This window comes from Lampris incognitus, chromosome 8 (genome assembly GCF_029633865.1).
Source record: "Lampris incognitus isolate fLamInc1 chromosome 8, fLamInc1.hap2, whole genome shotgun sequence".
NCBI lineage: Eukaryota > Metazoa > Chordata > Actinopteri > Lampriformes > Lampridae > Lampris > Lampris incognitus.
Window position 1 is genome coordinate 50,972,605 of NC_079218.1, and position 72,089 is coordinate 51,044,693.

General features: G+C 48.1%; 1 protein-coding gene across 1 annotated transcript; it reads left to right on the forward strand.

Annotated features, from left to right (window-relative positions):
• The first annotated feature begins 7,171 nt into the window (after window positions 1-7,171).
• On the forward strand, window positions 7,172-40,797 carry LOC130116938 (carotenoid-cleaving dioxygenase, mitochondrial-like). The gene is made up of 13 exons (XM_056285044.1): window positions 7,172-7,345; window positions 21,911-22,109; window positions 22,242-22,457; window positions 22,769-22,778; window positions 23,009-23,122; window positions 23,245-23,347; window positions 25,165-25,293; window positions 25,451-25,611; window positions 26,058-26,225; window positions 27,202-27,339; window positions 34,643-34,825; window positions 34,991-35,101; window positions 40,644-40,797. Exons 1-13 carry the CDS (start codon window positions 7,318-7,320, stop codon window positions 40,758-40,760), a joined length of 1,677 nt encoding a protein of 558 aa, XP_056141019.1. The 5' UTR covers window positions 7,172-7,317; the 3' UTR covers window positions 40,761-40,797.
• The last annotated feature ends 31,292 nt before the right edge of the window (window positions 40,798-72,089 follow it).

The following is a 72,089-nucleotide window of genomic DNA, read 5'->3' on the forward strand; positions in this document are numbered from 1 at the left end:
GCCTAGCGGTTAGCTGGTTGCCACGGGAGATTGTGCTGTATCGGTGTTGTTTTGTGTGGAGAGTAAACGGAATTGACTCGACTCGATCTCTCCGCCTCCTCATTCCTGCACCCCCACAATATATTAATGTAACGATCGCGGATGAATACGCTCGGTAGCCCTTGGTTAAGAGGTCGACCCCTTTAGTCGACTGGTTAACGTAGTCGCCCGCGGTGTGGGAGAAACGAGTTCGCGTCCCGGCTGTGGCGGTTCCCGGGCTGCCCCCCCCAAATTCGCTACATCGGTGTCAGAAGTGGGATGGTGAGACCGTGAGGTCATCGGAAGCGCGTGCGCCCAGAGGCGTGAGGGAGCTGAAACGCGGGGACGCGCCTCCCAAAAGAGGGTGGTAGTGTAACGTGCAGGGATAAGTGGACACCTTGGCTCACGGGTCGGACCCTTTAGTCGACTGGTTAACGTTGTCGCCCGCAGTGCGGGAGATAGGGGTTCGCGTCCCGGCTGTGGCGGTCCCCGGGCTGCCCCCATGAATTCACTGCATTATGTTGTTCTAACTTATTTATTCCACAGCATCTTTTTAAACATGAACTTATATATTTTAAGTTAAAATATGTTTAAAAAGATAAAGAAGTTAAAAAGAGACTATTGTCAAGGGTTAAATTGAAGGTAGTCTATTTTTAACTTCTTTAAAGCAATTACGTATTTCAATATGATTATTTATAACCATGCATCATCTTTGTTAACTGGCTTACAAACATAAAGGTACTAGAACCGCCTCCGGTTCTCACAGTGAACAATTATCAACATGTGTTGCTAAGTTTCAGTTTTAAGTCTTCAGCAGATCATCAGTTTACACACACACACACTATTTATTATTATTATTATTATTATTACTGCTTTTTTCTGTTTTGTTGTTATTTAATAACTATTGTTGCTGCAGCTCTGAGGAGCCGAAACTCAAGAGTTTTACTTGTATAATGAGACATCACAAATAAAGACACTTGAATGTTGACGTTTAGCCCAGTCAGGAACCTGCGTTACCAACAACCTTTAGCCACATAGCCAAAATAAATGTCAGGAAAATGGAATACGAGGGGTGCAACAGCATGACTCTGAAAGAAAGGAAATTATGTTTTCTGAAAAATAAAATCATTTTTAAATTCTTGTCTGCTACTTCTGCGGTGAGACCCTACAGATTTCTGGGTTCCACAATCCCCCAGGACCTAAGGTGGGCATCCAACAGAGACACAATCAGCAAGAAGGCCCACCAGCACAGGAAGTTCAACCTGCCTCAGGAACTGCTGGTTCAGGTCTACACTGCAGTAATCCAGTCTGTCCTCTGCACGTCCATCACTGTCAGGTTTGGTTCGGCCACCAAACAGGACCGGGACAGACTACAACGGACAGTTAGGTCTGCAGAGAAAATCACTGGTGCCAACCTGCCCTCCATTCAGGACTGACACACCTCCAGACTCAGGAAACAGGCAGACTCATCACACCCTGGTCACAACCTGTTCCATCTCCTCCCCTCTGGTAGGCGCTACAGAGCACTCTATCCCCAAACAACCAGATATAAAAGCAGTTTCTTTACGCGGGCTGTCATTCAACTGAACGTTTAGCACTGTCACACAGTGTCAGAAACAACCCCCATGCAACATACCTACAACACTGAGCATCCACTGTACCTACAAATACTGAATTATATTCATTAGTAAGTCATCTCTCTATCTATATAGTATATATAATTATATATCATGTAGTTTAAACACAGTTTTAACATATCATCACTGTCTAAAATAAATGGACGCAGGCTTTATATAGTGCATATTGTACACATGTAGTATATTCTGCCATGTCCACCCACCTCATGTGTATGAAGTTAACCTGTTAATGTATCTATTCCAGCATCCCTGCACTCTGCACCATCGCACTACTGTCTTCCTGCTGGCACGTCGTTGTTTTATAATATACTTTGTATGTGCACCTATTATATCTGTACATGAGAGTTAAATGTTGATAAAAATTGATAAATTTATGAGCCTGCTGTTAGGAGACTGATTTGACAACCCAGTTGCACCCGCAATTCTTCACCGTGATGTCGTTGAGGCCTCGCTATCAACGCAGGGATGCTCCACCGAGAAGAATCCAGCACCAGCACACGATGAGGATATAGACTAATGATGCCGGTGGCCAAGGATTAAAGCATATATTTGTTCGTAGCCTTCATCTCTGGAGCAGACAGGAATAAAGGCATGTTTTCAGGCCGTCTCTCCAATAATGACGAGACGGCCTACAGGGACGGGATTCGGCACCTCGCATCACGGTGCACCACCGGCAATCTTGTCCTTAATGTGCAGAAGACGAAGGAGCTGATTGTGGACTTCAGGAGGTCTAGAAGCTGCAGCCACTTCCCCATACACGTCAATGGGGTGGAAGTGGAGCGTGTTTCCAGCTTTAAATTCCTTGGAGTCCACATCAGCGAGGACCTCTCCTGGACATCAAACTCCCAGGCCCTTGTGAAAAAGGCCCAACAACGCCTGCACTTCCTGAGGAGGCTGAGGAGCGCCCGTCTACCCCCCCCCCAATTCTCACCAACTTCTACCACTGCTCCATAGAGAGCATCCTGACCAGCTGCATCTCAGTGTGGTACGGCAACTGCACCTCAGTAGACCAGAAAGCTCTGCAGCGGGTCGTCAAGGTGGCCCAGCAGATCACCGGTACCCAGCTCCCAGCCATAAAAGACATTTATCACAAACGCTGCCTTCGAAGGGGTCTCACCATCAGCAGAGATCCCACCCACCCCAACCATGGACTGTTCTCCCCCCTGCACTCTGGGAGGCGCTACAGGAGCCTCAGAGCCCGCACTACCAGGCTCAGAAACAGCTTCTTTCCTCAAGCTGTTGCCCACCTGAACCTGGCTACCCACTGAATGTCTGTGGATATGTTTATACTCCTGCTCTTTTTTCTTTACTTTATCTTTATCTTTAGTCTTCATCTGTGTATATCTTATAGCGTGTTTGCTGGTTGCATGGTTGCATGGTTGATTCAGAGGCAGAGAAGTGGTCCGGCTCTCACTGAACACCGGTTTTAGGTCGAGGTACTTAGTGCACTCAGGCACTCAAGGGTCCAAGCTGAAGCTGATAGCGTTTATGACAGATGCCTTTGAGCCATTCCCCTCATTTCTCATATCTTGGGGCAAAGCAGGGGCCTCTTGTACCATCTGACCTTTTCCCACCAACTTTTCATAGATTCGTGCGGTGCCAACGTTTGGCACCGTGTTCAGGGTGAACGCGGCGTTTGTGTGATGTTTGCCTCGTGACAGCCAGTCGTGTATTTGGCCAAATGAGAATGCAGAACTCTGCAAAAAGCACGGCAGCCCCACTGGTCACCACAGCAACTGACCAACCAGCCTTGCAGTTCATGTTGTATGTGTGTGAGCAAGTTGTTGTGCAGGGCCTGCTGAGACGGCGTTCAAGGTGGACCAGGCGTCCAATACAGTAGAAAGGGTGGGACAAAAATCAATATTTAGTTCACTTTTTGCAAATGCACACACTGCTTGTTAGGTGCGAACCGATAAGTTTAGGTCAAACTCCATGACGACAGATGATTTTATTTACGCCATATTCCACCACTGCGTCGTTGTCTTGACAACACGTCCAGCAGCGACCACTCGAGGAGCTGCCATGACTCCATGTGAAGACATCAAAATAATGGGTACTAGCACGTCCCTCCCACCCCCAGTTAGAGCCCAATCCCACCGGCACCATCTGTGCATGCCCAGCAACGATCCCTATCATTGCCCACACTTGGCCACCTTCCATCCCCACCAACCATCAACCACACCACATGGATCCACCACATGGATCCACCACATGGATCCTCTCAGGCCTGCACAGCAGCTCAGAGGACCCACAGGAAGTGCACATGCTCCAGTGAAGGCCACACGTTCACTCTTATATTGAAAAACATCAAGGCACGTCCCTGAGGAAAATCCCGCTGAAGAAAAGTAAAATCCTGCAAATCCAGTAAAGGAAAATAAATGGCAAAATGCATGTGAAATAAATGTCCTTTCTTTCTTTCTTTCTTTCTTTCTTTCTTTCTTTCTTTCTTTCTTTCTTTCTTTCTTTCTTTCTTTCTTTCTTTCTTTCTTTCTTTCTTTCTTTCTTTCTTTCTTTCTTTCTTTCTTTCTTTCTTTCTCTCTTTCTTTCTTTCTTTCTTTCTTTCTTTCCCACTTCATTTGAGAACGTTTTAAATGTATCCACTGCTCTGTTTATTTCCTAATAAGTCAGGTTTGGTCTTCCATGCACACCTAGACCGGGACGGGGTCTAAAGAATGTGGGAGGTGGTAGAGCAGGTCCAGCGAGTCTGTGATGTTTTCCTAGGTTGGTTTTCTGGTGCGCAGTAAAATCTAAATATAGCATTTACCAATCCTGCGGCCTTGTATAACGAGTGGAAGGGGGAAGCTGTTCATCATTAGGATCCTCAGAGTGATGCAACACAAAAATGTGCGCGGTATACTTTGTGCAGCTTTGGTAGTAACGTTACATGACTTTGCTGTTTGTCTTTTAATTTGTTAATAAGTGTACAATATTCTATCTTATAGTGCACTTTAAAAATCACAAGTGTCGACAGTCGACTCACTCTGCATTGGACCAAATTATTCTAAGAAATGTGCAGGGTGTTTTTGTGCTACTCTTTGGGAGCAGTTGCCCCCCCCCCCACCCCAGTCTACGGTCTACTTATATTGTCGTCGACTATTAGGAGCAAGTCTAGCTTTTGAAAATTCGGTGGATCAGAGCACGTGAGACATTGTTCTGGACCGCCCTCGTGACATGGAAGACATGCGGGTCACTTCTCGCGAGAGGCTCGTGTACATCAGCCGACTCTTGCCCCGAGTTTTAGTCCCCGACGGAACGCCGCCTAATTTCCAGTCGCAGAATGATCTCGAAGAAGCCGTCGCAGAATCCCGAGTCCGTCGGTTTTATGTAATGTGAGGTGGTCACATTATTGTCGGCGACCTACCGGATCATCTCAAAACGCTCTGATTTTGTCGGGGGGGTCTGTCGGACGTGCGGTGACGCAGCTGTTCGCGTGACTGCCAGCTGCCAATGAGTGGGTTTACAATAGAGAGCCAAGAGCCCCTTCTTCCCGCCTCTTTTAACCGCCTCTGACCGCCGCAGCCCCCACGCCTTCACAAGCCCGCTTATTATGTGAAGGTGTTTGGCGAACTTTCCTCACCTGTTTAGAGGAAATCGGCTTCTCGGGACCGGTTGCGCTGGTGAACGTCCCGGCACACTGCGTTGCCGTGGCAAACAGTAACAGCGCGAGGACTTGGAGAAAGTCCTGTAAAAATCCGGTGACGTGCGACCCCGCGATGGTTCTCTGCCCTTCCTAAGTCGCCTAGTGTGCGCCCTATCAACAACGATTTTTAAAAGACCGTCTTCAGACAGTCGTTAGATGTGAGCTGCTCTCCTTTTACAGGATTTTAAAATATTTTAAAAGTCATGTGATGTACAATTGGCATTACAGACTGCAACATAGTATATACACGTAGTCTGGATAGGGTAGCTGTGACTGCAGAAACTCTTGAACTGGCATTCCTTTGACATATTCAATCGCAGCCCGTCGCTGCCTGTCGCAGACTGTCGCAGCCCGTCGTAGCCCGTCGTAGCCCGTCGCAGCCCGTCGCAGACTGTCGCAGTCCATCGCAGACCGTCGCAGCCTGTTGCAGACTGTCGCAGCCTGTCGCAGACTGTCGCAGTCTGTCGCAGACTGTCGCAGTCTGTCGCAGCCCGTCGCTGCCCGTCGCAGTCTGTCGCAGCCCGTCGCAGCCTGTCGCAGACTGTCGCAGCCTGTCGCAGACTGTCGCAGTCTGTCGCAGCCTGTCGCAGACTGTCGCAGTCTGTCGCAGCCCGTCGCTGCCTGTCGCAGACTGTCGCAGCCCGTCGCAGTCTGTCGCAGCCCGTCGCAGCCTGTCGCAGACTGTCGCAGTCTGTCGCAGCCTGTCGCAGACTGTCGCAGTCTGTCGCAGCCCGTCGCTGCCTGTCGCAGACTGTCGCCACCCGTCGCAGCCCGTCGCAGTCTGTCGCAGCCCGTCGCAGCCCGTCGCAGTCTGTCGCAGCCCGTCGCAGTCTGTCGCAGCCCGTCGCAGACTGTCGCAGTCTGTCGCAGCCCGTCGCAGTCTGTCGCAGCCCGTCGCTGCCTGTCGCAGACTGTCGCCACCCGTCGCAGCCCGTCGCAGTCTGTCGCAGCCCGTCGCAGTCTGTCGCAGCCCGTCGCAGCCCGTCGCAGTCTGTCGCAGCCTGTCGTGTCCACGCTGTCTTCTGCACGAGCAGCATACAGGCTCGTTCCTGTACAGGTCCATGTTTATTTGCAAAGCTCGGTCTACGTGGCAACTCATACTTGCAAAACGGGATGAGTGATACTACCCTAGGCTTTTTACAGTAAATGTGGCATGATTCAATTTCACCTTTTAAATCACGTGTTTCCTGTTTTATTTTATTTTTTATGTCACTATCCTTCTCTTCAGCTTTCTCCTCCCTCCTAACCTTTTTTCCTCCTTCATATTGCCCAGAACAAATTATTGCCAGGGGTACAGTAAAATATATTATGTTGGGAGAAGGATGCTGAATACGGAGCTGCCAGGGAAGAGGAGAAGAGGAAGGCCAAAGAGGAGGTTTATGGATGTGGTGAGGAGGACATGTAGGTGGCTGGTGTGACAGAGGAAGACGCAGAGGACAGGAAGAAATGGAAACGGATGATCCGCTGTGGCGCCCCCTAACGGGAGCAGCCGAAAGTAGTAGTAGTAGTAGTAGTAGTAGTAGTAGTAGTAGTACAGTAAAATATATCTTAGTAAAAACCCAAACCATTTTTTCCCGATCATTTAAAAAAATGTAGCTATTGTTTGAAATCATGTAAAAAGGTGTAAGAATTTCGGTTTGGAGCCAAGCCGCTTTATTTTGTGGGTACGAAACTTCCCTAATATAAAAAAATAATCGCACAACATTTTTGCGCCCACCAAATCGTCATGTCCAAATTTTAAAAAAAACAAAACCATGCCAAATACGCCACACCTCATTTCCCGATCCAGTTGTGCATATCTACCCAGGATGTGGCAAAACACACGTCATGTCTGACAGACTCTCCACTCTCGCTAACATCTTCCGCCAAACATGTTATTCTGTATAGATTTCAGTCTTCCTCCTCTCCTCCGCCTCCTCCTCCTCCTGCTGCAGCCGGTCGTTGCGTGTTACGTAAAAGCCTTACGCAACAGCGCCGCAGGTCGGACAGGATCCGGACAAACTGCGCTCTCCATCCACTAACATGGCACCTGTGAACCTGGACAGCTCAGGTAAGCTCCACCGGCCTCTTCCTCCTCCTCTTCCTCCTCCTAGCAGCGTGTTGTCGGGTTTTGCAGCACAGCGACAGAGACGCACGCACCGGCGGCGCACATTGCCGGCTTTGCGCGCTGCGCTGCCGCGCCGCGCCGCGCCGCATTCTGCACATCGTGTACCTTTGAGGCCGCGCGCCCGGCCCGGCATCTTCTCTTTCCCAGTCGTACCTTTATTTTAGCGCGTCGGTCCCGTCTGTCCGGGACACCGCACATCAGCCGAGAAACGGGGTGATTTCTGCTCCTGTGGCCCCACCACTGAGGAGTATCCCGCCCAAGTGCGTTAAATCGGTTTTTCCCCCAAACTTTTTTTTTCTGGAGACCCGCTTCTTATAGATGACAAAGCAACGCGACCCGGTTCACGCCGGACCTCGTCGGTTAACCGCGAGGTGCGGATTTGTGCGTAAAGGAACGTCGCGTCCCTGGCCGCTTTCACAACTTTGCCCACATCAGCTGCTGCCATCCTGCACCGATGACGCGGTCCGTACGAGGAGATGCGCGCGTTCGACGGGTCGCAAACCTGCTTTGTTAAAGGACGCCGAATAAACGCGTCCGGGCGGAGTTGTTTTCATTTGCGCTCATCGGCAAAACAAACAGAGATTCGATGTTTTGAGTGCAATTAGCAGTGGGAACAACACGCTTCTGGCTGGTGGTCTCCTGTGATCAGAACACGCACGGGCCTGTGCTGAAGTCACCACACGGTCCTCCAACTACACTTATCAGCCAGTAATCGGCCGTTAACCACACAAGGGACCGTATTCACAACCACACCTCCAGGCTGACAGCAGAAATCAGGATCTGGGAGACACTGGGAGAAATCAGGATCTGGAAGACGCTGGGAGAAATCGGGATCTGGGAGACGCTGGGAGAAATCGGGATCTGGGAGACACTGGGAGAAATCAGGATCTGGAAGACACTGGGAGAAATCGGGATTGGGAGACACTGGGAGAAATCAGAATCTGGGATACTGGGAAAAATCAGGATCTGGGAGACACTGGGAGAAATCAGGATCTGTGAGACACTAGGAGAAATCAGAATCTGGGAGACACTGGGAGAAATCAGGATCTGGGACACTGGGGAAAAAATCAGGATCTGGGAGACACTGGGATAAATCAGGATTTGGGAGACACTGGGAGAAATCGTTATCTGGGAGACACTGGGAGAAATCAGGATCTGGGAGACACGGGGAGAAATCAGGATCTGGGAGACACGGGGAGAAATCAGGATCAGGGAGACACTGGGAGAAATCAGGATCTGGGAGACACTGGGAGAAATCACGGTTTGGGAGAATGGGCGTGTCGGTCCTAATTTAAGGAGTCCTAAATTGTTGACCCAAGAGTATTTCACGAAGCGTTTTAGTGCTAAAACCAGCTCCTAAACCTGTGAAAGGTTTAGCGGTCGTGAAGAGGACTCCTACGTCACGGAGACCAAGTCCCAGGCGGTCCTAAAATGGCTGCTGCCGGCGCGCTCCGCTGGTCAACCCGTCAGAATCCTTTAACGGTGCGGTGACGTCACAGCCCCGAGACGCCAGGACGCGGAGCTGCTGCTGCTTACGCCTCCTAATGAAGGCAACCCTTGGTTAGTATTAATTAGTGCGATGACGTGTACTGCAAGGTTCATTTATGTATAAATACATGTATGTTCGTGTTAGGCGCTACAGAGCTGCAGGTATCTACACAAGAGCGGACTTACACAGGTGGAATAAGAGGTGATAAAGTGCAGCGGTGCAGAGAAAATATCAGAGAGGCTGAAATACATGTTAGCAACTTACTGACATACATGCCTGAGGTAGATGGACATGACAGAGTGTACCAGTACACCTACAATATACAGTACAGTATACACAGCATGTACAGTACAGGATATACAGCATGTACAGTACAGTATATACAACATGTACAGTACAGAATATACAGCATGTACAGTACAACATGTACAGTACGATATATACAACATGTACAGTACGATATATACAACATGTACAGTACGATATATACAACATGTACAGTATACACAGCATGTACAGTACAGTATATACAACACGTACAGTACAGTATATACAGCATGTACAGTACAGGATATACAACGTGTACAGTACAATATGTACAGTACAGTATATACAGCATGTACAGTACAGGATATACAACATGTACAGTACAGCATGTACAGTACAGTATACACAACATGTACAGTACAGTATATACAGCATGTACAGTACAGCATGTACAGTATAGTATATACAGTATATACAGTACAGGATATACAGCATGTACAGTACAACATGTACAGTACGATATATACAACATGTACAGTATACACAGCATGTACAGTACAGTATATACAACACGTACAGTACAGTATATACAGCATGTACAGTACAGAATATACAGCATGTACAGTACAACATGTACAGTACAGAATATACAGCATGTACAGTACAACATGTACAGTACAGTATATACAACATGTACAGTACAGTATATGCAACATGTACAGTACAACATGTACAGTACGATATATACAACATGTACAGTACGATATATACAACATGTACAGTATACACAGCATGTACAGTACAGTATATACAACACGTACAGTACAGTATATACAGCATGTACAGTACAGGATATACAACGTGTACAGTACAATATGTACAGTACAGTATATACAGCATGTACAGTACAGGATATACAACATGTACAGTACAGCATGTACAGTACAGTATACACAACATGTACAGTACAGTATATACAGCATGTACAGTACAGCATGTACAGTATAGTACATACAGTATATACAGTACAGGATATACAGCATGTACAGTACAACATGTACAGTACGATATATACAACATGTACAGTATACACAGCATGTACAGTACAGTATATACAACACGTACAGTACAGTATATACAGCATGTACAGTACAGGATATACAACGTGTACAGTACAATATGTACAGTACAGTATATACAACATGTACAGTACAGGATATACAGCATGTACAGTACAGGATATACAGCATGTACAGTACAGGATATACAACATATACAGTACAATATGTACAGTACAGGATATACAGCATGTACAGTACAGGATATACAGCATGTACAGTACAGGATATACAGCATGTACAGTACAGCATGTACAGTACAGTATATACAGTACATACAGTACAGTATATATTACAGCATGGTGGGGTCTGCGTGACCATGTTAAGTGATCATTTGACTGACGGCCCGCGGGAGGTCTCGGTTTTACATCTGGTTGTTGTTTCTGGATTCAGACGTGATCCCCCAGCCCGCTCAGCACCAAGATGGACGGTCAGGAGGCTGAAACTGTTGACTCACCCAAGTACTTGGCCACTATGACTGATAACAAGCCGAGCTTTGATTGTAATACCAATTTGCTATGCAGATGTGTGTGTTTGTGTGAGGAAGCTGCTAGGTGGGGGGGTGGACCGGTCCCTCATGGCTTTGTTCTGCAGGTCTTTTACCGAGTCGGTCTTTACTTCTCCTGTTATCGGTGGGTCTGCCCCCCTCAGGCGCCCTAACCAGGGTGATGCAGGTCTGCAGCAGCACCGCCGGCACCCGGCAGCAAAGCCTGTTCTGGTTTATGCCCCAGGCGGAGGTTAAGGAAAGCAGAACCCGTCCTGTCTGACAGCACCGCCCCTGCACCTCCAGCTTCACACCTCGCCCTCTGGTTCCCGGTCCAAACACCCAGCAGTGAAAACCAACAGATACACACACACCCCCCTTCATCCCATCAGCCATTTCCCTGCTACACCCCAACAGTAGGAGGGAACCCCCATGCAGCTCCACCTGGATAAACCCTGCTCCCGCTGGGTACTGCTGCACCGCTCCTCCTCACCCCACCTTCTGTTTATCTGCCCCGTGTGTCGTGTGGAGGGTTTGTGTGTTTTAATGTTGCTGCTGCTGCTGCACAACAATTGCCCCCCTGGGGGCAAATAAAACCGACTTGACTCGACTTGACTTGACTCGAGAGAGCCACGAAACCGGAGGGAAATTCCATGTATGTGCAAACCTAGGTGGGCAGTAAACCTGGTCCTGGATCTGGTGGGACTGTGGGCTAAATGGACGGGCTGGCAGAGAGCAGACCACCGGACTTGTGTAGCTGAACATAGTTTGTTGCTTGAATCCTGACTGCAGAGAATACCAGGCGTCGGTGGTTCTGGGCAGAGGTGGGAAGGCCTCGTTTATTTTCCCACACTTCTTCTTCTTCTTCTTCTTCTTCTTCTTCTTCTTCTTCTTCTTCTTCTTCTTCTTCTTCTTCTTCTTCTTCTTCTTCTTCTCCTTTCTTTTTTCTTTTCTTTTGGTTATTGAATTATCCCCGCTCCAGAGTTCCCTTTAGTAACGTCTTAACATCTAGGAGCTGTTCCTCCGTCCAGTTTTTTGTTTGCACGATGTAGTCACACGTTTTCCTATAAGCCACGGTTATTCTAATCTGATCATTAAAAGGCTTAATTAATATGCATATCCCCTAAGTGTTTATGAGCTGCCATACATACAAGAGGCCGGCTTGACTAGTCAGCACATTATTCTTGGTTTCATGTTAAATCCGTGACACTTAGCCAATGAAATCACTGATAGAGACCCACCCATCCCCTGTCAGCCAATGAAATCACTGATAGAGACCCGCCCATCCCCTGTCAGCCAATGAAATCACTGATAGAGACCCACCCATCCCCTGTCAGCCAATGAAATCACTGATAGAGACCCGCCCATCCCGTCAGCCAATGAAATCACTGATAGAGACCCACCCATCCCCTGTCAGCCAATGAAATCACTGACAGAGACCCGCCCATCCCGTCAGCCAATGAAATCACTGACAGAGACCCGCCCATCCCGTCAGCCAATCACTGTGGGCTTAGTAAGTGAGTAAGCTTGTTTATGAAACATGACATCACCATAGCAACGAGGTCAACCCCGCCCTTTCTCTTAGCTTCCCCATTTCCTCAGCAACACTAGTCTCGGCAGCTTGGTGAAGAGGTCTGGTGAAGAGGTCTGGTGAAGAGGTCTGGTGAAGGGGTCTGGTGAAGAGGTCTGGTGAAGAGGTCTGGTGAAGAGGTCTGGTGAAGGGGTCTGGTGAAGAGGTCTGGTGAAGGGGTCTGGTGAAGGGGTCTGGTGAAGGGGTCTGGTGAAGGGGTCTGGTGAAGAGGTCTGGTGAAGGGGTCTTCAGAGGAGACTCTTAGCTAGAAACGGGCAACTGCTATTTGCGAGACGTCTTGGTGGCAAGATCAAATGTTTCGTGGATGCAGCCCCGGGTCTACTCCACAACAGATCTCCTTAGGCCTAGTATGGCCAAACCAACGACCGGTTTCATATGCAAATATGGGTGTGACCATTAACTATGTAGAGTTACGACGGCCATGTGTACTATTCACACAGGATTGGGGGATAGTTGCAATCACAGCATTGTAAGATGGTGTCAGATGTACTACTGTTAGCCCCCCCCCCACCCCCCTGGCCATGTTAGCGCTCCTGTGTTGTGCCATCTTCTCGACCAGCGTCTGTTAGGTTTCTCCTTCTCCTTCTCCTCTCTCTGATTGGCCAGCCAATCAAAGACAGGAGAAGGAAAACAGCTGTCCAAGCGTAAACCGGGTCAGAAAAGCTACTCTCCCAGACAGCATCCGGATGTGGGCCACTTCAGGCAATGATGCGGCACTGATGGCCTTCTTCTGGCCCTGACAAAGTGGATGTGAGCCTGAAGTGGCCCACATGTATAATAGCAAATGTGGCCCAAATATGCCAAATCAGATGTGGGCCTTTTTTGGCTCTGGGCAACATGTAACCTGGATGTGACCCTGAAGTGGCCCGTGTGGTAAATGGTGAATATGGCCCACATATCACAAAACAAATATGGGCCACCTTTGGCCAATATGTGGCACATGCGGCATTGCTATGGCTTGGTTCTGGCCCAGATCTGGCAAACAGGAGCGGACCACCCAAGTACCGTCATTCCACGCGGTATGTGGGCCGGATGAAAGTGTCGGGTGTGGGACGGGTCCGGGCCACAGCAGTTTTGTTATCTGGGCTGGGTCGTGGACCATAACAAGACTGAGGGATAACAGAGCAGCAGGGTTTCCTTCTACCTCATACAAACCGTCCTGTCTTCACAGCCCAATTTCTCTCCCGTAGATTCGCACTGATCCGATTCTCGGAAACACGGAGCTACCAGTTCAACCCAGAACATGCTTTTAGTTTCCAAGTACAGGATGACTCCATAATAAGAAGAAGTATCATTCTTTTAGAGGTGCTGAGATGAAATGTAGGTGTGTCTGAGCACCCCTAAAGAGAGTCTAAAATTGCCAGTGCTTAAAACGTTGAGAGATTTTACACCGGCTACGAGGTTTTCTTACGCAAAACTGGATTAAACACAGTAGTTGGATTTGTTCGTTAACTTTATAAAAAGACTGCTAGAATATACCTTTTGTGACACTGAAGTGTCCAGAAATGTGATATAATTGGTAACTTTATAAAGAGGTGACTGAAAATATTATATTGTGACACTGGAAAGTCCAGACGCCATCAGTTTTACTTGCAGCTATAACGTAAAATACAATAATTATTTCATCGTGAGTTCATGTTCATCTGATTTGTTTCATTAACTTTAGTGAAATACATTAGACTTTCCATCCAAAGCACCTTAGTTATACACATGTTTAAACATAATGGGTCAAACGTCGCGCCTCATGCAGGGTCCTTATGAAAACAAAATCACAGTATCGTGTGATTGTTTTTCTTCCTCCTCGTATAAAAGCAGAACTGTTTCACATTAGAATCAGACGCCTTTATTCACCCCGAGGCCAAACTGGGTTCTATTACAGACACTCACGCTCTAATAAAGAAACACTAAAAACTAACAAGAAAACAGAAACAAATAGAAACAAATAGAAACAAGGAAAACAGAAACAAATAGAAACAAATAGAAACAAGGAAAACAGAAACAAATATAAGCAAATAGAAACAGGGAAAACAGAAACAAATAGAAACAAGGAAAACAGAAACAAATAGAAACAATGAAAACAGAAACAAATAGAAACAGGGAAAATAGAAACAAATAGAAACAAGGAAAACAGAAACAAATAGAAACAAGGAAAACAGAAACAAATAGAAACAAGGAAAACAGAACCACATAGAAACAAATAGAAACAAGGAAAACAGAATCAAATAGAAACAGGGAAAACAGAAACAAATAGAAATAAGAACAAAATATGTAAACAAGCATGGTGCACATAACTCTCTTCTCTATGCTGCACTACCGCAGCACACAACAACAGCACAAACAACACCCGACAGGGTAACACAAGAGGAAGGGCGGTCCAGTGACCATTGACTCGAGTGTCTGACCCTCTGAGGGAGGAGCTGTGAGGTCTGATGGCCACAGGCAGGACTGACCTCCTGTGGTGCTCTGTGGTGCGTTTCGGCAGAACAAGTCTATCACCAAAAGGACTCCTGTACTCTTGGTAATAGACTTACTTTTAGTAAAAACCAGCAGGTCATGGAGTGGGTGGGGGACAGTGTCCATGATGGCACACAACTTCAACAGCGTCCTCCTCTCAGAAACCGCCGCCAGAGAGTCCAGCTCCACCCCCACAACGTCACCGGCCTTGCGGATCAGTTTACTGAGCCTGTTTGCATCCGCTACCCTCCACCTGCTGCCCCAACACACAACAGCAAACAGGAGAGCACTGGCCACCACAGACTCACACCACATCCCGAGCATTGTCTGGCAGATGCTGAAGGACCTCAGCCTCCTCAGAAAGTAGAGACGGCTCTGTCCCTTCTTGTAGAGGGCATCAGTGTTCTTAGCCCAGTCCAGTTTATTGTCCATATACACCCCCAGGTACTTGTAGTATCCCACAGTGTCCACACTGACCCCCTGGATGGAGACAGGGGTCAGTGGTGTCATGTCCCTCCTCAGACCCCAACAACCAGCTCCTTTGTCTTGGTCACGTTGAGCTGCAGATTGTTCTGCTCAGGCATATGTGGGATGCAGCCAAGTTTTAAGGAGGCCAAATAGTTAATTTTGCTCACAACTATTCCAGTTAACTCCCCCGTTGTTCTCCCTGAGGTTTTCTCCTTGTTAAAGGGTTTTTTTAGGGGGTTGTTCCTTATCCGATGAGAGGGTCTAAGGACGGGATGCTGTGTTGCCGTTAAGCCCACTGAGGCAAATTTGTAATTTGTGATATTGGGCTATACAAATAAAATTGACTTGACTTGACAACTACATATAAATCATCATAGGTGCAGACTTTTTTTCATAATTTTGTATTTAACAGAGTTAGCAGGGTGAAACCTAAAATCGGTGTACAACAAAAAACAACCAAATACAGACCCAACCATCATCACATGCCAACACTCTGTGAAGGCTGAGAGAAGGAACAAAGTACCCGGGTGTCGTTATTTTTTACTTTGAGATAAATGTTCGTCCTTTTGAGACCTGTGTGCTACATTTTTAAAGTTCATAGCTGGGCTGGGGGGGGGGGTCACACACAAGTGAAATAACAAGCATACTAAGTGTACGCTGAATAACCGGTCATATGTATGTATGGAGCCATCCCTTTTGGTTGGGCATAGAAGAAACATCTTGTCGTTTTCACTTCATGCACTTGCACACACAACAACATTTCCCCCAGTCCACAGCAGTGCAACACAAACACAAAAACACATATCAGAACTACAAGAACACATATACCCTAACTAACACATGTATCCAAACTAAACAAGAAAAATAAATCACTGTCCAGGAGAGCGAACGCCAGCCAGGATGACTGTCGGAGCTGCCGGTCTGCGTGGGCTAGCAGCTAGCTTAGCCTGCCCCGCTCCCACGTCCTGTCAGACTGCTCTCGGTGCTTCCTCTTCGGGCGCAGCTCAGGTCAGGGCCGTGGTCCTTGAGTCCACAGGATGCAGCAGACCAGGCTCCCTCAGCCGATCCAGCGCCAGCTCTCCCAGCCAGGCACCTTCGACACACCTCCCCGCGCTCCACACGACGACACTAAAAACACAATCAAGGCCAGGGGAGGCCGCTGCCAGACCCCCCTGGGTGTTTTGTGTAGCTTTAGCGTTTTCTGTTTTTCTTTTCTCTTTTTTTGAGTAACAAAAAGCCTCTTGTCTGATTTTGCTTTTCACATAAGCGCCACCTGCAAGTCTCTCAGTATTCTGTGCATGCTACATTGCACTGCATCAAAAATCCTACCTCGGGTATTGCTATTGTCATTCGCTCACCTTGCTGTAAACAACACAAGCTTGGCTTTGAATGCCTTCGCATGGTTGCACAACTAACCCACTGTTCACACTCAGCGCGGCCTTCTCCTGTAGGTTTGGCAATCAGCTGAAGTCGGTTAAGACTGGTATTGTGGCTTTCACCTGAATTCACCTGCCTGGTCATGAAAAAAGCAAACGTTCCTACAACTTGTTGGTGGTCTCTGAGCTTCAACTGGCAAAACTATGGGGTTCAAGTGCAGCTTCCCTTGCTTCGACCTCAGTGAATTAGTCAAACGTGTCGTACTGGAGGAACAAGTCAAGAACTACAACCGAATTTGTACATTGTTTGTCAATCTTTAACAAAGTACTGCTGAGATATGAGAGAACTAGAAAGTATTGTAACGATCACGGATGAATAAGCTCGGTAGCCCTCGGCTAGCGGGTCGGACCCTTTAGTTGACTGGTTCAGCGCTGTCGCTTGCGGAGTGGGGGACGCGGGTTCGCGTCCCGGCTGTGGTTCCCCGACTACCCCCTCGAATTCGCTGCATGTTCAGGAAGCGCGTCCGCGCGCAACTTCTGACACCAATGCAGCCAATTTGAGGGGGTAGTCGGGGAACCGCCGCCACAGCCGGGACGCGAACCCGCTTCTCCCACTCCGCAAGCGACAACGTTAACCAGTCGACAAAAGGGTCCGACCCGCTAGCCAAGGGCTACCGAGCCTACTCATCCGTGATCGTTACAGTATTTTGTCACTGATCATAGTGTAAATAGGTAAAAATCTTACATCCCCACCGTACTGTCACTGTAAGTACTATCAAACTTAAACCATGGTATTTCCATGGTATAGTACTTTATTATTTACTATTTATCAAAAAATGAGGAAAATGGTATTTACAGCACCTTGTGTGCAGCGCTTTCCAGACTTAGTGGGGCAGCTTAGCTCCAATATTCATAAGGACTGTGCATTTTGTGATAAAAGCACCAAACTTGGTACATATGCAGCTTAATGTATTTAGAAGAAATGTGGATATGGAGCCACTGAAAATTAACCCCATAGTGGCCATGGCAGGCATGGACGTTATTAGATCTTTTTCAGCGGGGCTCTGGCCTCCCTAAATTTCCTATCAGCCATTATGACAAGACAGAGGAGAACGTTCCCTTTCCAGAGATACCAATATTATGGTTCTGGTCCAAACAGAACCAGAGATGTGTCATTTTACATATCGGATGGCACCAATGCATGTTGAAAAAACTAAGTGGATAAGCAGTTACTTTTGTAAATAAAAAAACAACAACAACAAAAACAATAAACACTGCTGAAGTACTGAATTGTGTATTGTTTCCTGGCTGGTTCTACTCCTTGCCCAACAGAAGAGGAGTGTTTAGGTATAGATGTCTATACAGAGTGTATAGAGGAGTGTTTAGGTATAGATGTCTATACAGAGTGTATAGAGGAGTGTTTAGGTATAGATGTCTATACAGAGTGTATAGAGGAGTGTTTAGGTATAGATGTCTATACAGAGTGTATAGAGGAGTGTTTAGGTATAGATGTCTATACAGAGTGTATAGAGGAGTGTTTAGGTATAGATGTCTATACAGAGTGTATAGAGGAGTGTTTAGGTATAGATGTCTATACAGAGTGTATAGAGGAGTGTTTAGGTATAGATGTCTATACAGAGTGTATAGAGGAGTGTTTAGGTATAGATGTCTATACAGAGTGTATAGAGGAGTGTTTAGGTATAGATGTCTATACAGAGTGTATAGAGGAGTGTTTAGGTATAGATGTCTATACAGAGTGTATAGAGGAGTGTTTAGGTATAGATGTCTATACAGAGTGTATAGAGGAGTGTTTAGGTATAGATGTCTATACAGAGTGTATAGAGGAGTGTTTAGGTATAGATGTCTATACAGAGTGTATAGAGGAGTGTTTAGGTATAGATGTCTATACAGAGTGTATAGAGGAGTGTTTAGGTATAGATGTCTATACAGAGCTATAGATGTCCATGGCTCTTTGTGCTAAACATCGGATCACAAAGAGCCATGGACATCTATAGCCCTGACAATGACTCCTAGAGGATAAATTCTGAGTCTCATCACCAGCCAGTCAGACTAGCTTGGTCTAGTCAGAAAGGCCCGAACTGAGGAAGCCTCTTGGATGAGAGGCGAAACGTCTTCACGGATATATACCAAGTCCAGCTGCACTTGATTCAACTCCTTTGCATATCTCTGGTTGTATTTGGACCAGAACAATAATGTCGGTATCTCTGGAAAGGGAAAATTCTCCTCTGTCTTGTCATAATGGCTGATATGAAATGTAGGGAGGCCACAGCCCCGCTGAAAGCGATCTAATAACGTCCATGCCTGCCATGGCCACTATGGGGTTAATTTTCAGTGGCTCCATATCCAAATTTCTTCTAAATACATTAAGCTACATATGTACCAAGTTTGACGCTTTTATCACAAAACGCACAATGTTTATCTAAGCTGCTCCACTAACTGGGCCTCCATGTCACTGAGGGTGTGTTCATATGGGGCAGCATGGGATGCATGGTTAGGGTGCACGAGACCAAGTAAGCAAGGATCCCAGTTATCACTCCATCTTTACATCATCATATTGCTGGTACTACTACTAGTAAAGTTCTACAGTTGTCATAACAACTTAAGTAGCCCCCCCCCCCCAAAGCTAACTAGGAACATGCCCAAATGCTCATGTTGTTAACTACAACCCTCTTAAACTGGGCCGTGATGTTAAAGCTGCAGTAGGCAACATGAGCGTCCCAATACAAACCCTTCCATGCCCCTGTCTGCCATCTGGTATCACCCCACTAACTCCCTCCCGTCAGATGACCTTCTCCCTCCAGATGACCTCTGCATCGCTCCCCGAACCCTTACACTCACGTGCAACCAGGAAATGCCAAAGCCAGGCTCGTGAAACTTGTATGGCGGCTCATTATCTATGTGAAAAACTTTTTTTTTCCTGTTTTTCAGCAACTCTCTAAGTTACTTACACCGATGTTGTTCGTGTGAAGCAGCCATTTTGAGTTGGTCTTGTTGACTTTTAGGGTCAGGGTTACACCCACAAGTGACCGGCGGGGCAGGGCACCAACCGTGCACACAATCTGCGTTTGTAGAACAGCCGATAGCAACGCCCTCCCTCTGAGGTGACCCGTGATTGGCTAAAGTCTCCCATCCCGGGCTCGACTTTCCCCAACACAGAGCCGAGGAGGTGCAGAAGTCTAGTTTTCTCTCAGGCCACTTGAATTACGACATGCTGAAAGGTTATTATGGGATTTTTGCCCAATGACGCGGAAAGTTAAGGAAAACTGCTTACAGGAGCTTTAACTGAGGTACGATGGACGTGGCATGGATGCCTCAGAGCTCCTGCCTGCAGAAGGATATTATGTTCTAGAGCAGTGGTCATCAACCCTGCTCCTGGACAGCTGCCGTCCTGCTGGCTTTCACTCCAACCCTAATGCAATACATCTGATTCAATTAGTCAAGGTAGGTAGGTAATCAGTAGAATCAGGTGTGTTAAATTAGGGTTGGAGTGAAAACCGGCAGGATGGTGGTGGCTCTCCAGGAGCGGGGTTGGTGACCGCTGCTCTGGAGTGAAACTTTATTTCCGGATAGCATTTAAGTAATACGAGCAGGTTAGCCCTTGTTTCTATACTGCTCAAAAAAATAAAGGGAACACATAAGCAATGCAATGTAGCTCCAAGTCAATCACACTTTTGAGATATCAACCTGTCCAGTTAGGAAGCAACACTGATTTGTGAATCAATTTCACCTGTTGGTAAATTGTCTAATTTCCACCAGGTGGAAATTAGACAATTTGCAAGACAACCCCTATAAAAGGAATGGATTTGCAGGTGGTGGCCACAGACCATTTGCCTGTCCTCGTCTTTTCTGGCCGATCTTTGGTTAGTTTTTCATTTTGCTAGTGCCCTCACCACTAGAGGTGGCATGAGGCGGTATCTGCAACCTACAGAAGTTGCTCAGGTAGTGCAGCTCATCCAGGATGGCACATCAATGCGTGCTGTGGCAAGAAGATTTGATGTGTCTCCCAGCACAGTGTCCAGAGCATGGAGGAGGTACCAGGAGACAGGCCAGTACACCAGGAGACGTGGAGGGGGCCGCAGGAGGACAACAACCCCGCAGCAGGACCGCTATCTGGTCCTTTGTGCAAGGAGGAACAGGAGGAGCACTGCCGGAGCCCTACAAAACGACCTTCAACAGGCCACTAATGTGCAGGTTTCTGCTCAAACAGTGAGAAACAGAATGCATGAGGATGGTATGAGGGCCCAACGTCCACAATTGGGGCCTGTGCTCACAGCCCAACACCGTGCAGCCCGATTGACCTTTGCCAGAGAACATCTTGGTTGGCAGATTCGCCATTGGCGCCCTGTGCTCTTCACAGATGAGAGCAGGTTCACACTGAACACATGTGACAGACGTGAGAGAGTCTGGAGACGCTGTGGAGAACGTTCTGCTGCCTGCAACATCCTCCAGCATGACCGGTTTGGCGGTGGGTCAGTGATGGTCTGGGGAGGCATATCCTTGGAGGGCCGCACAGACCTCTACGTGCTAGCCAGAGGTACCATGACTGCCATTAGGTACCGGGATGAGATCCTCAGACCCATTGTCAGACCATATGCTGGTGCAGTGGGCCCTGGGTTCCTGCTCATGCATGACAATGCTCGTCCTCATGTGGCCAGAGTGTGTCAGCAGTTCCTGTATGTCGAGGGCATTGATGCTATGGACCGGCCTGCACATTCCCCAGACCTGAATCCAATCGAGCACCTCTGGGACATCATGTCTCGTACCATCCGCCAACGCGATGTCGCACCACAGACTGTCCAGGAGTTGACCGATGCCCTGATCCAGGTCTGGGAGGAGATCCCTCAGGAGACCATCCGTCGTCTCATCAGGAGCATGCCCAGACGTTGTAGGGAGTGCATACAGGCACGTGGAGGCCATACACACTACTGAGCCTCATTTTGAATCGTCTTGAAGAATTTCCACAGAAGTTGGATCAGCCTATGTTCTCATTTTCCACTTTGATTTTGAGTATGATTCTGGATCCAGACCTTAATGGGCTAATGATTTTGATTCCATTGATCATTCTTAGGTTATTTTGCTCTAAACACATTCCTCTGTCTAATAAATAAAGATTTTCAGCCGAAATATTTCATTCATCGAGGTCTATATTGTGTTTTTAGGTGTTCCCTTTATTTTTTTGAGCAGTGTATATCAGCTTGAAACAGGTATGAATTACAGCGCTGTCGATGTGCTTTTGACAGCTCGTGCCCAGCCTTCAGATGATGCCAAGGCCAGCATCCGGACGGTGCTGAAGGGGCTGGAGTGCATCACCCCCCTGGTGCGCTCTGTAGAAGAGACGCCTGAGCCAATCTCCACTGAAGTGCAGGGGACCATTCCCCCTTGGATACATGGCAATCTCCTTCGCAACGGCCCCGGAAAGTTCGAGTTTGGAAATACACAGTGAGTCATGCTAATAATAATAATAATAATAATAACATAGTGCTGCACAATGCAGATGATGACAGTAGGCATGAATTGATGTATAATTTTTGTCGTCCATACTTATGCCTCATTTCCTTTCCTCCAACACAGTTACAATCACTGGTTTGATGGGATGGCCATGCTGCACCAATTTAAGATTGAGAATGGCCAGGTGACGTATAAGAGTCTTTTCCTGCAGAGTGACGCCTACAAGAAGAACAGTGAAAAGGACCGCATCATGGTGTCAGAGTTCGGTACCCTGGCTATGCCCGACCCCTGTAAAAACTTCTTCCAGCGTTTCCTTTCTCGCTTTGAGATGATCCGTAAGTGAGTCAGGGATGAGCAACTGGGAACGGTTGATGTTTTGGAGAGAGCAAGTTGATGGCATTGTTTTCTGTCAGTTGGACGTTTGTATACTATAGCTAACACACTCCTATATGCGTGTGTGCAAGAATGTTGCCTTGTTTCATGAAGCACTCAAATGTTCCTTGGTGTGCCATGAATTTATTTTTCTGCTCAAAAGTTGCCGTTTAAAGAACAATCAAACGGCTAAGCCACGTCTGCTCCGCCGGAAGAACTCGGTATCAAGGAATCTGACAGATCCCAAAGGCTGTAACTTCATGTTGCTTTGTGTCGAGGGCGCCTTCGGTTACACACGCTCTGCTTTGCAAAAGCTGCAATAAAGCCAAGGAAGGGCTTTATTCCTGGAGGCTTGCCGCCCCGCATGCTTACATAAGAGGTGGCACTTGGTACCCGTACGGGGAGGAGGCTTTCCCTGCAAGGCACATGTCACTGCTCAGAGTGGCTTGCAAGGTTTTAACAAGCCACTTCATGCGTTTCATGTGACGGCTAATTCGTTTTATTTCTCCGTTGCAGAGCCAACAGACAACGCGAGTGTCAGTTTTGTGAAATACAAGGGGGACTATTATGTCAGCACCGAGACAAACTTTATGCATAAAGTGGACCCGGAGAGCTTAGAAACCGTGGAGAAGGTACTTGCACGGCCATTATACGTTAAAGGATAATAACACAAATCTGACCTTTAAAGGTCGAGCTTTGGGGGCTCTTAGTCAGTTTCATTAGTGTGTCTAACTGTCCGCTGTTGTCCTTGCAGGTGGACTGGAGCAAATTCATTGCTGTGAATGGAGCCACTGCCCACCCACACTATGACCCGGATGGTACCACCTACAACATGGGCAACTCGTACGGGAGCAAAGGTCAGCCCAAACGTCCAACATAACCATTGTAAAGGTTTTCCCAGTTTCGAAAGTGTCAAGAACTAGGCCGGGAACCAGACACAGTCACCAAGGCCGGTTAGTCTGGCTCCTCTCAGTTCATTTTCGGTTTCAAAGGGGCGTTATCAACGGACGCAGACCAAAATGCCCCTGGACGCAATAGGATAGACCTACAACTAAACATGTGATGCGGCACTTTTTTTGCCAAATTCTGTTGGAAATACGGCAAACCTCGCTCCTCTCAGCCGAAGCTTTGAGTGCAGCTGCTTGTTGTTCTTTTAGAGACGCGCAACGTCCACTGGGTACTGCTGCGACAGCGGATCCAACAGAACCTTCCACGTCATAACCCTCCTCTGTATGTCAGCGTTATTCCCCCACCCCACCCGTATTCCAGGAAGCCCCGCCCCTACTCCCCTGATTGGCTAACCCAGTCCTTAACCTTACGCAACCTAACAAACGGAGGCAGAGTTCCGGGACGCAACGAGGGGGGGGTGGGGGTTGTACGTCATCGTATCAACCCCGCCCCATGTTGGATAAATGGTTGTGATTGGCCCGACCCGAAGCTTTATATTGTAGCGAATTCGGGGGACAACGCAACCACAGGAACTGCCGCGGCCGGGAAGCGAACCCGTATCGCCCGCCCCGCTGGAGGCATCGCTAACCGCTAGACTAAAGGGTCAGACCCGCCAGCCAGCGGCCAGCGTGTCTTCTTATCCATGCACGTTACAATATGGTTCCCAGGCTGGTCAACAACCACACCTTAATTAAGATGAAATCTTGGGGGCGTCCGGGTGGCGTAGCGGTCTATTCCGTTGCCTACCAACGCGGAGTTCGCCGGTTCAAATCCCCGTGTTAACTCCGGCTTGGTCCATACAGACACAGTTGGCCGTGTCTGCGGGTGGGTAGCCGGATGTGGGTATGTGTCCTGGTCACTGCACTAGCGCCTCCTCGTTAGCATCAGCAGCCCTTCCCCCCCGGTTCGGCAGAGGGGGTGGAGCAGCAACCGGGACAGCTCGGAGTTGGAAAGAAAGTCTATCCATCCACTATCCAAACCGCATATCCTGCTCTCAGGGGGGGGGGGTGCTGGAGCCCATCCCAGCAGTCACTGGGCGGCAGGCGGGGAGACACCCGGGACAGGCCTCCAGGCCATCACAGGGCCCATACACACACACCTAGGGACAACTTGGTACGGCCGAGTCACCTGACCTCCATGTCTGTGGACTGTGGGAGGAAACCCACGCAGACACGGGGAGAACATGCAAACTCCCCACAGAGGACGACCTGGGGGAACCCCCCCCCAAAAAAGATACTCTTGAGTCATCAAATTCCTTCTCTCGCTCTCCCTTCAATATATTATTCTTATCTGTCATCACGTTCGACATTCCTCCACAGGTGGGACATGTAAAGCTTCCTGGAGGGAAGATGCTTCCTGGAGGGAAGATCATGACAACAGATTCAGTTTACTTATGAAAACAGACAATAACCAAACGCATGAAAACATCAGCTGTAATGTCGGCACTCGGGGAGGCTAACTTGTTGTTATGTGGCTGGAGCGTATTATGTAAGAATGAGTCTTACCCATGCGCCTGTTTTAGCACATTTACAAGATGTTATTTGTCTTGTGTGTGTGTGTGTGTTGAACTTGTGTGTTGTGTTAGTTCAGTTGGGCAATGGATGGAAGTAATAAATGCAGGGCTAGACAAAGAGTCCTTGTTAATGAACTAAGTGGTCAAAACGGAGCCAGACCAGTTAAATTCTTTCGGAGAGTCCTGTAGGGTACATAACCAGTGTCGTTCCAGGAGCCTTGTACAACATCATCAGAGTTCCCCCTGAGAAGACGGACTCCAGAGACACCCTGCAAGGAGCCAAAGTCCTGTGTTCTATCGTCCCTGCAAACAAATCACACCCTTCCTACTACCACAGCTTCGGTAAGCAAGCCTCTGCTCCTGCACGCCCCTGCAGCAGCATCTCAACCACGAAGACGTGACCTGCCTTGCTCATGGCTTCCTACTCCATGTATGGCAGTTCAGAAATACTGCGGCTGTGACGCTGTTCCTCCACCTCTCCGCTTTCTCTCTCCTTTAGCCATGTCTAAGAACTACGTGGTGTTCATCGAGCAGCCGATTAAGATGGACCTGCTGAAGATTGTGACGTGCAAGCTGAGGGGGAAGGATCTCAGTCAGGGCATCTACTGGGATCCCAAGCAGGACACGGTCTTTCACCTTGTCGACAAGCGTACAGGACAGGTGAGATGGATGAGGATTTACGTACGCACTCCTAAACTAGGCACCTTAATGAGTCTCGGGGGGGGGGGGGGTTGGTTTCATGGATCTCTTCTGAAATCAACATGGGTCTTCTTTCCGGTTACAATGGTTACAAGATGTAATTCTGCTCATGATAACCAGAAACCACAACACGGGCGACATGGCTGGAACCACAACCAAAGCAAATGTGGTCATGTCTCCAGTATTTTTTTTTTTTTTTGGGGGGGGGGGGAATTTGCAAGCCTTTGAGGAAAGGAGGGGAAATATTTGGAGTAGGGCCTCACTAAAGGAAAGAGAACGTTATGGAGAACACGTGGACCTACAAGTTGGCTCTGCAAAGTGCGTCAAACTATCGCACATCTGGATTCCTGTACTACGGCAAGTGACTAAAGCTTTTGTATGGCGCCACCGCGCCCTTTCCACCCCAGGTCAGCCCTGTGAAGTACTGCACCAAAGCCATCTCCACCTTCCACCAGATCAACGCGTTTGAGGAGGGTGGCTGCTTGATGCTCGACATGTGCTGCTCAGATGACGGCCAGGCCATCAACAACTACCTCATCCAGAACCTACGCAAGTCAGGAGACGCACTGGATGAGGTTAGCCACTCTCTCACACACACACACACATGTGTAACTATTGTCATCTGTATTTAAAATTGTACTTTTACTTTTTGCTGTTTATAGTTTTTAGATGTTTTATGTCTATTTATAAATATCACACTTTTATTTATTTATTTTGATTAATATATTATGTAAATAATATCTAAAATATATTTATATATTATATGATTTTATTTATTATCACACTCATTATTTACTCTGGGATAGGCTCCAGCGACCCTGAGAGCGGGCTAGGCGGTTTGGATAATGGATGGACGGACACACTTATTTTTCTTTTATTTGACGTTTTTCCTGCAGTCTTCATTGCACCAATAATGCCGAGTCAAATCCTTCCTGCATGTAATGCACATGGCAATAAAGGAAACGGGAAACTGTTTGTGACAAGCCAACTGATCGTTCCTTTGACAATAATCCTCAGTGTGTTGTTGCGCCCTAGTCCCTCCCTGCAGTTTGCTAAACTGTTGGTCTGGAGGTCACTTGCACGGTCACGTGGGAGGATCCATCCCAACGCGTGTTGGACATGGCATGCCAAGCTCAATGGAAGAAGTGTACTTCGATTTAAAAGTTACAGCACACCGAATTAGAAGATGACCGCAGTTGGAGTGACCTTCATCCTCGGCAACAACAAAAGGAAGAAGCTTGAATCACTGTCCTGAGATGACCCCTTCAAAGAAATGGTCCCTCCACTGCTTGTTTTATAAATGGGTGGTTGCAAAGTACATTTTCAAGTGTAGGTTTTCAATATTTGGTAAACTAGATTACTTGTTTCTTTTGTCAGCATACCCGAACTAACTCGTGGATTCCCTGTCCAAGTGTTTTGTCTGAGATTGTGTTTCAGAGGAGGACGTTGGAATAGGCGCACATCTTACAATACGCACCCTGCCATTTACACTCGCCTGCTAGACACATGAAGATGCCAGATAATATTGTCCATGTACTTTGTCCTTCCCAGGTGTACAACACCATGTGCCGGGTTTTCCCACGACGTTTTGTCCTACCTCTCGACGTGACGCATGATACGCCAACAGACACGGACCTGAACACAAGGCCTTCCAGCCAAGCGACCTGTGTCAAGATCGGCACAAATAAAGTAAGTTGTGAAGTGAATTACATCCTGTCCCGCTCAGAATTAAAGGTACGCCACTTGCCATACACGATAGGAATACAGCCTTTTATGGTTTTGACAACTCCCATAGTACATTCAGCGATACAGGCACATGGACAAGAGGACCTCATACGGTACCTCTTACCCGGTATCTCAAGACCTCCCAATGGTCTTGAGATTTAGAGTGCTACAGCATAGGTCAAGTGTGGGGTGAGGTCCAGATCTGCACAGATGCCTCCAAGAGTTCAGTAGATGAGATGGGAGTAGCGTTTATTGTTCCAGGGTTTCATATTAATGAGGAATCATCAGTCCACAACGGCCAAACGGTGGCAACATTGTTAGCAGCGCAGTGGATAGAGGAAACGAGACCATTGCGAGCAAACATTTGTTCAGACTAAAACTCATCACTAGCCAGTTTGCAGTAGAGTCAGTCAGACGGCAGACCAGACATTTCCGATAAGATGAGGTGGTACAGGAGGCCAGAAAATGTAAAGACATTGATTTAGCACTTAGACTCAGCAAGACAGAAATCAAGAGCATTATTAAGCAGAGATTGAAGGAAAGGTGGCAACAGCAATGGGGGGGGGGGAAGGATGATGGTTTTAAAGCGTTCAAAGGAAAGTGGGAGGAGTGCAGGACAGTGTACAGGGGCAATAAGACAATAATATGTGGACACACTGGACTAAACGATACACTATTCAAAATATCCATTATCCAACCCGCTTATCCTGCTCCCAGGGTCGCGGGGATGCTGGAGCCTATCCCAGCAGTCATTGGGCTGCAGGTGGGGAGACACCCTGGACAGGCCGACACACACATTCATATCTAGGGATAATTTAGTACGGCAGATTCACCTGACCTACATGTCTTTGGAGTCTGGGAGGAAACTGGAGCCCCCGGAGGAAACCCACGCCAAACATAATATAGGCGGCTGCAACTACTGTGAGTGGCATGGTGGTTAGCACGGTTGCCTCACAGCAAAGAAGGTCTTGAGTTCGAGCCCCGTGGTAGTCCAACCTTGGGGGTCATCTCGGGTCGTCCTCTGTATGGAGTTTGCATGTTCTCGCCGTGTCTGTGTGGGTTTCCTCCCACAGTCCAAAGACATGAAGGTCAGGTGAATTGGCTGTACTAAATTGTCCCTAGGAATGAATGTGGGGGCCCGGGCCCTGTGATGGCCTAGCGGCCTGTCACCCAATGACTGCTGGGATAGGCTCCAGCATCCCTGAGAGCAGGATAAGCAGTTAAGACAATGGATGGCGACCACTGTGGGCAAGAAGAAACGATGGAGCCTGCTACGCCACACTGTCAGAAATACAAGGCAAAAAGAGGGAATCTAATGAGAAACCTCAGAGAGGAAGAGGTAGTAAACCTGAACATGACAGACATTCTACAAATGAATTGAGAAGATGTGACGTTTTTTTGTAGTACATGGACATTCTGGTCCACAATCCATTCTAGTTGTAAGCCAACTGACATGCATCAGGTTTACATCAACCCACTCCATACAGACACAGAAGTCACAACCATCCCACGTCCTCTCCAGCCAAACCTCTCGCCTCACTCTTGACTAGAAATGAGTAAAAGACTCGAAGGCCACTGACTGGTTCTGCGGCCTTACCTTTTTTTACCTGGAAAGATGGGCATCCTCACTGGTGAAGGGGCTCTGGGGATAATGACTCCTGCTGCCAGCAAAGTGTTAGACCTATTGCTGCCTCTAGTTTGGACAGATGTTGTGCCTGGCGTGGACGGTATGTGCTCTTGGGTGTCACGTGGAGGGGGTCAGCCCCTTTAACTAACCCCCCCCCCCACATTGTAACTGTCTGTAGCCCGTAAAATATGTGGCACTTCTTGCAACTCTGGTGAGTCAATGGTTAACTGGGGGAAAATTCCTCCACCCTCTCAAGTTGAATTTACTGCTCTGTGTTAAATGCACACTCTGTTGTCCCATGGTAACGCCGCTCTGAAATGGGCATCTATATGCTTACATTCAGGGTGAGTATTGCACTTGTCCCCCACATGTGGTCTGGTGAGCACTGAGTGACTCACGGCCCTAAATCCTCCCACTGGGTGTCACATGTTTTGACCGGAGGCACATGTGGTGTTGAGTTACAGTGGGGGTTGGCACAGCCGTCAATGCACACATACCAAGCCCAATGTACACATGTGCTCTCCCAACACATGGCTATAGGATCATTTTCCTTCCCTTGCCCGAACCAAACTTTCTCAGACTCCTCATCAACTCCTTCACATTGGCTGTAACATGCAAATCAGAACCTTAATGTGTGTGTGTGTGTGTGGGGGGGGGGTGTTTCCTATCATTTCAGATAAATTCTCAGTTGTGCTGACTTTTGTCATATTGAATATGTTTTGGCTATCATGTGTTATTTTGTAGGTGTGTGTGTATATATATATATATATATATATATAGATGTGTGTGTGTGTGTGTATATAGATATGTGTGTGTGGTGTCAGGGGTGCATTCACCAGACACTGGGATCTCCCCGCCGCCAGTCACGCGTCATCTTGGGTGTACACATGGCCCGTGTCCAGTGGGTTCCAGTCTCGTCCTTGGTTCGGTACAGTCTTTTGCCCAGTGATCAGGGGCCCCACAGGTCCGGCACCCCTCGTCTCGAGGGCCTGCATTGCGAGGTCCTCTACGTGGAGCTCGGCCTCTGCTCTGAGGGGGACCGCCGTGTCCTCTGTCGGGGCTCTGCTGAGTCTGGAACTGTGCCAGCTGCTCCATTTGACGTTTGTCAGTCAACCGAACTTTGGCTCATTGTGCTTTCGTCTCCGAGAGTTTCATATTGTCCTCAACATGGATGGCATGCTGTTGAACAGCACCCACACATCCTCTGTCCCAGCCCACACAGTGTTTGCACACCTGACGGCTGATTTCTTCCTCCTTACCATCCAGGAAACAGGCAGTGGTTCATATGGGGAGTCATGCTGATCATTGGGCGGTGCTGGTGGTGCCAGGCCGCTGTTTTCCCTGAAAACTCTAGTCAATCTGACTAAAAAGTCAGACGCAGTCTGTCCAGGCTGCTGTCTACAGACCTTTTGTTGTCTCATGGTGACTGAGAAACTGTCTCTCATTCTGCCACATGGCACCAATATCCAGCATTGTCTGCCAGTCATAACGGTCAGTTTCATCCCGGCGGTACCCGCCTGGCGTGGAGGCGGGGTGGTCGCTGGGCTCCGCGGGACGGGCTCTGCTGCTGCAGCCTGCTGTTCTCGGGCCTGCGGATGTAGACGGGCAGGCCGCCGTCGGTCTGCGGCGGGTTAAAGATTAAAAGGAAGCAAATATGAATTGCCCTCACAACATGTTGCACTCAGCCATTCCGGATGGTGACACACCACTGATTGTCATCGAAGACATGAATATCCTTACTGACACAACCGAAGTGACTGACTGTCTGTTCTGTCCTCTTTTGAACTCGGATAGTGGGTCCACACGCACAAAGCGGGCAATACGCTTGATCTGATTTTGCCTCGGAACTGCTCCACAGCAAATCTGACTGTCACCCCCCCTAAATCTGTCAGACCACTTCTTTATTCAATTCATAGCCCACTTACTGGATCATCCTCGCATTCCTCCACAAATTGGCCCCTTGCACCGACCCCAACATTCCAGTAAGTTCTTGGCTTCCATGCCTCCTCATAAATGAATTCTCTCCACTCAGTCACTGAGGCTATAGACACACGCCCTTCCTCCTCTCTTGAAAAAATCTCTGCCCTCTAGCATCCAAACCTGCTTGTAACGTCCCCTCTAGTCCATGGCTCACTGAGGTCATCAGAGAGCAAAGGGCAGGGCTCAGAGTGGCAGAGAGAAGATGGTGTAAAACCGGAGAGTCCACTGACCTCAGTGTCTCCTAGTATCATTCTCCTCCAGCTTAAAACAGCTAAGACCACTTACTATCAGAACAAGATCTGTGGCGCCACTGATGCTCGGGGGGGGAGGGGGATTGCTTTTAACTCACTCCTCGATCCGCCTCCTCCTTCCACCTCCACTATGCTCACTCCTGACATGTTTGCCTTGTACTTTACTAATAAGGTTTCTGCCATCAGTAACCAGTTCTCTGAGCCTGACCAGCTCTGTCTGCTAACAGTGCCTCACTCACTTCATTCTCCCCTCTAACTGAGAAGGAAGTTTCCAAGCCTCTGCTGGACTCCTGTCCCACTACCTGTCCACTGGACCCAATACCATCCAACCTCCTACAGACCTTTCCCCCCCGCACTTAACCCTGCAGTCACACACATTATCAACTCCTTGCTTACAACGTGTGTGAGTGTTCCCCACTGCATTTAAGCAAGCTCAGGTCACCCTGTTGCTCCAAAAAACCAACACTTAACCCAGACCAGGTTGAAAACTACAGACCGGTCTCACAGTCCTACCCTTTCCTAGCCAGACTCTTCTCTTCTGTAATTCCCCGGTGGTGGAACGAGTAACCAAACTCCGTTCAATCGGCTGAGTCCCTCTCCATCTTTAAGAAGCAGCTAAAGACCCAGCTCTTTCACAAACACCTCCACACCTGAATGGTATTGATATATATATGTGTGTGTGTGCATATATATATATAATCACTTCTATGTACCCTATGCATTGCCTTTGTGCACTGCCTGTTAACACCTATGTCCTATCGGACTTGAGCCTAGTTTTTTTTGGCATGTTCCTTTGGCTGATATGACCAAGGGGGATGACAAAAGGGCAGGGGGTTAATGGTAGACCCTTGGAATACAGTGGAGGGGCAGACCGAGAACCATTCATGCTGACTGACTGGGTAGCTGGTGAGATGGGACTAAAACCCAGAGAGAGCGGGACCTGTGAGACCAGCCAGTTGCTCAAGCTGTTCAAGGAGGATCTTGTGGCCGGTTGACTGTGTCGAACGCTGCGCCGAGGTCAAGGAGTATCGGCACACTAAGGTGATCAGAACCAGCTGCCATAAGGAGTTCGTTGGACACTCTAACCAGAGCAGTTTCAGTAGTGTGCTGCTTGCAGAAGCCGGGTTGGAGAGGGTCGAGGAGATTGTTTGTGGCGAGATGTAGTTGCAGCTGGGAAAATACGGCACACTGTAGCACTTTGGAAAGGAAGGGGAGGTTTGTAGTGGGTTGATGGTTAGCAAGAGGGTCTGGATCAAGTCCTGGCTTTTAATGATGCCAGCAGCTCACGCAGGTTATGATTGTAATGAGTTGCCATAGAAATGTGCATCGCCACATTAGCGTGTTAGTCCTTCAAAACTAGCCTTGGTTAAGTTAGCCAGCAAGTGTTGGACAGACCAACACTTCTTTGTTGTTAAAGGTAAACCCTGAGGTGGCTCACACGTGCCTGGAAATGCTAACGAACACTGAGGTGTAGTCAGATAGATTTAACAGTTTAGGTAGCGAGGAACTGAGCAAAGTTTCAAGGTGGAGCATAAATACATTGGCCTTGGCCAGCAAGAACATGTGGTAATGCAATAGGTTTTCTTTGTCTTCACATTTTAGTTTGGAAAAAGAAGGGAAAATTGCATTTTGGTATTGTGCACAGCAGTCTATTACAACCTCTTGTAATGTGGAAAACTGATTTCATGTTTTCAAGTTTGCTTTATAGTTTGTTCTTTTGCTGTGTATCTGCCCAAGAATTGATTGAATTTACAGACTTTTCATTATTATTATTTAGATTTAGGCAGCATTAGAGGCTTTATGTTGAAATCCCTCAAGGGAATAGGTGCTCTAGCAAGTGCCATCTGTTTGAAATTTCTTAAAGTTTTTTGCAAATTTGTGCTTTTTAGCATTTTGTTTGAAAACACATTGGGCTTCATCTCACATGCGGCGCCAAGTGCAAAACACGTGTCTTTGCTTGTTTCAGAGTGACACAGTTGACATTTTTCCACCCAGATCCCATGTTATTAAAAAAAAAAGTACTTGCGTCCATCTGAGTGCCCATGAGCATGTTGGTCTTAAAATGAGGTGTGCTCTGGCGCTTTTTTTTTTGTGCATTGCTATCTTGAGGCAGCGGAAAGTGATTCCATGATTGACCAACAAAAACCTGGTCTGAAGTCAATAGTGCAGTATTTTACTGCTAGTATTTCCCTTTAAGGGCATATTAAGATTGTAATATGCGTCTACATAGATGCATATTACTACTTGGCAAATGTGCAATTATGGCAATCCAGCAAGGTGCAAGCACACCTGGCTTTAAAGGGAATGGGCGATGACATTCTGATCGGTTTATTTCCTGTTACACCTGAAACATACCTGTGTTTGATTAAGAGACTAAGGACGGCCCCTTTGAACCATGCACCTTACTTTGTACTCAGGTTATCCACCATTAAAGTAGCAAAAGATGACTTGGACACGCCCTAAATGCACTTTCGGCATGCACTTTTACTCTAGCATTGTTCCAGTGATGGCAACTTGTATTGCTACAGCATAGAATTACATTCTAGAGAATTTTGTGCTTCCAACATCGTGGCGACACTTTGGGGAAGGCGCTTTCCTGTTTCAGCATGACGGTGCCCCCGTGCACAAAGCGTGGTCCATAAAGACATGGTTTGCAGAGTCTGATGTTGAAGAACTTGACTGGCCTGCACAGAGCCCTGACCTCAACATCATCCAACACCTCTGGGATGAATTGGACCGCCAACTGCCTGCCAGGCCTTCTCCCTAAAATCAGTGCCCGACCTCATTAATGCTCTTGTGGCTGAATAGGAGCAAATCTCCACTGTCATGTCTCAAAATCTAGTGCAAAACCTTCCCAGAAGAAAGAAGGCTGTTACAGGAGCAAAGGGGCAACTAACTCCGTATTGATGCCCATGGTCTTGGAATGAGAGGTTCAAGAAGCACATATGGGTCTGATGTTGGGGTGTCCACATACTTTTGGCCACGTAGTGTGTGTAAATCCAACCCCGGTCATGTAGGCCTATATCACTCCTGCTCTGTTTATGTAAAGAAGACTATGATTAATATGCTTGAATGAGCTTTATGGGTGGAACACTTCACATCATGATGTATGAGGATAAATTCATAAGATCTAAAATCTCACTTGACAGTTAACTACATTGTTTTACTGATTGCTTTAAGTAATTCAGCTTGCAAATGGCTAAGCTATTTGGCTGAAATCATAGGTAACATGATTAATTCATCTCGCTCACGTTTGTGTCTAGGGCTGACAAGTAGCTGTCAAACGAATCAGCCAGGAAACCCACAGTACAGGAGGGCTACCACTTGCAGTATGCCCTGGATGTACTGCGCCGGTCACTGTGTACAACAATAGCCGGTTAATCCCCTTTTTGTCCAATTTTGTCAAAAGGTATTCTGCCAGCATGAGGATCTCCATGGAGATGACCTCCGTGACTATGGTGGCCTGGAGTTTCCTCAGATCAACTACGGCCGGTCTAACACTCAGCCATACCGGTATTTCTATGGCTGTGGCTTCAGACACCTGGTTGGGGACTCGCTGCTTAAGATGGACCTGAAGGACAAGACGTTTAAGGTGAGAGGGAGGGCTTCTTGTTTTACCTATAAAATGTCCTCATTTAATAATAATATTTTTTAAAAACAAACAGCTGGAATGCTTGGTAAATTCTACCCAGTAGCTTGAGTCAAAAATGCACTGAAAGAGTATTTGATGAATATACGCGTGTCTGTACGGCCTCAGGTGTGGTATCGGAAGGGATTCTACCCATCAGAGCCCGTGTTTGTCCCTTCACCTGATGCAGTAGAGGAGGACGATGGCGTCATCCTCTCGGTGGTTCTTACCCCCTCAGAGGTAAGACTCTCAACCTTACCCTTGACATGGTGTACATGAGTTCCAACGTAGACCACGTAGAGAAGGATGACTTCTTTATAAAGTTGCAAAAATGCCATAACAATGTTGGTTTAACGACCAAGGCAGTCATTTTGACGGTTTTGGATTTTCAAAGTTTACTATCTTTGTGAAAGAAAAAAAAAGATAGACTTGCTGCTCCCTGAATGCGCCTACAATTGCATATATTTGCATTAAAATGAGTTATAGATCAATTGCACACAAAAAAGTTATGATAAGATCTACCTAAAACGACCATGAGCGGTCAAAATGGCCGCGCGTGATCGTGTGCATCATGTCAGTATTTATGACGCGTGTTGGTGGCGTCATTTCCTTCGTGAAGTTCAGTGCTCTGTCCTAGAAACATACTAGCGTCCTCCAGTGCAGAGAAATAGTCTAAACTTGGGTTCTGATTATTGCCAACATGTCTGGGTACAGTTACAGACGCACCATGACTACCACCGCTGCAGTATTTACAGGCGTTGGACAGCGGCCATTTTAAATTGTTTGAAAAATAGTATTAAAGTTGTTAAAATGTTAATTTTGGTGTCAGTTTCATAACAGACATGCTGACATATGTAATGCATTAATATCTCAACTGGGTATTCATATTGACAGAATATAGAGTTTAACAACTATGGGCAATCAAAATGACCGCCCATGGTCGTTCTAGTAGTTTTTATGTTCTGGTTGTTGTTTGGGACCTGTTTTAAATATTTTTTTCACTTTTGCTATTCAAGTTCGACCATGTCTCTCTGAAGTTTAAAAATATTATTATAGTTCCTTTATAATGTTGATTTTGGTGTCAGTCGTTTTCTGACAGACATACTAACATATGCAATGCATTAATATGGAATGGCCATTCTGGGTCTTGCGTTACTGTACACCTCTGGGATTTTATACTTTTACGGTTACGTACAACTCTGAATTTCATCCGTTTTTCTAAAGCGCACTAGAAGACTTTTAAAGCACTAACCGACTGGGAAAACACTCGGCGTAGCACATTTAACGAATGACTTTTGCGGATTACAACCGTAGACAAGTGTACCGGTTACTACTGCAGTGACAGAGGTGTACACACTTTCTGATCGTTTGATATTATCGTGACGGCTGCAACTGGTCAAAGGCTCGATGGGGAGGCGAATGATGTGAATTGTGAACTCCTGCACACTTCAGGATAGCGTGCTGACTGTCCCCTACTGACCTGACCTGGCCTGTTCTGCACAGAGCGATACATACGCTGATATAACCCTGATTTGTCATGGCCAAGTCAGGGTTATAATCGGTCTTTAGGTCATCTGGAGTCGGCAGGCCGGGAGAAAAAAACAAAAACTCTTGCCTTCACTCAGGTTCTAGTAAGAACACATACTGCAGCAAGTCCAATCAAATTCTCTGTTGAGAGAGCATAGCGGTCTATTCTGTTGCCTACCAACACGGGGATCTTTGGTTCGAATCCCCGCGTTACCTCGGGCTTGGCCGGGTGTCTCTACAGACACAATTGGCCGTGTTTGCAGGTGGGAAGCCGAATTTGGGTGTGTGTCCTGGTTGCTGCACTAGCACCTCCTTTGGCCGGTTGGGGCGCCTGTTCAGGGAGGGGGGGGGACTTGGGGGGAATAGCGTGATCCTCCCATGCACTATGTCCCCCTGGGGAAACTCCTCACTGTCAGGTGAAAAGAAGTGGCTGGCGACTCCACATGTGTCGGAGAGGAGGCGTGTGGTAGTCTGCAGCAACCCCCCCCCCCGGATCGCCAGAGGGGATCAAGCAGCGACCGGAAATTACTTTTGGGCTGCACAAATAAACATGATTTAACTTGACTTGAGAGAGTCTGTACAGAGAATTTAATTTTTCACTTCAGGGAGGATGGTACATGGAATTTTCCACAAATTTCTCATCTGTCTCACAAGTCTTCAAGGACACAGTCCACGATGGTGTAGCGGTCTAAGCATCGGCTTTGTGTCAATGCGGTTGCCCACTGGGGACTGGGGTTCGCGCCCCGGTCTCGTCAGATCCGACTATGGACTCGACGAAGCAGCAGTAATTGGCCACGCTGTCTTCGAGAGGGGGGCGGAGTCGGCTTGTGTTCGTCACATGAATGCGTCTCTGGGTGTGTCGGAAAAAGCAGTGGTTCGGCCTGGATTCGCCTTGTCACTAAAGTGGCAAGGCAGTCTCTTTCGAGACTGCCGGCCGGAGAGATGCAGTTGACGAACGCATGCAGTACGAGGGTGGGTATTTGAACTAAAATAGGGATCGATTGGCCGCTAAATTGAGAGAAAAAGGGGAAAAATTAGAAATACATTTGGAAAAAAAGTCTTCAAGGACAGACCTGTATTATCAACCGGGTGCATACTGGCTCCTGATATTGACCTGCAAAAAAAAAAAATTAGAAATATTTTCAGTTTTATATGCAAACAAAATAAAACAAAAATTAACAGACAAAAATCAAAAATACAACCAAAAGGGGAAAAAGGGGGGGAGCTGCCAGACATATATAGGTATATAATATAACTTCGTTCACAGTAGTTGTCAAGAAATTACACAGTCAGGTATTATAAGAGTACAGATACCACAGACTGTAATTAAAAATTATTTTTCTTTGAGATAGTCAATGAATGGACCCCATGTGCTCAAAAATCTATTGGGAGCTTTAGATTTATGGAAGCTTGTATTCTCCATCTGTATGGCTATGATTATGACCCGCAGTGAAATTGGCACCTATCGGTTCAATCGGTCTTAACACAGAACCTACCCAAACCTGTTCTAGCCTAACCCACCTCCGTATGGGGGAAAGTAAATGGAAACTAAACGCAAACTGATGTACGAGTTAAACAGAGTAGCACATTTAAGATTGTCCAGACTCATAATATGATCAATGTAAACTGATTGGTACAAATGATTATGTAAGTAATTAACACACTGATCAACAAATATACAGTGTATGTTTGTATGTTCGCTTAAAACTCCAGAAATACTAATTGTAGAACAAAAAGAAAGGTATCTTTAGAATCAGCACTTTCCAATGATTGCACAGTTTGAAAAATATTTCAGAAACCAAGTGCAAAATTTGATTTATTTGCGAAATTTTGTTTATTTTGTGGCAAACTGTGGCGTCTTCATGATATTCAGTGCCATATGTTGTTATGTCACATCGATCAAAGGAATTTTTCAGCCTCGATGCCAGGGTTATTAGTGCAGATCGTCACCTTGGATTCAAGGTTGCAAGAGTGAGATTGGTGAGCACTCTTAACTTACTGATCACAAAGCACGTGACAATTTTTTGTTGCCACAACGTGATTTACCCTGAGGCACTTGAGCACTGAGTGACTAATACCCACATTGGCAAAGAAGCTTGGTAAATGGATTGAAAATTATGACATTTGATAATTTTCGTTAATAACATTCGTTTATCACATGTACCATATCATAAATTATCCTATATTTCATCATCAATCATATCGTAAAGATCAGATCTTGTTGGTTGTTTTGGTGAGAGCATTTTCCCCAGGCAATGCCGGGTACCTCTCCTAGTGATTGAAATAAGTCGGTAAAGGAAAGTGAAACATGCGCTTCCACAAGGCTGTTGCCCTCAGCTGACTCAGTTTCTCATTTTCAATGGTGTCATAGCCATCTGCCAGAAACAAAGGTTTTAAACACTATTTGTTTCTTCAAACCAAGACAGGCACTGTCTTCCGTGCTCTGTGTGGTGCTTGCACAAAGAATAAATGGGAACCTTGTGACCTGTAACTAAAACACAATTTATTTTGCAACCCATGATATCTCTGAAGCCCTCAGTGTTTGTACGTAATCCAATGCCCTTTTTCTGTCACATGGCTTTTGTTCTTATGAAGCTGCTATTGTGGATGGGTCGAATTTAAGTTCTTGGTGTCAGAACCGGCGTTGTTAATGAAACAATTCCAGATGAGTCCTGCCCCTCATACAAATATGACTGGCCAGCGGGCCTTTGAATCAACACGTGCTGTACGTTTGCCAAGATTATCATCAAACTAAGAGGTGATGGTCACAAGCAGAGAGGAAATAATCAATATTCATTGGTGACTTGGCATGTATTGAATTTGGAGTCAAGTAGTCCGAACCTCTGACAGACAAACTGAGCTACAAACCTCCTGATGGGCATGGTATCGGTGAACTTTGCCTGAAACATGTCCCAAGCCAAAGCTTGGGACATGTTTTTTTGGGGGGGGGCGGTTTGTGCTTGGGGTGTATTTTTTGGCTTGGGACATGCGCGGTTGAGTAAGTAATGAGAACAATGTGTGTGGAGAGGAATTTTACAGCTATGCCCCCACTGAGAATGGAATGGAACTTGGTACTTACCCTAGGACTCACTATCTATCGAAGTTAGGGGCTGGTTTTTTTTTGTTTGTTTTTTTTTTCCTTGCAGGGAGAGGACACCAACAATTTGCAATTGTGAGTTACCATCTTTAGTAGATGAGATGATGGAATTTCATACCAGATTGAAGAAAATGAGCAGCAGGACTCGATGCAACTTTTCATGCAGCACACTAAGTACCAGTGCACAGTAGGCGAGTTCCATAACAAGGTTACATAAGTGCAGCATACCAGCTAGCGCTTGAGTTACATGCCACGTAAGCACCAACATGTTCGCATCCCCAGCTTGATCAGTGGCCGTACGCTTCCAACCGTGACGCTCGAGGTACCCCTTCAGCATCAGTTCTGCACGCACAGGGCTGATCAATAGATATCAACGGTGTACTGTTCCAGCCACACGCAAAAACAACCCAGTCGCCAGAGTAAAATGTTGGCAAACCACAGAAATGTTAAAATCTCGACGTTTCCGAACCAAAAATATGTTTCGCATCAACGTTTCAACCTATCGCCAGTGTCGGTGGAGCCTGCATACGTGTCACATGACTGTCGAGTTTCTGTCTGTGAAAAAAAAATAATGGATGACATTCCCTTTATTCTCGGTGGAAAATGCAACATTGTAAGTTAGTTTCAGCATTAAAATGTGTTTTGATATTTCTAGCAAGAAATCTGCATTTAATCTTTGTTCGGTGAACATAAATGATCTTTAGTTTGTTAGTTATTACGAAGGTTTACAGTATCTCCTCTAAGCATGTTTGCTCCCAGGGCAAGCAAAAAAAAAAACTTTAAACCTGCTTCAGAGAGGATGGCAGTGATTTTTGCTGAATTAACTATACACAGGGATATTTTCAACTTGGTAAACGGAGATGAAAAGGTTTGTCGATTAAATGTCTGTCTGCCGGCAGAAAATGTCGCTGAAGTTTCATTTTATATGGCAGCAGTGTGAACATCTGCAATCCTTTATGAACATTTCCAGTGAAAATCCTGAGAAGTGCTCGATGTGGATGAAAAACTCAGTTGCGAGATGGCAGAGGCAACTGAACTGCCTCCAAGAAACCAAAACGTTTGTTCGAGGCCTCGGAGTTCTCTCCAAACAATGCAAGCTAAACCACGTATGACTGTCAATGTTCATGGATACTGAATGTGTCAAATTCTTTTCCCAAGGATAAAGGCACGTTTCTCCTGGTTTTGGATGCCAAGACGTTTGATGAGCTGGGAAGAGCCAACGTTCCTGTCAACATTCCCTACGGCTTCCACGGGACCTTCAAGGCCTCAGATTAACTCTGGGACCCCCTCTGGTTTGAGTTGCTGATACGCACACTGCAAAGCATAGCAGGTTCAGTGTCACACACATGGCAGCAGCACCCCAGGTGGTATCCGGTCCTCTACCAACCAATGGTAGCCAGTACTGGCTCGCGGAGTTATGGCTCCTTGGGGTTCCAAAGGTCTACCAATGAGTTCTGTGGGATTATAACCAGCACACTGTTCTCTCAGAATCAGTACGATGAGTAATTGAATGTCTCCTTATGTGGAAACTGTTAACGCCTTAATATATTATCTGAAATGTTGGAATAACTCTTTACAGCAATACTTATTCACTTTAAAAATTTTATTACTTTATAAATATTTACTCAAAAACGTGAGAAAGACAAGTTTTGTACTGGTTTATTTGTTGTTGTTTTTTCTATATCCATCTGAGTTCATTTCACCAAAGAGCGAAGTCTGCCTGATCTCTTGAGCAAGTGTAGGTTCAGTATCTTGCTCATGGCCACATCAGCAAAAGTTAAAATACTGCACCGGCTGTGATGGAGATTGAACTAAAATCATTGTGGTTGTAGGACGGCCTCCGTTATCTGCAAGACCAGACCACCAAAAGTATAACCAGCTCGCTACTCGAGCTGAAGCAAGGAGCTTAGTGCTCCATACTGTTAACCCAGTCTTGTGCCTTTATAGAGGAAAAGCAACTCTTGGACCCGAATATCTCATTCACTCCTTCATTCATGATTACCTAATCCATTCAGTTGGGTAAAGGGGGGCAAAAGAACAAATAAAAAGGACAACAAGCCTCTAAAGTTAAGATGCGTGTTAAAAAGTTCTTGAGCGGCTTGCAAAGGAGAAGGAATTATGCAAAACCTGTAATAATTTAAAGTGCAATATAAAAAATGACCGCTCAGTATTCGGTCTCCTGTGAGTCTCTAGATGAGCATATCATTTTCCTGCTGCTATGAGCTGAAGGTAAATGTGCCCTTCAGGCCTCCAGCCTTGAGCACACAGGTAGAATAAGGCCATTAGTCCACCAGAGACCACCTCCAAAGAGACCTCACCCGTGGTGGTACTAGAGCTGAAGCTCGGGCGTGTGTAGCTCTCTGTGAAGAAGTTGCTACACAACGAGACAAGTTTTGCGATAACGGGAATATCCCCCGCTTTCCCTTCATTCGTGTTGTAATGATATGCAAAATACATATCAAATCAACAAGGCTTTTGTGTTGTCAGCACTATTTGATATTTTCTTTCTCCTCCCATCTTTGACAAAAGGCAGTTAGCGTATGTCTCCTCTCTGGCCCCGCCCCTCTCTCGTTCTTATTGGTCAGGACTGGTTGCTTGGGGTGAGTTTGGGAGGGGAACTTGTTGGTAAATTGTGAAAAGTGAGCGGTGCCGCGGGAAGAGGAGGAGACGGTATCAGAGACGACGCGGAGCGACGGCCCAGAAGAGTCGTGCGCGGATTGAATGTGACGTCATACACAGCCGCGTGACTATTGCGCATGCGCACGTCGCGATGACGCCGCTGAACGATATATCTTGCGGCCCTAGCGGTGAACTGTGGTTTCAGCAAAAGTTAAAATGTTTCCAACTTTGGAAAGAGGCGGGGTGCCCGGGCCGCTCGTTTTATTCGAACTGGTTTTTAGTTTAACACGTTTATTCAACACAACACAAGGGACGTATAACGTGGAGGAGATATGTATACAATTACACTTGTTTTAACAATAACTTACATAGTACATACACATGTGTAAACTACTAATAAGACACGTTAGCCCCTAGCTAACAGGTCCGACCCTTTAGCCGAGCGGTTAGTGACGTCGCCTTGTGGTGCAGTACACCCCGTACCGAATCCCGCACCGGGCAAGAAAATAACCGGTTACATTGGTGGCAGCGGTGGGATCCGGAAGTGGGCAGATCTTCAGAAGTCTCTTCGGAGCGCGGGAATAACAAAGCGCGAGGGCACGCTTCCGGGGAGGGCGACGACTGTAAACTACTAGTAAGACACTTTAGCCGTAATTTAATGTAACCGGTTATTTTCTTGCCCGGTGCGGATTTCGATACGGGGTGCACTGCACCACAAGGCGACATCACTAACCGCTCGGCTAAAGGGCCAGACCCGTTAGCTAGGGCCTAACGTGTCTTATTAGTAGTTTACACATGTATAGCACAAGCTTATACCGGGGGGGACACAAATGCAATAGGACTAAAAATACAAATGAAAATAATTACAATGACAAAAAAAGAGGTGACTAGAGGTGTGGCATTGCCTGTGTTAGTGGTGACCATTTCTCAGCAAACCTGTGTGTTTTCAGCTGGAGTGCTGCTGTGGTTTCTCCGTGACGAAGACATTTGTACCCCGTCTCTCCGGTGTGTTGGTTATGCTGGGGGGCTGCGGCTTCAACCAGCAAACTGTCTTTTTCTTTCTTTCTTTCCTTCTATCTTTTCTTTTGCTATTAAAAGCAGAATTCTCAATAAGGAATTTAGGACACTGTCTGTCATATCAGGCAGGATAGCCAGTATAGTAAAACGTGCTGGATCTAGGTTAAAGTTTATACCCAAAACCTGTTTAATCTGCTGGACATTCTTCCTGAAATCCAGGAGCTGTGTGTGTAAAGTCCCGCACCAGCCCACAGCCCAGTTCACAGCCCAGTCCATAGCCCAGTCCCACACCAGTCCACAGCCCAGTCCACAGCCCAGTCCCGCAACAGTCCACAGCCCAGTCCATAGCCCAGTCCATAGCCCAGTCCCGCACCAGTCCACAGCCCAGTCCATAGCCCAGTCCCACACCAGTCCACAGCCCAGTCCACAGCCCAGTCCCGCACCAGCCCACAGCCCAGTCCATAGCCCAGTCCACAGCCTAGTCCACAGCCCAGTCCCTAGCCCAGTCCACAGCCCAGTCCCGCACCAGTCCACAGCCCAGTCCACAGCCCAGTCCATAGCCTAGTCCGCAGCCCAGGCTGCAGCACAGGTCAGATGCTGCGCTGCTGTGTTTTGAAGTGATATATTTAGTATTTAAATACTGCACTTTCACCTTCCAGTCCAGTTCCCTCTATGCTGGGCTGCTGGCTGGTTTATGTCCTGCTCTGAATGTTCCTCCGTTATTATAATATTTGTTTCCAACTCCCATTGTTCTTTGCCATCCATATTGTTACTCACAGATTCATGCTGTCGTGCTTTATACATTTTTGATACGATGCCTTTTTTGTCTCCTCCTCTGTGTAGTCCATTAACAGCTCCTCTAGTCTGGGCGGTGTCTTACACATCTTTTCCCATTCCTTGTGTTTTGGAAGGTCCGGGCCACTTTTTAAAGACCTACACGGCCCAAGTGTGTTGAACAACAAAAAAATCACCAAATCCTTACATGCCTGGGAGGCAGCAGTAGTGCTTCAGGTTTTTGGTTTTTTTGTTTTTGTTTTGTTTTTTAACGGAACCACTTTATGAAATGTTGAATGGATTTTACAATGCTTTTGAAATTTAATTTGCAAAAAAATGAACACGCCAAATGTATTTTTCTGCTTAAATTTAGCTTTATGTAACAAAGTTAGCATATATATATATGTATATATATGTATATATATATATATATATATATATATAATAGCAAACCCACAGACTTGCTATAATTAAGTGTAATAGAAGGTATAACAATCTTTTTACATACATGTCTTTAAATGTTTGACTGTTTTTACTGAACTTGTAAGAATGAATACATTTCCAACCTTTAAAAGTCTTTATGTGCATTTCTTTGCTTTCACTTGGGTTGCGTAACCTCACCAGATACTTCCTACTGCTACATGGCCAAAAGTATGTGGACACCCAAACATCATCACCATCATAAGATGTTGGACAGCCCGTTCCAGATCCAGGGGCGTTAATATAGAGTTGGCCCCGCTGGCTTTCCTCTAGACTTTGGACCGTGGCTGCAGGGACTGGCTCACATTCAGCCACAGGAGCATCCGTGAGGTCGGGTACTGACGTTGGGGAGAAGGCCGGGCCCCTGGTCGGCGTCCCAGTTCATCCCAAAGGTGTTGGGTGGGGGTTGAGGTCGGGGCTGCGTGCAGGACAGTCCGGTTCTCCCGCACCAACCTCGGCAGATGTTTCTACACGCAGGCAGCTCACCTCATCACTCGCCGGCCCCGCTCTGTGGTCTTGCGAGTCCCGCCACTTCACGGCTTGAGCTGTTGTTGCTCCGAGACCTTTCAGGTTCACCGTAACGGACTTCCGGTTGTCCGGGGCCACGTTGGACGTCATGGTCCTGTGACAGTGCCGTGCTGAAAACCACTGAGCGCTCCAGTAGGACCCATTGTGCTGCCAGCGGTGGTCCGTGGAGACTGCAGGGCTTTGTGCTTGGTCTTATGGATGTGGCTGAAGTGGATAAACCCTCTCATTAAAAGGGGCGGCCACAGGCCACAGGGTGTATACTCCAGTGGATGCTGAATACAGCTTCCAGCTCGCACTTAAACAGCTGTTTAAGTTGGTGAGTGTAACACACTCCAACCTAAACAAACCCTCCAGCCTACAAGGATTATCTGAGCTAAACTGTTTCTAACCCGGGGGGAAGAGCTTAAACAGGGGGACGTGGGTTCCTTTGGGTTACCTGCAGGATTAGTCCTTGTCTGAATCACTACTGGGCGGCACGGTGGCGCAGTGGTCAGCGCGGTCGCCTCACAGCAAGAAGGTCCTGGGTTCGAGCCCCCGGGGTAGTCCAACCTTAGGGGGTCGTCCTCTGTGTGGAGTTTGCATGTTCTCCCCGTGTCTGTGTGGGTTTCCTCCGGGGGCTCCGGTTTCCTCCCACAGTCCAAACACATGTAGGTCAGGTGAATTGGCCACACTAATTTGTCCCTAGGTGTGTGTGTGTCGACCCCTGTGTGGTGGCCTGGCGGCCTGTCCAATGACTGCTGGGATAGGCTTCGGCCTCCCCGCCACCCTGAGAGCAGGGTGAGCGGGTCGGATAATGGCTGGAAGTTGGTAAGTGGTTAGAGAGCACACGGTACCATATCACATATCGTGAATATGTGTAGCATGTTTCTACGGTAGGGTGGGACGATCATCTATGATATTCTAGGTACATGAGACCAGAGAGACCAGTAGAGGCAGTTTCTCACTCACTTTCCCATGCAGAATATGACAAGACACCTCCCTTTGTCTCACTTAACAGCAGTGTTCTGCATTGTTGAAGCCCCACAAGGTTACACACATGCTGTGTTATTAGCTGAGGTTTCATACTGAAGTTGACTGTCAGAAGTAATATTGACTGCCAGCATACCTCATTTCAAAAGTCCTGTTGCATTTTGCATTTTGCTGACAGAATTCTCAGTTATGTCCCGCTTGGAAGGAGGTGCATCAGTTGCTCAGCGCGGTTTACATGCAACCACCTCGTCCACGTCTGTCAGTCTGCAAATAACATCATGCGTGAGTATGGCGACAGAATAGTGTCAAAAAGCACTCGCGCGATAAAACATGCATTCGGGCGTATTATATTATTTCACACAGATATTAACTGCGAGCGCGCAAATTATCTCTGTGCGCGCGCGCTCAGAGGAAACTGCTCCCCGAGAGAGGAAAAAAATGCAGCGAGCGAGGAGGAATCTGTGACCAGCGCGCCAAACAACCACTCGAAAATCACTCCGCTCTCTCCAAGTTGATTTCTGCTCGCGCGAAGTGAATTTCTGCTCTCTCGCCTGAAACTTTTGGCACAGTGGGGGAGGGAACCAGGGGGCGGTACTGGCTCTGCTGTGATTGGTCGTTTCTGAAGCGCGACATTTGATTGACAGCCCTCCTTTCAGAAAGCCCGGGAAAGTGAACTCCCAGTCCCTGAAGAAGACGCCATTGCCACTTCGTTTTCGAACTCCGCTGCTGAGCAGGCATTTCTTCAGGTAGGACAACCTGGATTGAATTCGACTATTTGCAATGAGTGAAAATAGTGGCTTTAGTAGAGTTTCATGAAAATATGTTTCTGAGAAATATGTTGTGTAGTGTAGTTAACTTAATTACCAGCATTAGTCTGCGTGCATTCTATCTAGATGACATTTTACACAAGCCACTGTTTTCGTTCATCACAAATGCCCGAATTCAGCCAAGGGTTTCTTACCTGAAGGAACCTCTGCCCAGACGCCGTTGTCTTCTGCGTTTCAGCAGACTTCCATGAGAAAAGGGCTGTCAATCAAATGTCGCTCTTCAGAAACGACCAATCACAGCAGAGCCAGTACCGACCATGGTTCCCTCCCCCACTGTGCCAATACCGCCCCTGGTTCCCTCCCCCACTGTGCCAATACCGCCCCTGGTTCCCTCCCCCCACTGTGCCAATACCGCTCCTGGTTCCCTCCCCCCACTGCCAATACCGCCCCTGGTTCCCTCCCCCCACTGCGCCAATACCGCTCCTGGTTCCCTCCCCCCACTGTGCCAATACCGCCCCTGGTTCCCTCCCCCACTGTGCCAAAAGTTTCAGGCGAGAGAGCAGAAATTCACTTTGAGCGAGCAGAAATCAACTTGGAGAGAGCGGAGTGATTTTTGAGTGGTTGTTTGGCGCGCTGGTCACAGATTCCTCCTCCTCGCTCGCAGCATTTCTTTCCTCTCTCGGGGAGCAGTTTCCTCTGAGTGCGCGCGCACAGAGATAATTTGCGCGCTCGCAGTTAACATCTACGTGTGTGAAATAATATAATACGCCCGAATGCATGTTTTATCGCGCGAGTGCTTTTTGGCACTATTCTGTCGCCATACATGTGCACTGCTGTGAGCTGATGGGCGCTGCTGTGAGCTGATGGGCGCTGCTGTGAGCTGATGGGCGCTGCTGTGCTGTGCCGCAGCAGCCGTTCTCTGCAACACCAGCGCAACAGGCCTGACCGTCTCTATGCAGTCTGCACAATTAAAACCATCTCACACAATTTATCAAAAAAAGACGTGTTCGGTCGGGGCACCTGTGCGGGGGGGGGGGGATATCATGATCCTCCCACGCGCTACGCCCCCTGGTGAAACTCCTCACTGGCAGGTGAAAAGAAGCGGCTGGTGACTCCACATGTATGGGAGGAGTCATTTGGTAGCCTGCAGTCCTTCCCGGATCGGCAGAGGGGGTGGAGCAGCGACCGGGACGGCTCGGAAGAGTGGGGTAATTGGACGGACACAATTGGGGAGAAAAGGGTAGAAAAATCCACAAAAAAAGACATGTTGGGGTTAATACTCCTGCCTGTGCCCCTGACCGAGGCATGGCAAGACGAAGTGGATTTGGACCCACTGCCTTATGCAGGTTGGGTAGAAATAACCTTCAGGTTAGCTCCAGAGGGAGCACCCACCACAGAAGTTATTGTCCCCACACTTGTAATGAAGGGTGGTATTGCTCAACCAATTGTTGGTTCTAATGTAATTGGGCTCATTATAGACGGTGAATTGAAACAGGCCAACAGTACCAACAGGGAACAGCTGAGTGACACAGTAAGAGCAGCCTTCCCATGCAGGCCAAGCTTTAAAAAGCCTTTGTAGAACAGGTGACTGCTGCCATAGAACAAGTCAGTACTGAGCGAGCAAATGATTATGTAGTTAAGACAAAAAAGAGAGGATCAACATTCCCAAACACATGTCAGTCCAAGTTGAGTGCCACGTGCATATGGGCTCACCACAGGAAGATACCTCATTAATCTTCGAGCCTGGTGTGAATCCCCGCTGGACGGAGGGACTCGAACTGTGTGACACGCTCATTAAAGTGACTAAAGGTGCCAAACCCTCTATTACGGTAAGCGTGCAGGACCCTACAGACCATGGTATAGTGTTGGCAGGGAGAACTGTGATTGGGACTGTCCAGCATATCCAGGCAGTCTACCCAGCCTCCATACTAGAGGGGTCCCGCCTTCCACCTCCAGCCCTCCACCTCCAGCCCTCCACCTCCAGCCACAATGAATCATATCAGAGTTGAAAAGGATCAAACTACTGGCGATGTTTGGGCTCGGCCTGTGAATCTGAGGGGATCGGCCTGTGAATCTGAGGCACCTCGGTGAGCCAGAGAGAGAGAGAGAGAGAGATCGCTCATAAGATGTTAAGAGAGGAGTCTGCCTCCTTTTCGAGAACGGATGATGATTTCAGCTGCACAGAAAAATTGCAACTCAGCGTATCGCTGAAAGACACCGAGCCTGTAGCGAAAACATGTCTCTCCGTGCCTAAGCCGCTTTACCGGGAAATGAAGGACTACTTGAATGACCCCATCGCTCAGGGCTGGGTAGAGAAGTCTCATTCACCGTACGCATCACCGGTCACGTGTGTTCGAAAAAAAAGATGGGATGGGAGTCTACGATTGATTTCCGGGAAGTTAACAGAAAGACTCTCCCCGACCGCCAGCCCGTCCCCAGAGTGCAGGACATAATGGATGACCTAGGAGGAAACTCGTGGTTCTCTCTCTTAGATCAAGGAAAAGCGTATCATCAGGGCTTCATGGCGAAGGAGAGCAGACCCCTCACCGCTTTCCTAACACCGTGGGGTCTGTATGAAGGGATCCGAATCCCCTTTGGCTTGATGGACGCTCCGGCTGCCTTCCAGCGCCGCATGTTTGGAAGGGTTGAGGGATGAGATCTGCATTCCATACTTGGATGACACGCTGGTCTTCAGTGGATCCTTCGAGGATCATGTGGAGGATGTGAGGACAGTGTTACAGCGGCTACGGCAGCACCGGGATAAAGCTGAAACCCAGTAAGTGTGAAGGGTTCAAGCGCGAGGTCCGCTACTTAGGGCGCATCGTGTCTGCTGAGGGCAGTAAAATGGACCCCGCTGACACTCTTGCGGTGAGAGCTTTACAGGAGAAGAGGCCACGGACTGTGGGAGAGCTGAGGGCAGTCATGGGGCTACTGAGCTACTACCGACAGTACATTAGGGACTTCACTGGACCTCTTTATGCCCTGACCGAACTGGGCCCTGGGTCAGATAAACAGAAGGACAGTAACACAAGCACAAGAGTAAAAGGAAAGAACAAAGGGACACCTTCACAAAAGCTGATTACATGGACTGACAAACACCAGCAAATACTGGAAAGATTGATTGACTGTCTGGTTGAGCCACCTATATTGGGTTTCCCAGATTTCAACAGATCGTTCATCATGCACACAGATGCTTCCCACCAAGGCCTATAGGTGCAGTGCTGTATCAAGAACAGGAGGGGAAGCTCCGTGTAATAGCCTATGCATCTCGCACACTGACCAAAGCCGGAAAAAAATGACCATCTTCATTCAGGCAAACTTGAATTTCTAGCCTTGAAGTGGGCCGTTACTGAGAGGTTTCGAGATCACCTAATTGGCTCATCTTGCACCATGTACACAGACAACAATCCACTTACCTATGTGTTGTCAACGGCCAATCTCAACTCAACCGGGCAAAGGTGGGTTGCGGAATTAGCAGACTTCCACCTAACTATCAAATGTCGCCCCGGCAAAGAGAATTCTGATGCTGAGGGCCTTTCACGGATGCCCTGTGACATAGAAACAATGATGGGAGAATGCACAGAACACATGTCCTCTCCTTCCGCGCAAGCTACAGTACAAGCTGTGGACACAGAAGTCCCACATGCCCCGTGATGGCTGTCAGTTGTGCTGAGACACATGAGGGCACGTCTACGCCCTTTCCAGGAGCAGCTATCTGCAAAGCTCAGAGAGATGATCAAAACATTGGCCCTATCATGGCCTGCAAACTGTCAAATAAAAGCCCGAGGGACGGCCGCTGAAATCTTTAAGTGCAAAGAGCAAGTGTTTACTCCGTGACCGGGAAAAACTCAGCCTCGATGGAGATGGGGTACTTCACCGAAAGACTGCAACTAGAACACAACTTGTTCTACCCGAAATACACAAGACAACAGTTCTGAGACAACTCCGCGACGAAATGGGACACCAAGGTGTGGAACGCACAGCATCACTCGTTCGGGATCGCTTCTTCTGGCCACACGTGCAGCGAGAGATGGAGCACTATGTCACTCAATGCTACGCCTGCCTCCAACAGAAAAGGCCCTGTAGAGAAACGAGAGCTCCACTCACCTCGATTGTCACAACTCAGCCATTCGATCTTGCATCCATTGACTTTCTGCATTTAGACAAGTGCGAAGGTGGATATGAGCACATATTAGTGATCGTTGATCATTACACACGCTTTGCACAAGCCTATGCCACAACATCGAAATCCGCCAAAACTGTTGCCGATAAGATATTCAATGATTATGCGCTGAGGTTTGGGTTCCCCTTAAGAATCCATCACGACCAGGGAGGGGAATTTGAAAATCAGTTGTTTGCGCAGCTGAAGAAAAACTGTGGAGTGATGGGCTCAAGAACAACCACTGGCGTAAATATAGGTGGTGCAGCCGGTGCAGTGGCACCAGGGCCCGTCGCTAGGGGGGGCCCGTCAATATGTCGACTGATTTGGATTAGAGACCGTCTGTTTAGGTTTCCGAACTCTGTCCGTGGTGCGTCCGCTCTCCGTGGTTCTGAAGTGTAGCCAATCTTTGACGTACTGACCTTTACAATAACTCCTCTGTGTCAACTTTGTCTGTTACTTTGATATTTCTATTTTATTTGTTATACTTTATGTTGTGAAGCACTTTGTGATTGTATATCTGTGAAAGGTGCTATGCAAATAAATTACTAAAATTACTTACTGAACCCACCTATGGTGGTGGTGGTGTGTGTGTGTGAGCGAGTGAGAGAGAGAGACGGGGGGGGGGTCTACGAGGGTTGCTTGCACCAGGGCCCATGATAAATATGTTACGCCAGTGAGAACAACACCGTATCACCCACAAGGCAACGGGCAAGTTGAGCGGCTAAACAGAACATTACTGCAAACGCTTACTGAGAGGCAGAAGTCAAATTGGAGAGAGTCGATGCCCAAGCTCATCTATGCCTACAACAGCACTCGATGTGAAGCTACCGGCTTCTCTCCCTTCTATCTCCTATTTGGGAGGTCACCAAGACTACCTGTTGACTTACTGTTTGGCTTGACCCCTGAGACTGGAACTCCTGATCATAAAGAGTACATAAAAAAATTGAAACAGCAAATGCAAGAGGCATATGAGATCACAACAGCAAATGCAAAAAAAAAGTGCTGAGAGGGGCAAACGAAACCATGACAACAAAGTAAGGAGTTCTGTGTTGCATGAGGGTGACCGGGTTCTCGTTAGGAATTTGACATCCAGAGGAGGAACGGGGAAGCTCTGGAACCATTGGGAAGATTGCATCCACAAAGTCATCCGTCAGGTGGGAAAAGATATGCTCATATATGAAGTACTGCCAGAGCAAGGCAGAGGGAGAGGAAGTAGAATACTGCACCGTAACCTCTTGTTGCCATGTGAATACTTGCCCCTAGAGATTCAGTTAAAACCTAACAAAGTAAAGAGACAACTTACAGCTCACACCAGCAGAGACAGGGGAGGACAAAACCAAGAAACCGACAATGATGATAGTGATGATGATGACTATGGATACTATATGCCAAGAGATCAGCCTCTGCCTGTGGTCCAGCCTCAGGTAAATACAGACAGAGAGGATGCTGACAGGGAAGTCACACAACCGTCACAGGATGCTGAGCCTCAGCAACAAGGCATTCCTCAGCTGGACCAGAACAGGGGAGACATACTGACAGGGGAGGACACATCAGGTCAAGAGGAGAGAATAGTTCAAGAGGAAATTGCCATGGAAGAGAGAGTGCCAGTGCCACTGTCACCTGTTCAAAGTGAAAATAACAGTGGAAATGAACAACGATACCAGCGACTGATGAGAGAGAGACGCCCTCCAAGAGTTTTCACATATGATCAGCTGGGTAATCCCAGTTCTTACAGTACTGGACTCCCAAGTAACACCATGTACTGGTACTCGCCACCAGGGTACTAAATGAAGAGCAAACACGCAAACACCATACACTCAAGGACTTTTGGGCAAGCCGAGTGCAAACACATACACATACACACACACACACGCCATACACTCTATGGCCTGTTGGACAAGCCGAGTGCAAACACATATACACCATACACTCGTGATGGACTGTTGAAGTGCTCACATACAAACCCCCGCAAGGATGCTCTGATAGCATTATATACACTGGGTAATTGTTCTAAACGTTGATAACCTGCTTCCTGAGATGTCGAGGACGACATCTATGTTGAAGGGGGGTGTGTAATGGTTATTACAATGCTGTAATTCTGAATGCACTGAATGGGACAAATATATATTTAAAAGAAAACATCCACTAGATGTGCACTGAGTATAAAAAAGACACGTTAAAATTGCCGAATTAAAAATGCACTCTGAGCTGCAGATCAGGTTATCTGTAATCCATTGCTCTGACCTTTCAGGTAAAAGAGGGTAAAAAGATGGGGGTTAAAAGATATTGTGGCGATACACATTTGAGGGTAGATTCGCCCGGGGCTGCTGCTCCTTTAAGGCAGACATTTTAGAGCGCTGACGTAGGCACCGCTTAGAGTTTCCGGGACGGAGCCATGTTTGCTGCAGCCTAGCGGTTAGCGGGTTGCCACGAGAGATTGTGCTGCATCGGTGTCGTTTTGTTTGGCGAGTAAACTCGACTCGATCTCTCCGCCTCCTCATTCCTGCACTCCCACATTGGTGGCCCCGCACGTTGACAACGAACATGTCGACCCAAAGCGATGACGACACCGCTCCGGCTCCGAGGGATGCTAACGGTACGGCTCATGTTAGCGCTAGCATCTCAGCAGCGGCGGTGAAGTTGCCCGAGTTTTGGCGGCACCGTCCCCGGCCATGGTTTCAGCACATTGAAGCCCAGTTCGAGCTGGGAGGAAGAACGCGGGACGTTACGAGGTATTTCCATCTGGTGGCGGCGTTGGATGCCCGGACGACGGCCCGAGCTATGGGGCTACTGGAAGCCCCCCAGCTGTGGGGAAATACGGCGCACTCAAGGCCTTCCTTTTGCAACTCTTCCAGCTTCCGGATCGCCTGTTGTCACTCAACGGACTCGGCGATAGCAAACCTTCTGAGCTGCAGAAGATGTTGGCCGTTTTGGGCTCGGCGGACCCCTCCTTCATGTTCACTCATATTTTTCTGCGGCAGCGCCCAGTGCCTGTGCGCACAGTGCTAGCCAGCTCCCCCCTCTCCTCCACCAAAGACTACCGCGCTCTGGGTGCGGAAGCGGACAGGATTTTCATTGCCAACCGGCAGCAGTTCGTTCATGCGATGCTCCCCACCCAGACCTCGCCCCCGCCGCTGGACGAAGCGGGCACCGCCGCTGCGGTGGCTGCCCGCCGCCAGCGTGACAGCGGGTGGTGTTATTACCACAACAGGTTTGGTGCCAGGGCCAAACAGTGTCGCCCGCCATGCAGCTTCAGCGTCCAGGGAAACGCCAGGGCCGGCGCTCAAGAGCGCCGGCGAGACAGCAAGCTGTTGTTTATCAAGGCCGCCTCATCTGGCCGCTGGTCGGCTGCTGGTCGATTCGGGCGCTCAGCATAGCATCCTGCCTGCATCGGCCGCGGACACCATGGCCGGCGGTCAAGGCCCCCGGATGGATGCCGCGAACGGCACGCCCATACGTACCTACGGCACCAGGTATGTGGAGGTGTGTTTCGGCGGGCGGCGTTTCGGCTGGGACTTCGTTATGGCCGCGGTATCGGTAATCCCTCCTGGGCGCGGACTTTCTGTGCGCCTTCAGGCTGCTGGTGGATGTGACAAACTGTCGCTTGATCGATGCTGTCTCTTTCACTACATACCCGTGCACACTGGGAGGTGCAGGGACGCTCGGCCTGTCAAACATGCTCGCCGCCGGAGATACGTATCAGCGACTGCTCGCAGAGTTCCCTGACCTCACCACACCCACGTTCTCGTCAGCGGTGGCCAAGCACGGCGTGGAGCACCATATTGCCCCCGACGGCCCCCCGGTCTACGCACGTGCTCGGCGCCTAGACTCTGCTAAGCTCGCGATCGCCAGGGAGGAGTTTGCCACCATGGGACTCCTCGGCATTGTGCGCCGCTCGGACAGCCCGTGGGCCTCCCCCCTGCACTTGGTTTCTGATGCTACGTTCAGACCAAAGGCGGCGCGAATTTTTTGGGCGGCGCGAATGCATGCAAAGTCAATGGGAGGAGGCGAATGGGCGGAATAATTCGCGGCGAAATTACGGGCGGCGCGAATTGGGCGAATCGAGCGACGAACGCGCCTTCGCGGGAGTTCAAAAATGTCCAACTCGGGCGAATATTTCGCCAGGCGATAGCCGATCACCTTCAAGTAGGGTTAGAACCCGCCTTCATGTTGGGAAAGAAGACACGCCCCCTACCCAGAATTCCTTTCGGACGCCGTCCAAACGCAACTCCTGAACGAGCCGGTGAAACTCGCCAAGCTGGGCACGTCTCCGGTTTATGCTATGAACCCAAACAGAACGCTGACGCCGGTTTCGGCGGCGCAAGTTGATATAAAGCAGAGCCACCGCAACTGATCTCTGTCGCTCATCCATGATGATCACAAGTAAACACAAACTGCTCGTGTGTGGTATTTGTTGTGTGCGGTCTAGCAAACTTGCTAGCAGCGTTGGTGTAACTAGACTGCTTGTTGTGACGTCAACACAACGAATTCGCGTTCTGTTCGAACACACCTGGCGGAGCTGGCGGCCAAACACGGGCGAACAAAGCGGCGCGAACTCTCTCGCCGCCTTTGGTCTGAACGTAGCATAAGGCTGACGGCTGTTGGCGCCCCTGCGACGATTTTCGTCGCCTGAACAACGCCACAACCCCTGACCGGTACCCCGTCCCGCACATACAGGACTTCTCTGCCCACCTGGCGGGGGCTACCATCTTTTCCAACATAGATTTGGTGCGGGGCTACCACCAGGTACCGGTCCACCCTCGGGACGTGCCCAAGACAGCGGTCATCACGCCATTTTGACTCTTCAAGTTCCTGCGGATGCCCTTCGGTCTCAAGGGGGCAGCGCAGACCTTCCAGCGGCTGATGGACTCTGTGCTACAGGATATGCCGTTCTTGTTTGTTTACTTTGATGACATTGTCGTGGCGAGCGCATCCGCAGAGGAGCACCTGACGCAGCTCCGGCAGTTGTTCGAGCGGCTCAGTGCACATGGACTCATAGTCAACCCAGCCAAGTGCCGGTTTGGCCTGTCGTCCATCGACTTCCCCGGCCACCGCATCTCCCCGCAAGGAGCCGTTCCGCTTCCTGCCAGAGTGGACGCCGTCGCCAGTTTTCCACGCCCCCGCACTGTAAAGTCCCTGCAGGAGTTCTTGGGTGTGGTGAACTTTTATAATAGGTTTATTCCCCATGCAGCTCACCGCATGCGGCCCTTGTACGAGGCCCTGCGGGGCAAGGAAGCCAAGGGCGAGGTAGACTGGTCCCCGGGGATGGACGAAGCTTTCGACGACGCCAAGGCTGCGCTGGCCAATGCCGCTTTGCTGGCGCACCCGTCCCCCACTGCCCCGATTGCCCTCACGACCGACGCCTCTGACTATGCGGTCAGGGCGGTGTGCGAGCAGTGGGTGGGCGGCGCCTGGCAGCCCCTTGCCGTCTTTAGTAAACAGCTTAAAGACAACGAGCGGAAGTAAGGCACCTTCGACCGGGAGCTCCTGGGTCTCTTCCTCGCCTCCCAACACTTCAGTTTCCTTTTGGAAGGCCGCTGTTTCACTGCCTTCGTCGACCACAAGCCGCTGACTTTTGCCATGGCCATGCAAGACCTCTGAGCCGTGGTCCGGGTGCCAACAGCGTCAGCTATCTGCCATCTTGGAGTTTACCACGGACATCCGGCACGTGGCTGGCAAGGACAACTTGGTCGCTGACTGCCTCTCCTGGGCGGTGGCAGGGTCCGTTCACTTGGGACTCGATTACGCTGCCATGGCTGCAGACCAAGCCGCTGACGTGGACATCCAGGCCTATCGGACGGGGCTGCAGTTGGACGATGTGGTGTTTGACAGCGCCAACGCCACGCTCCTCTGCGACGTTTCCAAGGGCCAGCCCCGCCCCATGGTGCCCACCTTCTGGCAGCACCCTGTTTTTGACTGTATCCATGGCCGTTCCCACCCGGGTATGAAGGCGTCCACTAAGCTGGTGGGGGCCAAGTTCGTCTGGCCCGGCCTCAGGAAGGAGGTCAAGGCCCTGGGCTGACTCCTGCCTGGCGCGCCAGTGTTCCAGAGTACACTGTCATACAAAAGCCCACTTGGCGCCATTCCTGGTGCCCGAGAGGCGTTTTGACCATGTGAATGTGGACCTGGTGGGCCCCCTGCCCCCCTCCCATGGGTTCACTCACCTTCTCACCATGGTGGACAGGACCACCAGGTGGCCGGAAGCTGTTCCTCTGTCATCGACCATGTCTACTGAGGTGGCCCGGGCGTTCATCGGGTGGCCCGTTTTGGCACGCCAGCTGACCTCACCTCTGACAGGGGCCCACAGTTCACGTCAGAGCTCTGGACTGCAGTCGCAGGGGGGCTGGGGGTGAAGCTCCACCATACCACAGCATACAACCCGCAGGGCAACGGACTTTGTGAGCGGTTTCATCGGTTTATGAAGGCCGCTCTTCGTGCCAGCCTCATGGACAGCAACTGGGTTGATCGCCTCCCGTGGGTCATGCTTGGCCTTCGCTCTGCCCCCAAGGAAGACCTCCAGTCCTTGTCTGCCGAGCTGGTTTACGGCCAGCCGCTGCGTGTCCCGGGTGAGTTTCTCCCGGACGCTATGGCCCCCTGGTCAGCAGCTTCTCATCGGGCTGTGGCCCGGGACAGTGCCAACGCTTTCGCTCCGATCCCTACATCTCACCACTGCCTCCCTCAGTCCTACGTCCCCAAGAATCTGCTGTCGGCCAGGTACGTCTTCATCCGCCACGACAGCCACCTTACCCCCCTGCAGCCCCCCTACGACGGGCCCTTCCGCTTCCTAGGAACTTTGTGGTGGCATGGGGGGCAAGCCGGAACGGATCTCGGTGGACCGTCTCAAGCCTGCCCATTTGGACCGAGGTCGGCCGGTCGAACTGTCTCTGCCCCTGTTGCGGGGTAACCCCCCTTCTCTGGCCCCCGGCCCGGCCTCGCCCCCTACCAGGGCTCCGGCTCTGTCCCCCGCCCCTGCCCCCATACCCTTTCACTGCAGCCGTTTTGGCCGCCTTGTCCGCCCCCCGAGACGTTGACTGTTTCACTGGGGACTGTTCGCCTGTTGACTGTTTGTGTTTCATTTAGTACTGTTGTGTTGCATTACTGTTTTGCATTTTTTCGTGATGGTGAATTCTGGGGGGAGGGGCCTGTGTGGTGATACACAATGGAGGACAGATCCACCAGGGGCTGCTACTACTTTAAGGAAGACATTCAGAGTTATGGCATAGGCACGGTTTAGAGTTTCCTAGAAGGTAGAACCATGTTTTGGACAGCCTAGCCATTAGCTTGTTGCAACGAGAGATTGTGCTCGACTCAATCTCTCCGTCTCCTCATTGCTGCAGTCCCACAATATAACCTTTGATACTGGTGGGCCAGCCTGCCCCCTTGATGTGCCATTATGGTTTTAATGTATTTTACTGCTTCAAACAGCCGATGGACTGAATGCAGACCTGTTGCAGCATCTGTTGCTCTGATGCTCCAGTTCAACATGATTCTGTCCTTTCTAACACAGTGATGTTTTAATATTTAATGCCCCCAATGTGACCAGGACACCAGACACAACGTGACCATGACACCAGACACAACATGGCCAGGACACCAGACACAACGTGACCAGGACACCAGACGCAACGTGGCCAGGACACCAGACACAATGTGGCCAGGACACCAGACACAACGTGACCAGGACACCAGACGCAACGTGGCCAGGACACCAGACACAACGTGGCCAGGACACCAGACACAACGTGACCAGGACACCAGACACAACGTGACCAGGACACCAGACGCAACGTGGCCATGACACCAGACACAACGTGGCCAGGACACCAGACACAACGTGACCAGGACACCAGACGCAACGTGGCCAGGACACCAGACACAATGTGGCCAGGACACCAGACACAACGTGACCAGGACACCAGACACAACGTGGCCAGGACACCAGACACAACGTGACCAGGACACCAGACACAACATGACCAGGACAACAGACACAACGTGACCAGGACACCAGACACAACGTGACCAGGACACCAGACACAAATTGACCAGGACACCAGACACAAATTGACCAGGACACCAGACACAACGTGACCAGGACACCAGACACAACGTGGCCAGGACACCACACAACGTGACCAGGACACCAGACACAACGTGACCAGGACACCAGACACAACGTGACCAGGACACCAGACACAACGTGACCAGGACACCAGACACAACGTGACCAGGACACCAGACACAACGTGGCCAGGACACCAGACACAACACGATCAGGACACCAGACACAACGCGACCAGGACACCAGACACAACGCGACCAGGACACCAGACACAACGCGGCCAGGACACCAGACCCAGCGTGGCCAGGACACCAGAAACAACGTGACCAGGACACCAGATACAACATGGCCAGGACACCAGACACAACGTGACCAGGACACCAGACACAACATGGCCAGGACACCAGAGACAACCCGACCAGGACACCAGACACAACGCGACCAGGACACCAGACACAACGTGACCAGGACACCAGACACAACGTGGCCAGGACACCAGAAACAACGTGACCAGGACACCAGATACAACATGGCCAGGACACCAGATACAACATGGCCAGGACACCAGAAACAACATGACCAGGACACCAGATACAACGTGGCCAGGACACCAGACACAACGTGACCAGGACACCAGACACAACGTGACCAGGACACCAGACACAACGTGGCCAGGACACCAGACCCAGCGTGGCCAGGACACCAGAAACAACATGACCAGGACACCAGATACAACGTGGCCAGGACACCAGACACAACGTGGCCAGGACACCAGACACAGCATGGCCAGGACACCAGACATAGCATGGCCAGGGGCCTCATGTATCAATCGTTACTATGGGCAAATTCGTTCGTACACTCCCATGGGATTTTTTTAGCCCTGAAGTTTGTCTCAGAGGCCAGTGTAGAACCTGGGTAACCCCTGAACTTAGACCCCAATTGGCTAACACTGATGTCTTTGTAGGCCTGGGTGATTGCAAGAGGTAGACAATAGATGTTAGGAGGAAGGAATTACAAATAACCATCATGCTTTGCTGCTGCCTGTCAGACACTTGTGAGGGCTAAAAAATTCCATTAGTGTGTAAGAACAAATTTGGCCGCAGTAACGGTTGATAAATGAGGCCCCAGGACACCAGACACACCACAACGTGCACAGGGACCAGTGACCAGAGGGGGTGCATGGCTGGCTGTGCTGAAGCCTGTGGCGCTGTGCCAGCTCCACGGTGCCTGTTCCTGTTAGCGTGTCAGCTAATACCATGTGCTAGAAGCATCAGACAGGAAAAAGGGGGTTATTTCAGTAACTGAGCGAAGCCCTTAAACCAGGCTTATTTCAGTGGGCCCAGTTTAAGGGCTCCCTGAAAAATTCTGTTTAACAAAGTAAGTTTAGATAAGATTGATTTTTTTTTTGTTGTCTTTTTCCAAGGAAATGTGTTGTCCCGGTCTGTACAGAGCCTCACATAAACACACGGGTACATAAATACAGTAAACACAACAACATGGCCCAATGAAGCACATCCATACAGGATGCAGCCACATTTATACACAAAAACCTATATATACACAGTATAGACAGGACAGTTGGTGGGGCGGTTGATTTAGTGGCCCTATGGCAGAGGACAGAGGAGAGAGCAGAGCAGAGGGCAGAGGAGAGGACGGAACAAAGGACGGAGGGAGAGGACAGAGCAGAGGACCGAGGAGGGGACAGAAGAGAGTATAGGAGAGGACAGGACAGAGCAGAGTACAGGAGAGGACAGAACAGAGGACAGAGAAGGAGACAGAGCAGAGGACAGAGGAGGAGACAGAGCAGAGGACAGAGGAGGAGACAGAGCAGAGGACAGAGGAGGAGACAGAAGAGAGTATAGGAGAGGACAGGACAGAGCAGAGTACAGGAGAGGACAGAACAGAGGACAGAGAAGGAGACAGCAGAGGACAGAGCAGAGCACAGGAGAGGACAGAACAGAGGACAGAGGAGAGGACAGAGGAGAGGACGGAACAAAGGACCGAGGGAGAGGACGGAACAAAGGACCGAGGGAGAGGACAGAGCAGAGGACAGAAGAGAGTATAGGAGAGGACAGGACAGAGCAGAGCACAGGAGAGGACAGAGGAGGAGACAGAGCAGCAGAGGACAGAACAGGACAGAGCAGCAGAGGACAGACAGTCACAGCGGGCCTGTGTGCAGGGCAGGGTGTGGGTCTGGGAGCAGATGGGAGCAGTGTGCAGAATGCTGCAGAAAGGGTTGAGGGCTTCCTGTGCAGCGGTGCGTGTGATGGCTTTGTTGTTGAGCTGTGAGAGGCTGGGGGGTGGGGGGTGGGGGGCGGTGGGGGGGGGTAATTCTGGTGGCGTTGTGTGTGATGCGCGAGTCTGTTCCTATCGGAGACAGGCAACATGTAGAAGAAACAGGAACAAAAGAGGAGAACGGGGTGTGGAGCAGCAACATAGTGCGGGGGGTGGGGGTGGGGGTGGGGGGGTGAGACAGGAAGTGCTTTGGGTTTGCGGATGGCAGAGGGTTTTGCTGGCAGCGTTTGTGGGCGTCGGTAGTGTGTTTCAGCTTGTTGTCCAGGGTGGGTCCGGGAGGTTCGAAGCACGCCACCCTCTCGGCGGTGTCATGGGGGATTTGGGTGTGCTGAGGTGTTGACAGTCCCGGTCTGCAGACTGGATCAAGTAGCGGCCTACCTTCTCATTTTAGAACACGTGTGCCATCCCTCAGCTCCCTCGTGACTCCCCCGGGATGTTGTCAGTTATAATCTGTTAAAGCTATGATTCAAGTTATGGTTGCAATTTCTAATCTTTCCCCCCAACAGCTGTGGTTTGTTTCTAGACATCAGTTTCTTCCAGGGAATCTGAAAGGTGTCGTTTTGCTTCCCAGCAGTACTTGAACATGTGGATGTGATTGTGTTTACAGGTTTGTTCACGTTTAAAAAAAATCGAGACGTTTCATGTGGAAAGTTTTTATTTTCTGCCCCCCCACCCCCTGTAAAAGAGGACATTATTAAAAAAGTAAAAATGTACCACTTGCTTCTCAGAAATCATCTTTTTCTTCTTCAATTTTTGAATTTCCAGATCCAGCGTGTGCTTGTTACGCCTCTACTGCGCCATCTCCTGTCCCGCTGCCTGCAGCTCAGCTCGTGCAGGAGGACGCTGCTGGACCTGGTTCTGCCGTCTGACAGGATGTGGACCCGCTACTCGGAGCACTTCACAACTTTAAAGTATGCAGGCTACAGGTATCGCGTTGCAGGCCGGACCAACGGTATATCATGCCACTCGTTCTTACCTTGCCCCGGGTCTGCATGAGGACGCTTACGGTGGGCCCGGGTCTTCCTGCTGTCAGGATATCAGTACCCTCCAAACCACAAGTGGCTTAGGTTTATTTAGGGTTTTCCTAAATGTTTTTCGTCATCATTGAGCTGAGCTGAGCTGAGCTGAGCTGAGCTAGGGCGGCACGGCGGCGCAGTGGTTAGTGCAGTCGCCTCACAGCAAGAAGGTCGTGGGTTCGAGCCCCGGGGTAGTCCAAACTTGGGGGTCGTCCTGGGTCGTCCTCTGTGTGGAGTGTGCATGTTCTCCCCGTGTCTGCGTGGGTTTCCTCCCACAGTCCAAAGACATGTAGGTCAGGTGAACTGGCCGTACTACATTGTCCCTAGGTGTGGGTGTGGATGTGGATGTGGATGTGGGTGTGGGTGTGTGTGTGTGTGTGTGAGAGAGAGATGGCCTGGCGGCCTGTCCAGGGTGTTTCTCCGCCTGCTGCCCAGTGACTGCTGAGATAGGCTCCAGCATCCCCGCCACCCTGAAGCAGGATAAGGGGTTGGGATAATGGCTGGATGGATGGATGATAATGGATGGATGGATGGATGGTAATGGATGGATGGATGGTAATGGCTGGATGGATGGATGATAATGGATGGATGGATAGATGATAATGGCTGGATGGACGGATGATAACGGATGGATGGATGGATGGATGGATGATAATGAATGGATGGATGGATAGATGATAATGGCTGGATGGATGGATGGATGATAATGGATGGATGGATGGATGGATAGATGATAATGGCTGGATGGATGGATGATAATGAATGGATGGATGGATGGTAATGGCTGGACGGATGGATGATAATGGATGGATGGATGATAATGGATGGATGGATGGATGGTAATGGCTGGACGGATGGATGATAATGGATGGATGGATGATAATGGATGGATGGATGATAATGGATGGATGGATGGATGGTAATGGCTGGACGGATGGATGGTAATGGCTGGACGGATGGATGATAATGGATGGATGGATGATAATGGATGGATGGATGGATGGTAATGGCTGGACGGATGGATGATAATGGATGGATGGATGATAATGGATGGATGGATGATAATGGATGGATGGATGGATGGTAATGGCTGGACGGATGGATGATAATGGATGATAATGGATGGATGGATGATAATGGATGGATGGATGGATGATAATGGATGGATGGATGGATGGTAATGGCTGGACGGATGGATGATAATGGATGGATGGATGGATGGATGAGCTGACTGGTTCCTGTGAAAGCAGCACACCGTTTCATACCTTCTTCCTGTGCTGAAAACATTTAGCAGGGTCCCACACCGACCGAGTGCCCTCACGCAGAAGTGATGCTGAATATGTGTAGGCGGGCCTGGTGTGCTTGGAGGATTTCCCAGCAGCTATCTACCATCCATCCTCACGTCACCGTGGAGACCGTGGAGCCAGCTCCCCTGTACACCCCAACACGCTGAGCAGACTTAAAGCCCGAGTCCCTCGCTGTAGCGGACTTAGCAGGCCATGCATGAGGCAGTAAACCAGACGCTTTTAAACGGAGTCAAATGAACGGACACTGCGATTACTTTAACTTCAGATCTTGTTCACGTAACTCGATGTAGCTATTACACATCCAATTCGGCCAGATTTTGCTCTTTTTACTTTATAAAAGCCCAGAACGACCCCTCCAAAAAAAAAAATCTGATATTTTTTTTATATTTACACTAACTTGTAACAGCACAATGCAACGTAAAACAAAGTCAGACATCTGCATTTGCATTTAAAAATAACTATTAAATTGAAATATTGTTACTTGTAACATTGCACTCCAAGTGTTTTAAGTATTTTTGCAGGTGTTGAAATGCACAAGAACTCCTGAGAATAAAACGTGCTGAGCTGTCCAAGTCAGACCTGACATAAGCGCTCGAGAGAATAAAGTCTACAGCGTAGTGGAGACATAGGAGCTTATAGGGGTTCTGCGGTAACCTCGGTGCTGAGGCAGAGCCAGCTGGCTGCTTCGGGCTTGAAGGGAGTTTCCCCCTTCAGTGTGACGTGCTTTGGGTGTCTAGAAAAGCGCTACTATATAAATGTAATGATTATTATTATTATTATGAGGCACGGTGGCGCAGTGGTTAGCGCGGCCGCCTCACAGCAAGAAGGTCCTGGGTTCGAGCCCCGGGGTAGTCCAACCTTGGAGGTCGTCCTCTGTGTGGAGTTTGCATGTTCTCCCCGTGTCTGCGTGGGTTTCCCCTGGCTGCTCCGGTCTCCTCCCACAGTCCAAACACATGTAGGTCAGGTGAATAGGTTGTACTAAATTGTCCCTAGGTGTGAATGTGTGTGTGTGGGCCCTGTGATGGCCTGGCGGCCTGTCCAGGGTGTCTCCCCGCCTGCCGCCCAATGACTGCTGGGATAGGCTCCAGCATCCCCGCAACACAGAGAGCAAGATAAGTGGTTTGGATAATGAGCGGATTGATTATCATTATTATTATTATTATTATTACTTGTTTCTAGTTAGACGTCACGTACTACTCGCATGTTTTTGCAGACGACTTGTGGTTTTTCTACAGCTGACCCTCCCGCTGCCTTCAGGTGTCCTTGGTGCAGAGACAGTGGCTGTTCCTTAGTCTGGAAATGCTCTTCCCCACACCAAAGATGGCTGGCCTTCCCATGGCAGAAGGGGGAGTAGCTTGCACCTGCAAATGGGGGGGGGGGGGCTGCTCCCTTTGTCTGGTGTCAGCAGAAAACCACATTCCACCCTGTTATGCGAGTTGTTTGTGTGAGCCTATTAAAAACCATGTATCTAATAATCTGGGTTCATTCTGGCCTTGGCGGGACCGAGACCACGTACTTGTGATTTTCTGTGAAGTAAACTTTCTCAGAGAGACAAGACTGACTATTTCCCTTCCATCACAGAGTTTGCCACCACGATAGGAACATGTATCACAGTCAAACGGGACAAAAGTACTAAAATAAAATGCATAGGAACATGCATCCATCCATCCATCCATCCATCCATTATCTGGACCGCTCATCCTGCTGTCAGGGTGGCAGGGATACTGGAGCCTCTCCCAGCAGTCGTTGGGGGGTTGGCAGGCCAGCCTATCCTATTCCATTATTCCTAGCTGGGGTATTCAGGCGACCTGGTCTGCTTTGAACACATTTTTTTTAAAGTAAACGCTTCGGACCCCGCGGGGACCCTCAGCCAAGAGCATCCAGGGGGCGCCGAGAGGCAGAGGCCATTTATTACACTGAAAGTTTAACATTTTTCTGCAAGTGCTGTCTGTGGTCTTAGGGTAGTTTAGGTGCAGGGCACAGGTCAAACCAAATAGAGGACACGTGGCCTGGGGCTGGTTCTTAAGACCACCCATTACAACATCTCCCTCCAAGAGGATCCCCACAGATGAAGGATGGAGATGGAAGGACGGTGGATGCTGTGCCATTTCCAGTTCAACGCAGAGCATCCCAACTGCCAACGTGTCTGTTCGAGTCACCATTACTGGTCCGGAGAGACAAACATGACCAATTAATAAAATTAAAGTGGACGGACAACTGCAGTAATGTAGAAGGTTTAGCACTGATTGCATGATTCTATCACTTCTAAAGATACAAGATTAGAAAAGTAAAAGAATAAATGTCCGGGGGGGGGAATTAATATGGTTCAACATTAATAAAGATTGGGCCAGCGACTCAGAAGAAAGAGAAGGACGAAAGGGCAGTGACAGGTGAATAGGCCCATAAATAGCTTCATGGATGAATGGACAGATGCACGGACACATTACGAAGATGTGGCAGCATCGTGGGTTAGCAGTAGTGTGTAGTAAATACAACAAATGCATAAATGTACTTACAAAGCAGGCCTTAAAAAAGTCAGCTGGGTCATCGCCAATAACAACAACAGGAAGCCCTCTCAGGACAAGGCACCTGATGTCACCTGGTTCTGAAGAACGGGTTGTCGATCCATCCATCCGTTATCCAAACCACTTATCCTTACTCGGAGTCGCAGGATGCTGGCGCCTATCCCAGCAGTCATTGGGCGGCAGGCAAGGAGACACCCTGGACAGGCCAACAGACGAGAACATAAAATTAGTGAATGTTATTAAGAAGAAAATTGACGTTCAGCCCCCAAAGTGTTTATGGCATGTACACTTTATGGACTCAGTCTCTGCTTCTTATTCCCACTACTCATTTATGGTGCACAACATTCAGCAGCAACAATGATCCTTTAAGAGCTATGCTCCATTTCTTCATGGCAAAAAAATAAATAAAAAGTGCTCCACATCAGAATTATTGGATGAGACAAGTCAGAAACAATCACTATGGCTGGAAAAGATGGGAAATGGGGTCACGGTCAAAATTGGCTGGAGTTTTGTTTTAACAGCCCCATCATGATTTCCTTTATCATGCATAAAGGAAATCAAATCATTATAAGCCTGACTTGAAAATAACAGGCAGGCAGGTTTAATTTAAATTTACTAACTCATCTGTTGCAGATAAGGTCAAAAGCTGTCCCGTGAGACCTTGCTTTGACTTGGAAATTTCAACAAGTCGAAAGCTCGTAGGAATCTGCCTTCAAGTTTTTCCCCAGCCAGCCTGCTGAGCTCATGGTACACCTGAAAACAGAATCACAAACAAACATATCAAGTCAGACGTTTACATAACTAACCATATTAGAGGTGGGAGCAAAGCACCTCTTGGTGCACAGTAAGTACATAGATGCAGTTTGTATTAGATTTTAAATTTTAAGAAAAATCCTTTTTCAGTTAGATGGACAATGCATTTCCATAGAGCTCGGACATCCGGAGGGAGCTCGGAGTAGAGCCGCAGCTCCTTCGCATCGAAAGGAGCCAGTTGAGGTGGTTCGAGCATCTGATTAGGATGCCTCCTCGGCGTCTTCCTTTGGAGGTTTTCCAGGCACGTCCAACAGGAGGAGACCCCAGGGTAGACCCAGAACTCGGCGGGGCTAATGTCTTAATAAAGACTTAAAAAAATTCACTTATCCCCTCATTTCCAGGATATTTGTTGTCTTTAAGAGACTCAATACATTTTTGTACCTCTGTTAAACTAACTTTCTGATCACAAACTGGTTTAAAACTGTCATCAATGCCTTTAAATCTCATTTTCTATGTCTTTAAGAAACATGTCTATATTATCTTAATTTTCATAATCAGTAGCATATAACTTCTGATAAAAACTAATGACATATTGCGAAATTACTTTTTCGTCTTCACATGCCAGATTATTATTTTTAAATTTACATAGGGAAGATAGCACATAGTTCCTTTTTTTCTCAATTAAAGAAGGATTTGGGGCATTTTTTATCTTGTTTTAGCCGCTTTCTCCTAGACCTGACAAACGCACCTCTGGCCTTATCCCCATATATTTTGTCCAAATCGAGTTGTAAAGATGACAGTTCTGTCAGTTCTTCTCCAGATAAGCTTACTTTCTCTGATAGTCTTACTATTTTAGTAATTATTTGGGATTCCCTTTCCCTGTTTGCTTTAGCAATCCTTTTTCCAACTGATAAACCTAAATTTCTAATGTCATATTTCATTAAGTTCCCAATATTTTCCAAAGTTGTAAGTTAAATTTGCTTGTCTCCAATCTTTGTCAATTATTTTTTGGGTTTCATTTTTAAATTGGTTATTTTAATAATGTTTTATTTAGTTTCCAGTCATCTCTATTAGAATTATGTTTAATCGATCCCATATTATCCAAAGGAATTGAATCGAGTGCAACTGGACTTGGTATGCACTCGATTCAATTCCTTTGGATAACCACGACCTGGATGAAGGAGAACATTCACAGACACGATCCCATATTGACCTTAATTGTAACAGCCGTAAAGTAAATGATCCGTAAAAACTGTGGGATCTATTAGCACCGAATCCACCTTATCCTCTACGTCTGAGGAGACCAACCAGAAATCTATACAGGTTTGCTGAGATCTGTCCTTACTACTCCAGGTGTATATTCTTTGGTATAAATATCTATGTCTCTAGATGTCGATAAGGTCCATCCTACCACGTATATTCTCTAATTCATTGGTTATTCTGTCCTTGGGAGGCCATCTATCCATGTTTCCATAAAGTCTCCTCCCATAAAACTTTGGCTGAAGGGAATGTTGATGACAACTGGTTAATTTTACTTTCTGCTGTTAAAAATATTACTGCATTGTTTTACCTATTATTGGAGGCATAGATGTTTATAATGATAAACAGAGAGTGGTCAATATCTACAAGAAGAATTATCTATCTACCATTTGTATCTGCTAGGTAATTGACAGTATGACCTTTAAACGTTCACTGTCGTGCAGCGACCCCTGCTGACCAGTTACTACTGAAGGAAGACCACACATTTTTACCCCACTGACTCCTCCAAAATAACACGTCTGTTTCTGAAGCACGAGTTTCTTGGACAAAATAAAAATCAGCACCTTTGTTTTGGCAATGTAAAAATAAACATTTTCTTTTTAACTGGTTTCTAATACCCCCGGCATTTGCAGGTAGAACAGAAATTGACATTAAAGAACACGAACAGACATAAAATTATAACCTAGTTAAGTTTTATGCAACTTGGGGTTTACCATCCCATTGTGTATTTAGCTGAATAACCCCAAAATGTCGCTCAGGTGCAATAAAACACGACTGCTCTGGTCGCCATCTTGCGCGCCTCCACATCAGATGTGGGTGACCACATATATGTATACGTGTTTTTGTTTTTTTTTAATTTTCTCCCCTTTTCTCCCCAATTGAATCTGGCCGATTACCCCGCTCTTTTTTGAGCCGTCCCGGTCGCTGCTCCACCCCCTCTCTGCCGATCCGGGGGGCGCCCCGACCGACCAGAGGAGGCGCTAGTGCAGCGACCAGGACAAATACCCACATCCGACTTCTCACCTGAAGACACGGAGATTCGAACCGCCGACCCCCGTGTTGGTAAGTGTTGAGCTGGGGTGCGCAATCTTCTTGCGTATGGGAAATAAGCAAAGCTTGACTCGGTTTTCTCTTTAGCCTTTAACGTTAGGCATATTTATTTAAGCAAATACAGCAGGTCTTAGCTCTCTACTACCGACTCCTACAACACACACTGTTGCACACTTACAACACACTGTCGCCCACTGAGAACATGGCGACGTCACAGCCGAATGGACCGTAATACAATGAGTAAGGGCGCCATCACATAACAACACTTAACACCCCCATTTGCTCTTAGCTCATTTGATTACCTGGAAAACAAAACAACAACAAAAAATAAGGCTTATTCTTTGCCTTGACAATGAGAACACACTCTTTGCACTTCTAAGTGACAAACATGTCTTGAGCAAACCTCTTTAGCTTTAGCTTGGTGGCTGGCTTTGTCATTACATCAGCGATCATTTGCTCAGTAGGACAGTATTCCAAGATTACCTTTCCATTATTTACAGTTTCCCTTATGAAGTGGTACTTAATATCAATGTGCTTGCACCTCCGCCTGTTTACTGGGTTTCTGGCTAGGGCTATAGTGCCTTGGCTGTCTTCGTACACCTTTATTTGTGCATATTGGTATTTGTCTATACCTCTGAGTAGCTGTTTTAGATAGATACATTCCTGTATGGCTGATGCTAAGGACATGTACTCTGCTTCGCAAGTAGATGGTGCTGCTGTCGGTTGTTTTCTTGTCTTCCATGAGATCAAAGAGCTTCCTTCACTTAGACTGACACAATAAGCTGATGTACTACGTCTGTCTGTTACATCTGATGCCCAGTCAGCATCACTGTACACTCTTAGACCTAGTCTCTGTGTCATTTCTCTTGAAGCATAACTCCTGTTCTGCTGTACCTTTGAGGTATCTGGACATGTGTTTTACAGTGTTCCAGTGTTCTTCTGTTGGTTCAACAAAGTGTTGAGATAGTTTACTGACCACGAAACTTATATCTGGTTGAGTGCATGTGGACAAGTAAATTAAACTTCCTACTGCCTCTGTACTTTCTTGGCTCCTTAATTTTTTCAGCATTTTCTGAGTACTCAAGTTTTGGCTCACATGGAGTCTCTCTGGACCTGCAATCCTGCATTTCAAATCTCTCCAGTATTTTGCTCACATATCTCTTCTGTGCCATTTTAACTTGACCTTCTGTTTGCTCAAAATCTATCCCCAAGAACTGTTTCAACTTTCCCAGGTCTTTCATTTTGAACCTTTCGGTGAGCATCCCCTTTACACTTTTCAGTACACCCTTGACGCTAGCTGCTATAATCAGATCATCAACCCATATTATCAAGATTACCTTTTCGTTATGTTTTTCTCTTGTATACACACAGTGATTCTGTACGAAACCATTTTCACTCAAACATGTATGTAACATAGGGTTCCAGCTTCTGCCTGACTGATTTAGACCATAAAGAGACTTATGCAACTTGCATCCTAGCTTTTCACACGTTTCTGACTTTTTCTCATAACCTTCTGGTTGCTCTATATAGATTTCACAGTCAATTGGTGCATGCAAATAGGCTGTCTTAACGTCCATCTGGTCTAAGACTATGTTCTCCTGTACTGCCATCTGCATGACCACTTTTACACTTGTCATATCAACTGTGGGTGAAAATGTCTCCTCGTTGTCAGTTCCTGGTTTCTGACTGTAGCCTTTTGCTACGAATCTCGCCTTGTACTTATCAGATCCGTCAATGTCACACTTGAGTGTGTAGACCCATCTACCCCCCACTGCCTGTTTACCTGGTGGCAACTGGGTGAGGCTGAAGGTCTCGTTCTCCTCCAGTGATCGCATCTCCTCTTTCATGGCATTTTTCCACTGCCTTGATTTGGTTGACGCTATGGCGTATGGTAGGTTTGAGTAACGTTGCATACTGCTCTATAACAACAGTCCACGCATGTTTGCAGTTTGCCCTCTGTATCCTCAGTATCGAATTCCTGTAGGTAAGCTGGTCTCCTCTTGGTTCGCGGTGGGTTCCTTCTGATTACAGTCTCGGTGACTTTGCCCAGCTGTGTGTATTCAGTCTGTTCAGGTAAAGTCCCAGAAACTCCATTCTGAACACCCTGACCTGGTACATTTTCCACATTTTCATCAACAACATTTTCTTCGCTGTCATTGACCCTGGTATGTACATTCCTATCACCATATTCTATGTATGACTCAGGTGTTTGTGTTTCCTTTTCTTTGGCTGTCTTGGTTGTGAACTTCACCAACCTGTGCTTTTGAACCCTCTCTGTGTCTGGATAGTACACTAGATAAGCTGGACATTTTTTATCATAGCCAATGAAAACACCTTGCTCGCACCTAGAATCTAGCTTCCCTTTCTCTTGCTTGTAAGCAAAACACATTGATCCAAATTTCTGCAGTTTGGGTATGTTTGGTTTCTTGCCTGTGAACAGCTCATATGGCGTTTTCTTTGTGCCCCTGCTGTAGCACCTGTTCCTCACATGAGCTGCTGTCTGCATAGCGTAGTTCCATAGCTTATCTTGTAACTCGCTTTCTATCAGTAAACATCTGCTCATATCATAGAGAGTTCACCAACCTCTCTCTGCCGTGCCATTTTGGTGGGGTGAATAGGGTGCAGATGTCTCGTGTCTAATCCTATTCTTGGTTAACAGTGCCTGGAAGTTTCGGCTTGTAAACTCAGTGCCGTTACCTGAACGGATACATTTGACTTCTCCGTAAGGTGCTATGTATGCTAAGAATCTTTCTGTGGCTTGCAATGTATCACTCTTGGACCTTAGAAAATACACCAACATGGTACCTGAGTAGTCGTCTGTAAAAGCCTGCACATGTCTGTACCCTTCTATGCTCGGTGTTGGCATGGGACCGGCTAAGTCAGTGTGGACTAGTTCTAAGGGTTTCTTAGCCTTTCTGTCTGGCTCCCTATTTCTCGTCTGGGTGAATTTGCCCTGTGTACACACTTCACATAACTGATCTGGTCTGACAGCACTTCCTTTTATCTCCATGCCTTTCACT

Excerpts from the sequence above, each read along its gene's own strand:
- LOC130116938 (XM_056285044.1), top strand. The coding sequence starts at position 7,318 with ATGGCACCTGTGAACCTGGACAGCTCAG. Across the intron at positions 23,123-23,244 it reads GCTTAGAAACCGTGGAGAAG|GTGGACTGGAGCAAATTCAT; the intron begins GTACTTGCACGG and ends TTGTCCTTGCAG. Across the intron at positions 26,226-27,201 it reads CAGGAGACGCACTGGATGAG|GTGTACAACACCATGTGCCG; the intron begins GTTAGCCACTCT and ends TGTCCTTCCCAG.